The sequence below is a fragment of the Lipophrys pholis genome, assembly GCF_963383615.2.
Source record: "Lipophrys pholis genome assembly, chromosome: 17".
Lineage (NCBI taxonomy): Eukaryota > Metazoa > Chordata > Actinopteri > Blenniiformes > Blenniidae > Lipophrys > Lipophrys pholis.
In genome coordinates this window covers 9,559,927-9,623,370 of record NC_137643.1, presented here as the reverse complement: position 1 = coordinate 9,623,370, position 63,444 = coordinate 9,559,927, and the positions used below count along the sequence as shown (strand labels likewise).

The 63,444-nt window shown below is 41.1% G+C and overlaps 3 protein-coding genes across 5 annotated transcripts; 2 read left to right on the top strand and 1 right to left on the bottom strand.

Moving 5' to 3' along the window:
- The first annotated feature begins 2,855 nt into the window (after positions 1-2,855).
- Positions 2,856-4,971, top strand: cfap20 (cilia and flagella associated protein 20). Of its 2 annotated transcripts, XM_080484947.1 has the most exons (6): positions 2,856-3,003; positions 3,544-3,623; positions 3,876-3,987; positions 4,093-4,281; positions 4,359-4,472; positions 4,563-4,971. In XM_080484947.1, the coding sequence occupies exons 1-6, from the start codon at positions 2,920-2,922 to the stop codon at positions 4,566-4,568; spliced, it is 585 nt and encodes a 194-aa protein (XP_080341073.1). In that variant the 5' UTR covers positions 2,856-2,919; the 3' UTR covers positions 4,569-4,971. The 2 variants fall into 2 exon arrangements, with proteins under 2 accessions (XP_080341073.1, XP_080341072.1); XM_080484946.1 differs by having other exon boundaries at positions 3,876-4,281; positions 4,563-4,679.
- A 135-nt stretch (positions 4,972-5,106) lies between these two features.
- dgat1a (diacylglycerol O-acyltransferase 1a) lies at positions 5,107-18,010 on the bottom strand. Its single transcript, XM_080484944.1, has 17 exons — positions 17,582-18,010; positions 15,725-15,812; positions 12,085-12,125; positions 11,148-11,233; positions 10,560-10,612; positions 10,243-10,348; positions 9,739-9,867; positions 9,383-9,457; positions 9,175-9,278; positions 9,034-9,072; positions 8,882-8,923; positions 8,555-8,599; positions 8,185-8,297; positions 8,001-8,066; positions 7,760-7,847; positions 7,267-7,329; positions 5,107-7,170 (listed from the first exon to the last, which is right to left on the bottom strand). Exons 1-17 carry the CDS (start codon positions 17,863-17,865, stop codon positions 7,024-7,026), a joined length of 1,569 nt encoding a protein of 522 aa, XP_080341070.1. The 5' UTR covers positions 17,866-18,010; the 3' UTR covers positions 5,107-7,023.
- A 2,059-nt stretch (positions 18,011-20,069) lies between these two features.
- LOC308123248 (TBC1 domain family member 20) lies at positions 20,070-31,480 on the top strand. Of its 2 annotated transcripts, none has more exons than XM_080485649.1 (10): positions 20,070-20,306; positions 22,221-22,275; positions 23,437-23,567; positions 23,651-23,731; positions 24,040-24,226; positions 24,348-24,449; positions 26,406-26,547; positions 27,526-27,710; positions 28,913-29,022; positions 30,653-31,480. In XM_080485649.1, the coding sequence occupies exons 1-10, from the start codon at positions 20,237-20,239 to the stop codon at positions 30,832-30,834; spliced, it is 1,245 nt and encodes a 414-aa protein (XP_080341775.1). In that variant the 5' UTR covers positions 20,070-20,236; the 3' UTR covers positions 30,835-31,480. The 2 variants fall into 2 exon arrangements, with proteins under 2 accessions (XP_080341775.1, XP_080341776.1); XM_080485650.1 differs by having other exon boundaries at positions 20,081-20,306; positions 30,538-30,982.
- Positions 31,481-63,444: the final 31,964 nt, after the last annotated feature.

Genomic DNA, 63,444 nt, shown 5'->3' with positions numbered 1-63,444 from the left:
GGGAGCTGGAGAGTAGAGTGGAGACCGAGGAACAGAAAGATGCTCACTGACGCACTGCCAAACAGAGCAGAACAAAACTGCTTCCGTAGTCGCCACACACACACACACACACACACACACACACACGCACCCATCTGTAGACATACGCATGTTAGTATTTATAAAGTGGCCTGAATTGATGTGTTTTATGTGTTTTATATCGGCAGCGTGGACTAACAACAGGACGAAAGAGCAGTAGTGCGTTCTTGTGCAGGATGAACAGATGGATCTCACCGAGGAGCAGAATGAAAGAATAGCACACCTCGTTCAACGCCAAGCTCTGCGTGTGCATGTGCCCTGTGCGTGTTTTGCTCAGGCCATGTTGGGCTTTTTCCCATTCGGTTCCTGTTCAAAACAGCGAGGGGTGAACAGGATGTCCGAAGCTCCTCCGGTGCACACTATTCATAGCTGGGAATGCTGTGACATCCATTCTACGGGGAGAAGATAGGAGTGTCTTTCACCTCACATACGTACCTGTAGAGTGTGTGCCTGTCAAATGTATTTTGACAGTTTCAGTGCAGCAGGGTCATTCCATCCATTTGAACAAAAAATTTATATCCTGTTGAGTCCATTGCGAATCTGGACATGATGTTCAACGCTCTGCTCAGCTGACCAACGATGGCTCAAGACTTATCTTTCAGAAACAGATGATTGGTTCTCTGGCTTGTATTCTCTGATAACAAATCAGAAACCTGCAGTCATTCAGAAAAGACGCACTGACAATCCAAGCACCAAGGAAACATCCATTCATCCATCCATCCATTGTCTATACTGTCTTTTAGAAACAATGGCAGCTGATATAGGGCAGGATACACCCTGTGCAGGTCCGCCCAGTCCGTCACAGGACAATCACTGAGAGACAGATCGTCACACACACCGGTCTTCATTTCTCGGAGGAAGACAGATCATGAAAACAGGGTCTCGCAATCCTTCTGGATTCATGCACAGGGAGAAGATGCAAACGCAGAAACCCTGATGTGAACCAGGGACATTCTCACTGTGAGGTGAGTCTGTTCACCACACCACCACTGTGCAACTCACCATGGGAACAAACTAATCAAATTATCCAGCTCAAGAGATTGAAAATGGCCTGGTCCGCGACATCCTTGACCTGTGTGGTTCTGCTGCTGAGCTTTGGTCCTTGAGCCTCTATTGTGTGTGGTGGCAGCTTTATGACAGAGGCTTTAACTTCCAGCATGTGGAGATGGCCCTCTGAATTTTAGCTCCTCTTACTGTCATTAGAAATTGGACCACATTTTTGCTGATCATATTTTTCCTTATTTATGATTTATTTTTCTAAGCAAACAGTACATCATGCAGTGCCACTGCAGTATTTTAGTGTTTGTTCTGAAATACCAATATAAGAATGCATGGCATGAAACACTGATAAATGAGGAGATAATAAAGATCCAGCATATATATATATATATGGAAAGAGCTTCATGATAAGGGCCAGAGCTGCCATGATTACAAAACTCACATGTTTGTGCAACCGTACAGCTAAAGGTCACAATGAGTATGTAGTAGAATATCAAATATAAGATAGTTTCCTGTTCATGTTCCTTGTTTTGCTGAGTTTTTCCCCTTGCATTATTGGAGCAATAGAATCACAATATAACTATTTCATCAAAAGTATTTTGGTAGATGACAGAACACCCAGAGTGGAACACAGCAGTTAAAAAGATGGTTGGATGGATGATTGACAATGTCAAACACGTTTCCTTCTGTACGGTGAGTTTACCTGCCGACTCTCTGTTGGCAGACCCAGAACAATTTCACCCCTCTGACCAGCTAAATGATAAAATTCTCAAAAGACAACGGGGATCCCATCATTTTGTTCATGAAAACTTTGAGTCAATTTGCCAACTTGATTTCTCCTTCCTAAAGAAAGAATAGGAAACATCATTTCAGCAGGAGTGGCATAAGAATAACCTGTGGATGAAGTATTTATATATCATTCACAGTGAGCCACTTTCTGCCCGTGTCAGCAGGGCTTTTATCTTGGTGTTCTGGACGCTCCATTCAGGAGTATCTTTCCCTTGTCAGGCCGCACTGTGAGTATGACTAACTCTCCCTCACCCCTCCCATGACCATCTCCATAGTTTTCCTCCTCTTCAGATTTTGCCTCTGGTATGCCTATTGTTATTGTGATGTGCATGTCAAAATGTCTATCTTTTTTATTTTCAGCTCTTACTGTGCTGCTGCCGTCTTTCATGGAAGAGTGTCCTTCTATTAACTCCCAGCTCTCAGCCAGTCTGGGCCTGAGCATCTCTCAGCAACCAGCCTGCAGCAAACTGTCAGCTGTGCATTGCATCTGCATGTGGCCATACACACCGAGTCATTTCCTCACACTTGCAGAGCATCTCCATGCTTATTATATTATAAGGTGCATTAATACATTAAACTGTTTGACTTGTGTGGATGTCAGATTCCTGACAGATTCTAACGCTGAGCCCTGAAATCACCGTGTTTTAAAATCTGATTCAAAATGCTTCTTCAGAGGTCTCAGTGTGGACCTGGTCTCAAAAAGAAATCGTTGTGTGCTCAGCACTGCCCCCAACAGTGAAACAAAGGTGCTACATTTTGTGTTACCATGACGACATAGACATGTCAACGTGAAGTTACCGGGGAGAACAACACCCGACTAATATTCGTTCCTAGCAACACGCAAATTTTCATTAATCGACCCCTACAGTACCTTATTTCACATTACTATAAAAATCGTTCGATGCTATCTCAGCACACGAGAAATTTGATTTCTTAAAGCGCCAGAATAAACACATTGCTGCGACCGGAAGTGCCCGGAAGTAGTTTCATGGAAACGGAAACAAACAATCTGCACACGGACGAGACGCTCGCTGGCAGCAAAACTCTGAAAAGATGTTCAAAAACACTTTCCAGAGCGGATTTCTGTCCATCCTATACAGCATTGGGAGCAAACCTTTGCAGATATGGGACAAAAAGGTGAGCACCACATCTATATTGAAGCAATGAAGCTGGAATGCGTCAGACTTCGGTATCTTGCCGTGCAAACTGCCAGAGGGAGGCTGTGTTGAAATAACGTACTTAAATACCAAAATATTAACATGTGATGAATTCAGTTGGAATGAGAGATTACATTTGTAATCTCTTAATCCGATGCAGTCTTTTAGAATCGGATACGACGTGATTTAGTCAGTTATACGAAGTTGTGAGCTCAGTTGTACAACTAACGTGGCCAACACGTTTACACCGTGATTTCAGTGTGCCTTCTAAAAAATAGAATATCACCAAGAAGGTTTGTGTCTGTTTTGTCAGTTTTTAGTTTGTTAGGGTCCTTGCACTTGCCGTGCTTAGACCCGCATTTTTTCCTTTGAGATGTAATGGTTTTATTATTTCATTTTAGTTTCATAGAAGTTTGGAAAATATCTTTCTTTTTGAGGTTTTATGTTTCACAAGTTTGCTTCAATGAGCGTTTACCCCCCCCCCCCCCCCCCCCCCCCCCGTCTTTTTGTGTGTCTATAGGTGAAGAATGGCCACATCAAGAGAGTCAATGACAATGACATACACTCAAATGTTCTGGAGGTTGAAGGCGCAAACGTCAGGTGAGTGTTTACTCAGCAATAGATTCTGTGAATACTTGTATTGTTTGCTTATCCGGATCAGTCTAACACATGTTGTTAACCTGTATTTTTAATGCATTGTATATATCCAGTGCTAGATTAGATGTGTTTGCTACTGTTTTTTTGAAGAATATTTATTTCGGCCCTGCACATGTCTTTCTATGTCTCCTAATACACAACTCTTGTAATTACAAGATTCCCTTAATTTCTCCATTTTAACTCTCCTTGCTACAGCACCACCTACATAACATGTCCGGCAGATCCTAAGAAGACTCTTGGCATCAAACTGCCTTTTTTGGTGATGATCATTAAGAACCTCAAAAAGTATTTCAGCTTTGAGATTCAGGTACAGATGCAGACATCTTCCTATTGTATTGTTGGCAAAAAAGGGAATCCTGGCCTCGTGGTCACTGGTGTGTCATCTGTCCGCACATTTCTTCACAACTTTCAGGTTCTGGATGATAAAAATGTTCGCCGCCGGTTTCGAGCGAGTAATTATCAGAGTACAACTCGAGTGAAGCCGTTCATCTGCACCATGCCCATGAGGTTGGATGATGGTTGGAACCAGATACAGTTTAACCTGTCAGATTTCACCAGAAGGGCCTATGGAACCAATTATACAGAGACACTGCGAGTACAGGTTCGTGCATTAAAACATCTGAATCGGGCTCCTTCACACACTTTTTTTTATGCTGATGTCTCACCCGTTTTTTCCAGATTCATGCAAACTGCCGTATCAGGAGAGTATACTTCTCAGACAGACTGTACTCAGAGGATGAACTCCCAGCGGAGTTCAAACTCTATCTGCCTGTCCAGAGCCAAAAGGCAAAGGTGAGACCTCGTATTCTTTGAATCATGTGTTGGTTCAGATAGCAGTTGCTTGTGACAAATGTTATGGACACTTCTCATTGTTTCTTACAGCAATAGACCCTCACAACCTGCACTGTTCCACCAGAGGGAGTTCAGAAGGAAGATTCATATCCGAGTAGCTTTAATTAAGATGACAAATATAATTTCTTTTTTTTGATGCTGTAACTGTTGTTCATTGTCTTGTTTGCAAAATAAAGTTTTTTAATGAACTAACAACACTTTTTCGATCCATAGTGCTATTGCCAAAAGCTGTGGCGTCATGAATTTCGAGGTACACACAGATCTTAAAGTTTAGAGAGTTTATATTGTACGTTTTCTCCAAAAATGCAAGACAGTTGAAATCAGAAAATGAAAAAGTTGAAAACTTTAAAACAAGCTCAGCACTCTAATTGTATGTCTTCGTATACATTCAGTCGGGGCTAAAAGGTTTCATGTGTTTCTTTCTGCACAATAAATATTTAAAAAAATGTTTTGTGCGTTCATGGTTAAAACTGCTAAATATAAAACAAAGACAACTAATAGTACCCGGTAAATAAAACAAAAACATGAGGTCTTACTTTCTGTAAAGGTCCAAAGGAAAAGACACAAAGCCACTGCCAGATATAAACTCTTTATCAAACAGCACAAACTTTTCCCAGTGAAAGGTTGTGAAAAGTATTTGCACTCCCAAAACATAATCTTGGTTTCACTTTGGATTTTCTTTACATATTATGAAGACGACACCAATACATTCATCTGACTATATTGCATCATAGAAATTAAAAAAAAAAAAAAGATTGACAAGAGCTCCAGCACATTTACTGATGAAAAAGTTGTAGAAATTAAAGAAACTTAAATGAAATGACAAAAAAACAAAACAACGTATGTATCCATAATCAAAATGAAGCACCGCCCCCTTATCACAACATTTAGTCTTAAATTACTGCTGTAAACAAACGTTTACAAAGAAAGTTCAGTTTGGTTCCATTTGAACGTTGGCGTAAGAACTTCTCAAAATAAACCCAAGACACTGCAAATATTTCCATTTGCTACATCGAGTATTATCAGGATCAACTTTTTTTTTTATTCTTTATATTCAAATTGAAGTATTTGGCTTTAAAACTATTGGCATCTTTTTCAAATGTAAGTTTTTTTTTTCCCCACAGCAGGCACTTGTTAGTTTCATTAAGGAATGCCAACACGCAGTCCGTTTGACAACTGCTGTTGTAATCAGACAACATCTGTGTTTTCCCTGAAATATCTTCGGTGAGAGAAGAAAAAAAATTAAAGGTTCAAATTCATCACGTTCATTAAAGAAAAAGAAAAGAAAGAAAAAAACACACTTTAACATGAAATAACAGAACTTGTAATAAAAAAAATAACAGTGTCAGGCTCGGCAACATTAAACCCATAAACAGGCTGCTTGATTCACATAATTCTACTATAGCAGCTCTCCGTGGTACTTTTAAACAAATTATACATAAACCACATAACAATATAGTCAACAAGCAAATCACAGAAATAATAATCCAACAAAACAACAGTTTGATTTAGATTTACATTCATAGAAATCTATTGCTTTAGTCAACGGCATGCATCTCTTTAAAGTGCAAAAACGTTTATTGGCTCAAACATTTCAATCAAACTAATAAATTAATAACTTAACAAAACAACAACAAAAAAAATGCAACGCGTTATTTTCAAGATGGCACGATTCGATTGCATACGGTCGAGAAAATCAAGTGGAACACAAAGCGGACAGGTGATAAAGCCAAGGCAAATAAACACAGCAGCAGTATACACTGTTACACTAACAGCTTGCATTGATTGTGTTTGCAGAAACGGCAGACGAGAGGCTGCCTGTGGGTCCAGACCTCACCTTCATCTGATTCAAGAAAAGAATTCTTGCTTTCCTCAAGAGTCTTTCGGCCTCGAGAAGCTTTCAACAGGTTCGTAATGTAATATCGCGACAAGTCACTTCTACGCCTCCGACATAGAAATAGTATGTTCATGCTTTATGCACTGGTTCACGATCCGGTCCTATCTGGTGCTCACTTGGCAGTGATTCACTTCCGTTGCGACTGTGGCGGTTTGTGCATTTTCAACGCGGCCGGAGTGCCTGGTTGTACGTGATGATCTTACATCTGGATGTTTTTAAGTGCCTTCAAAGCCCCGAAGCAGGCGAGCACAACCAAACCTGAACAGATTTAGATAAAGTCATACAGCGGAGAGAAATTAAATGGCAAATTTTAAAGTCGTTTTACAATTTGGGTTCAGAATTAAATGTTGAAACATCCAAGAAAATATACTGTATCATAAAATGTTTGTCACTTCAGGGGCTGACATATTGTAAGTGGACTTGAGCTTGACATCCTCCACTTCTTAAGACTTTCTTTTCCTGATGTACTGTGGTCGGTTCATTATAGTGCAAAAATAAAACACTACTAAAGCTACTTCTGCCGTCAACCTGACAGCACTGTCACCTCAGCAGGATGACAGATTCTTTGAGTGGCGTCTCCCGCAGGCTGCTTCTTTACGTGCCGCTCCCATGATGGATGACATAGTAGTCGTGGACGTACATCAACACGGCGACAGGCTGTCCGATAATGAGAGAGACCCACACGGCTGCATTGCCGTAGTTCCCATTGAGAAAGCGACTCACGAACCAAGCCAGAGGAACCTGGAAGGGATCAAAACGTCAGTGGTCGTGCAGGGCGGGGCAAACGTCCACCACTGGAGGAGGAAAGTTAAGTGAAAGAGATGCGGCCTGTCTTACCTGAGCCATCATTCCCATGAAGGCCCACAGTCTAAACATTTTAAGAGGAATGCTCACCAGGAACTGAAGAATGAAAACACATGACACATCAGTAAACTGTATATAAAGAGACACAAGACACACGTTTGTATCTTTAGACGGCCACATTTCTCCCTAAATTCACATTACTTCATACACAGTTCAATTCATAACTACTCATGCCTCAGGTGTGTTTGATGAAACAAAAGAAAACAACAAAATAAAATAATAATACTTGTTTTTAAGTTTTATACAATTGAGAAAAAAAGGTAATGTTCATTATTTTAGTTGCAAAAAATGTGTCTTTCCTCCAGATACCACTAGAGGGAGCTCGAACACCACCACAGTATAAAAACCAAAGCCAGACAATATTTTTCAGACTTTCAGCCCTTATGATTGAATCAAGCAGACTTGACAAACAGAAGTAGGAGGAGCCATCACTGCCACATATCAGGTCTGAATGCTGCTTGTTTACCTCGTGGAAGAAGGCAGAACCCAGGAAGACAGCCGTTTGAGCCAGACGCCTGTTGACCCCCCGCCTCAACATGGGCCTATAAAAGTGCCTGTGAAACACAATAAATGTCATGTTACAGGGATTTGTGACTCTTTGTGAGTTTGCAGGATTTCCCGCTTCATTGTTTCATGTATATTAATAAAGAATGCTCAAGGTCACAGATACAGAATAAATAAGTAATTGCAGTAGGTTTGTTACTCACCTCAGGCACCATTTGTGCACTGGGATGTTCCAGTTTGCCCAGAAATACGTTACAGTTTCCGAGTTCCTTAAGGAACAAAAACAAAAGTTTGAGTTTCTTCTCTTCCAGGCAATACGCTGGTCTGAATCCCTTCATTGACATTTAATCCTGTGTGGTCTAATTACCCACATCCAATGCTACTCACCACCAGTCCCTGTAGAACTCTCTGTCTCCAAACTGCATGAGCTCTGCCACAAAGTTCATAGAGGAGTGGAAAAACCAATAGAAGAATATTAACCATATGAGATGGTTGGGGACCTGAGATTGGAGAGGAGAGGGGGAGACGGGGGAGGAGGAAGAGGAAGACAGGGATACGCGTCTGGGTTGGTAGAGGTTGGCGTCACGTAAAAGCGCTTCATCATGACCCTAATGAAGCCCCAATGCACATGTGAAACATCTATCAGCAAGAAACGGCACCAGGGAACGAGACAGGTGAGGACCAGGTTTACGTTTTTACCCATAATGAAGGACGACGACCAATTTTAGACTACTTTCATATCCGTCCTTATACTCACCGCGAGTTTCAGCAGGCGCTCCACCATCCGAGAAAAGTCCATTTCCTGCGAGGGAACAAAGAGCGTTATTTCTGTCTATTTTCTTGACACGACGCTGGCTTATAGTCGTCTGAACTCGATTCAGGCCAGGACCTGTTTGTCAGGCTGAATTAAGGTAGACAACGTATGAGTGAGGCAACATAAAATAAAGTCTCTTTTAGTGGAGAACACCAACACAGGTGGATGTAGAAAATCTAATTCAAACAATGAAACATCCATAGAAATGTTAGAGCCTCATTATCACAATTAAAAAATTTTTTTTAATGCAAATGTGTGAATGCGACGTACCTGGAAAGGTTTCATCGAATTCTGAATAGTTGGAACCATCCACTGAAAAACACATTTTAAAATGTCTTTTGTTACATGAATCACAGAGAACAGAGGTTTCTGGAATATGTGCCACATCCATCTTCAAACACGTGTCCGTTTGTGCGTCGCACCTGTTGTATTAGTCCCACGAGCAGCTGCATGAGGAAAAGCTGCAAGTGGGAAAGCAAAGTATGATTAAAGCCACATCGCAGGTTAAATTCAGAACTCCGACTCCCACGTCGGGACGGCCTTTCCCAAATGTTCCTTCTCACCATCTCAAAGAGTCTTCTTATCAAGAACCTCTTGCGTATTCGAGGAGACCGCGGGAAGTTGAGCTGGTAGCAGAGAGTTGGTGCAAAGATAAAGTAGTAGATGTCTAAACAAAAGAAAATGTGTCAAGTCAGCCTTTCCCTCAGACGCACTGCGCCGATAACGCGGCATCTCGTGAAATGGTTTGATTTGGAAAAGCTGCGTGGTCACCTCTGTGTGTGAGGTTGCCTGGGTATGAGACGTGAGTCTGAACGGCCGACCCATTGGAACGCGCCACAGTTGGACCTGAAAGAAACGCAGACATAAAAAAAAAAACCTTCAATCGTTATTCCAATGCTCCTCATTGACTTCCTGCTGTACATGTTTCTAAAGCGCATGCAGTGTCTCACTTCAAAACACTAGAGAAGTCTCTTTGCTACGCGGCCAGGTGATGGCAGTAGCGGCACAGTTACAATATGAAGCTCATGCCGAACCAAGTGTCTGTGTGCGCGCCACTCATTTCTTTACGTTTAGCCCGCCGAGTCTTGATGACGCGTTATTACCCGGGCGCACGTCGATATACTTACACGAGTAGGATCTTGTCAGCTTCTTGGCCTTGGCCTGTCCAATTTCCCGACACCACCTGTTGGCGTCTTGGTACGAGTACAGCTTGAGAAAGAGCACAGTGTAGATGCCGAGGGAGATCACGGCACCCACTGACACACACACACACACACACACACACACACACACACACACACACACACACACACACACACACACACACACACACACACACACACACACACACACACACACACACACACACACACACACACACACACACACACACACACACACACACACACACACACACACACACACACACACACACACACACACACACACACACACACACACACACGCAACACGCAGAATTAGGCGACGGAAGAAAGAAGCGCACGTGCATGCACGTTTATGAAATTAAACTCGGGCGACTAAAGATTTTTTTACAGCCTTCATGACATCAGCTGCGTCGTCGCTGGCCATGCTGTTCATACGCAATTCAAGAGTGGTGGATTTCTATGTACCTGGTGTCATGGAGGTTACGCGGAGAATTAGAGCTGCGGGAAAGATCAAAATGCTTGTCAGGTTAAAAAAGTGAAGGATCCTTCCTGTCGTTTCGGAGATGGTGCCCTGTGAAAAGATGTTGAGGGGGAGAAAAAAAAGAAAAAAAGAAGAGGTTTTGTATTTAATTGGCACAACATGGGACAGTCTACTGCTTTTTGTTTTGGATGATACACATCACGAGTGATCACAGTCTAAAGCCCCCCCCCCCCCAGTGATAATCCTTCAATCTAACCCACTCCGTAGTTTCCAACGTGAAAACACAGCAGGAAGAGCTTACCACCGCCAGACGTCTCTCGGTGTAAAAGGCTGCGAGGATGAACACGTTTGACACTGAAACACAGAGACAAACTTTTATTAGCTGCAAATAAATTACAAATCACGACTTTCATTATGCAGAAACGGGTAATTAATGATAAATATTAACACGTTTGAGCATGACTCAAGTCATTTGTTGCTCAAATCGGCCAATGCTTCTGGAGAAGAGCAAAGATTTTTCATTTCTCACTTCTGACACTGATAAAACCAGGCGCTGTCAAGGATGAGGCAATTTCACACAGGATGTTTCTCATTTGGGGAAATAAAAGATAAGTTAATAATCCATGTGTTAGAAAGGCATACACACTAACAGTAAATAGGCATTTCTGAGGCGTCTTTCATATGATCTATTAAAAAAAACAACTAAATTACTGCATCAGATCAGCATCTTAGGAGTGGAAAAAGCAATGAAACACACTTTACTGTAGTCAATAAATGAAATAATTTTCCAATCTAATGCAAATATTTGCACAGTGGGAGTTTAATATCATTTGTGGTTGTAGTTTATTGGGCTAAACTAAATTGTAGCAGTACGACTCAGACTTCTTACCGATCGTTAGGCAAGCTGCTGGCCAGCTATAGGGGTCCTTTAAGAAGAGAGACACCACTTGAATGGGGTCAACCAGGATGCCATACCTGGAAAAGCACAGCAAATCTTACATGGCGAAATATTTGCATGGTGAAACTGGCACGTAGTTAGTGGTTGATCAGTTAGTGGTACTTTAGAAGATCATTCTAGTAACGAGGGATCCGCTGGAGGACAAACTGACGTCAGGGTTAAGGGTTAAGGGTCACTGACTAGTCAAACCAGCAGTGTTGTGTTACTCAGCCATGATCAATAAATTGGATCACAATGGAACTCTTGTTTCCAATCACTTTCAACTCAAGTCTTCTGGAATGTACTCAAGCACAAACAGAGTTATAAGCACTAAAAACTAGTAATAGTCATCCATCTTCTACACTGCTTCCCAAGATAACTGGAGGAGAAAGCAGGTATATGCATATACACGTATTTCCATTCACATGGATCCAGAAACGTTTGACTGTGAAGGGAGAGCACCAACCACTGCGCCACCGTGTGGACAAATACTTAACTACTTGCCACCTCTGTTGACTGATCTGCTTGTTCTAAAAGGCCGTGTGATTAATAAAGTAAAATCTAAGAACAAATGTGCAAAGGCATAACTAAATGAATCTAAACTAATCGAACCATATGTTCCTTGGGGGATTCTGCTTTTTAACGGCAAAGACGAGTAGTGTGCATGCAAATGTGCTTTTTGCAGTTTTGCATGAGGTGTGCGGACGTCTGAAAGAGGTTTTCTAACTCGGTTCAGAATGTTCCTTTGGTTTTTAATTGATGTGATCTGTCAAACAATGCAAATAGGAGGTAACGAAGGAACAATTTCTAAAAGCGCTTGTTTACAATCTGCACATCGTGTGTGTGTGTAGGTTTGTGTGTGTAGGTTTGTGTGTAGGTGCAGACTCACTTTATAAGGTTCTCAAGAAAGAGGCGTGCATTACTCAGCACCTGTGGGAGAGGAGTGGGAAAAAAAAATGGGAGAGTGAAAATTCAGTTCATGGCACAAACAGGAAACTCAGAAAAGAAACTGTTCAAAAAGACTTTAAGCCTGTTATGTGTCTGACCGTTCACTCAATCTGGCCTTTGTTTGGAAGCTGAAAAATGCCCGGCGATAAATCGGGCTTATCATTTTCTTTTCCCACAGCTCTGCTTACGATCGGCCTGCAGATTTAACTGCCTTTGTTTTGTACTTGCAGAGTCGGTTTTTATTCAAAACATGTACTAAAATACGGCTATCGACGTTCACTCCTAACAAAGCACACGGCTTTACTCGGCTTTTCTCGTGCAGAGCAATTTTGGGAGATAAAAAGCAAAAAAAAAATGAAAGTCAGATGTGCAGTCGTTTCTGGCCCGTTTTCGCGACTAAATTTAGCAGAATGTCCCCGATTCCATCACGCGTTTGGTTACCGACTGAACCTGCTGCGCCTCGCTCGGTTCAAAAGTGTCAAGTCAAATAGGTTTATGGTTCTATTACACATCCAAGTTTAAAGTCCGGCTTTATCTCGATCGGTTATCGCGGCTTTCTGCGAGAAGAAACAAACAAAACACCCTGCCACTCAGAGAGGAACCACATGTATGAACATTTCGAGATAAAATGCAGTCGTCATGGTAATTGTCTTCCCAAGTTCACGTGATTGTGAAAATACAGCGCAGGTATGACACAGAAGAATTGGTGCAATGTAGTGACTGTGCTTGTTGCTCTGCACTGCTAAAATGTGCTTTTCTTTCCACTGCGCCGTTTGTGGATCAGAGGCTACCTTTGCCTCAGTGACCTTCAGCGCGGACAAGAGAAGATTATCATGCATAATACAACAGACGGGCCAGGAGCCTCCACGCCGCATTTCAACAGAACACTGCAAAGTCTCATTCCGCCGGACTTCCAGAGTGCCAGCTGGGTCCAAATGGGGTCGAGTCCCAACGTAATCGTCTGGTTTTATATAAAGGTTTCTTTTGAATGAGAACAATCGCGTAGCATAGAGCGATGCCACAAGCTGTAGGATTTCTGGACAATATACTTTTTTGAGCAATTTAAAAAAAAATAAAATAATGAAGAAAATGCACCCTAAACATCTTGTAAAATAAATTCAGAAGGTCCTGGTGGCTGCTAATTCTGGACTTCCTGGAAATCCATGACTCCGCGGCGCTGCAGTGATAAACACGTCTAGTTAAACGATAACTTTATTGGACAGTCGTATCAGATTTGGCAGATTGTGGGTTTAAAAATAAAACCAGCAGGCAGAGACCCTGACCCAGAGCGATGACGAGAGGAAACAACCAGTTTGAGTCCGAGTCCGAAAAAAGAATCTGGCAGTCCGCTCCATATTTTCCTTTGGTTTTGTTTTCAACTCCACTGAACTGGTTAGTCTGTGGTCAGTGAAAATGATCCAGGGTTTTCCTTGGTTGCACACCAGTGAGAACAACTGAGGCGACCTCCTACTACTGATTGATTGATTGATCGCCAAGAAGAGACGCAGGAATCGTCACAAGTGGCCATTTATGAGCATTTCATAGGGGCAAGATTATATTATGCATAATTTGAAGGAGACAGAATGACCTTCAAAAAAATGTCCTTGACTCAGTTTTTCATACAAACTACAAGGGCAAGCGCTAATTGTCGAGAAGAAAAATTAAAATACACCTCTCCGATTTCTCATAATACGTGTCTCCACAGCAAACGTTCCAGGAATTTAGCTGATATATAAAGAAAAGACAAATTACAGATGTAAGTGTCTTAACTGCACACACACACACACACACGCACACACACACACACACACACACACACACACACTGGGTGGTTCCACTTCACACTCTTACAGGCTAATCCCTCCGGCTTTCTTTAAAAACTGAGGGGCGCCGTGGCAGCTGTCCATGGTCACCAGAAAGTGGAGGACTTCGGCCATCACGGCTTTGTAAAACTTTTAAAGATGGGATTAATCCCGTCACATCACTGCAGACTTGCTTCAACGTCAGGAAAAAAATACGCAAATAACCCCCCCCCCCCCCCCCCCCCCCCGCACACACGAGCATGAATCTACATAGACACTCAAAAACTGTACAAACTAATCCAACCTTGCAAATATATGAATATGCAACACATGCATGTGTGTAGACACACGCTGAAGGAAACATGCTTGTATACAGTATATTTCTATTTATAGTTCCTGTCCATTTAACTTTCATTAGGATTAAGGCGAACCAGATATTTGCATCCTTCGAGTTCATCAAATTATTACCAGTGATTGAATGTTCTGGGGCACTGCTGGGTGCCTGTGGGGGGGGGACACACACACACACACACACACACACACACACACACACACACACACACACACACACACACACACACACACACACACACACACACACACACACACACACACACACACACACACACACACACACACACACACACACACACACACACACACACACACACACACACACACACACACACACACACACACACACACACACACACACACACACACACACACACACACACACACACACAGCAAAAGTCATGTTGCCCTGGGGTGACCTCAGCTCACAGATGCATTACTAAATGGGACGCATCTGTGATCAGCAGTGTCCAACTGAACAAGTCCGATTCTACATCAAAGAACAATTGAATTATTTCAACAGAGCGCGTCTCACACAGTAGATCATGAAACAAGACGCGTTCCACTGAATCCTCAATATTATCTGGCACAGTTGCTGCACTGCACCCGAGCCTTCCAGCTATTTCAAAAGAGGCCACCAATAATTTATTGTGTGGTTTTCTGCTTTCGGAAGGAGCACATAATGTCAATTTGTAGTGATCCCCGTCAGCTGGTATTTGTGAGCGTGCACCACGGTTTACATGCAAGGAGCTGCTGATGAAAATGCCCGTGTGAGAAAATAACTTGGTCTTGGGTTTGTCAGATATTGAAAAGGAATAAAAATAACTTCAATGGTGAAGTATTTTGGTTTCACTTTAGGCAAATGCTTTTTATAAAAAAAACAAAAAACCGTGCTATGATTTAATAAAATACTACCAAATACTTACTGCTAATAACTAAACTAATCATAAGAAGAATATTTTTACCAAACCAAACTGTAACATATCAGCTCCAGTTGCGGGAGTAACGGTACACATGGTTAATATCCTCATGTTGTGACAGATAACAGAAAAACACAACTTATCTTACTTCTTGCAGGCGACACAGTAAGGGTATGTCACACCATAAAATGACAGGTCTAACACCAAATCCTGGGAGGGTGTGTGTCGTCACTGGTTTTTCTTTGCAGGTTGCTGTGTTCAGTATCTATCAGTTGGAGGCATTTTTCCCCAATCAGTCCTCAATTTATACCGGAAGTGTCAAGTTTTGTCATTATTTACCTCGATTCTTAAAAACCTAGACAAACAGCACCTATTTCAATACGGTGCTTTCAAATCTTCTGAGATGTACATTTACTCCCAATCAGCAAGAAAAAAAAAACAAATGAGGAAGTTACCAAATACTGTCACTTCTTGGATGAACGCTAAATGGTCGGTTGTTACTCACCAGCATGATGACGCACCAGTTGAGGATTCCTCTGTAGTTGCTGTAGCCGCTCGCTGAGCTCAGGAGAGACTCCTGAAGAACATGACAGCTGGAAGCATACAGCCAAAGGTTGCACTTGTGAGTTTCACGCGATACAAAGCTCTTTTTCACTTGCCCATTTATCTTCATGGCAAAGGCAGAAAATTATTGGCCGCATCCTGCGGCACTTCTCAAACCTCAGTTCCGCAACACTGAGTGCTGCGTTAAATCGACAATAAAGAGGCACATTCACACTGCGCCCATGATTGTAGTGGAGTTTAGACTTGATTGTGATCTTGCAGAGCACCGATAACTCCCAATGAGTAATGACCCCCACAGAAATGAAAGAGGTGCTGTGTAGTTCGTCATTTCCTTCTCTTGGACATGACGAACTACACAGCACCTCTTTCATACAGTTTGACTCGATCTTCTGTTGAGAAACACTTGTGTTTGCTCTCCTTAATCGTGGGTGAGAAGAGTTGTGAAAATGTAGGTTAAAGGCACGGACCTCGGGAATATTGTGAAAACAGAATATTTGGCTCTTAAGACATTTTATACAGCAACACACAGTGGCAGACATTGGTTGAAATCAAGAAAGAAATGTATTAATCAAGAATTAGTGACACTTTTAAATGTGGTTATTGATCCAGGACACTCAAGTAAAGACACTTGATAGTCATAAATAGTAAAGAGGGACAAACACAAAAAGATGAATGACAGCCAGACTGAATCAATCTACCTTATATGAAGTGGATAAAACATGTGGAACCCGAGTACAGAAATTAAAAAAGAGAGTGAAGAGGGGAGATGTCGACACGCAAGAAGGACGAAAGTGCAGTCAGAGAGATGCTGAGAAACTCCAGAGTTGCAAAACATGTCTCTCAGAGAGGGTTTGAAATTTGAGCAGGACAATCATGAAGTGGTTTGAAAAATGTGGACGTGACTGAGAAATGGGCGTGGTGCTACCAGAGAGTGAACGCTTGTGTTTTGGGCAGGATTCAGGCTGTTGTGTCTTTGAATAATGCGTCTTATTATGTCTTGTAAAAGAAGATCACCTGTTCTCCCAACATACCTGGTATACACTGTTACAGCGACAACTCTTACTGTGACAGAAGACGTGTCTTATGTACAGAAATACATTTAATTTAGTGTAGTGCTTATTTTAGTGTGAAAAAGACTTTAAAGGATTATCAAACCAGCCAACGTTTTTGTTAATGATGCCAAAGGAGCAAAGTTGATTCTTCAATCTCAGCATTACGTCTCCCACATGGACTAAATCCAAACAAGAGTCATTGCACAAGTTTGATACTAGAAGATAAATCAATATATGCCATATTCTCCCAGGGGTGATGAGGAAATATGTGGCACAACCTGGTTTGGAAATCCTCTGCTGATATTGAGGCCTTCAAAAAAAAAAAAAAAAAATGTCTTGATGGAACTCAGACTAATGAGACAAGATATTTTATCAGTGATGTGTGGAGTGTTGGAGAAGAGATTACAATCAGCACTTTTAATGTTTATTTCTGAGGTTATAGCTTGAAATAAAGTTAACTTGGACTTTCTAAAATTCTGGCCACAATCAAACCTCACCTCCAAATATGTATAAATGTAAAAACCTAAACTGGCTCATGTGAAACCATTGATGTTTTTTTTTTTTTATCATAAGAGACCCTGTATATTCTAATTGTGGACTGTCTCCTATGTGATTCTCTGTTCATACAGACTGTTCAGATCTTTTGAAGAAAATCTTAAAGGAAACGAACACCAAACCTCTGTCATTAACCCTTAAAAACATCATATTTCTTAAAGAGCATCTGTGCGTAACGCCTGGCCGGATACCTGAGCCTGTCGCTCGGCTGCTCCGCTGCGTTCCCCTGCGTCCTCGGACCGTTCGTGTCCTCCTGCCGCCCCGCTGTCCCCGGCTCTCCGTCCACCTTCCTGTCGCCGATCGCCTTCTTGGGCACCACGTCTTTCTTTCTGGCCTTACCAGGCGACCCCGCGCCGTCATCACCCGCATCCTGGTGCCATTTGCTCCCGTTGGCTTGCTTCACGCCGGCCGATCCGTGGATGGTCGTCCTCCTCCGCCGCGTCAAGGGCCCCGACATCCCGCCTCTGTCGCTCATTCCAGCGGCTCCAGTCACGCACTTTCTACCTCCCCGCCAACATGGCTGGGTCAGCCACCGTCAGTCGTGCCTGCGTGTCAGTCTGCGCGGCTGTAGGAGAAGCTGCATGAGCAGTTGCGGTGAAACTTGCGCACGCTCGCGCTGTGGCGGTGAATGAAGGAGCCGCTTCGGCTCAAGGTGCGTTCTCTTCGACGGGGTTGCCAGATCCGTGTTGTCCAGCTGGAATCCCCCTATTGAATGACCAATTTCGTTTGAATATCGATCTTTTTCAACACGTTTCTGAGTAAGATAAGAATAAAAAAAGAAAAACAAACAAAAAACCATGACGTATATTATTTCATTCCAAATTGTATTGGCTTTGAAAATCTTAAAATTTGCTTGAGGAGTAATTTAAATTTGTACGCAGTGTTTCTCTTCTTTGTTTGTTAATTATCGCAGTTCAAACTATATTTGAGTAAATTCAGCAGTCTGAAGAAAACGGATTAAATTATAGCCTTCAAACATTTAGATGAACAAACTTTCCAGTCGGGAGCAAATAAGGACCAATGGATTATGTTGTTATTTAAGAGATTTGCTCAGTCATCCAATTAACTGAGCATTGAAACTTGAAACAAAAGTGAGGTGAAATGGAATTCACTGAGTAATATAGTGAATATAGCCACGAATCAACAGACTACAGGTGCTTTGAAATGTTACTCACCGAATAAAAGGTAAAAATAGGTGGAAGATATTGCACGGATATTGAACAGCATCTGTGCAATATATTTTCTCTCCAAAAGCCCTCTTGCAGTCTGGAAAAATAAATAAATAAATAAATAATATGGACTGACAACCATGGTCATGGGTTTTATTTTCCATCTGCCTCTAAATCTAAACTCAGGGATGGTTAGTCGAGTAAAGCTATGGTTGTCCTGGTCTGAACCAGTGCTCAATAAATTACTTTATATATAAATCATTTAAGGACTTTCAAGCCTGCACTTGCCTGTGACTCTTGGACTGAAGCTGATGCTTGCTTTAATGCCACTAATAAAAGTGCAACACATGGATGCTTTCCCTCTGGGTTGAAACACTGGCTGGGCCTTTCTGTATGGAGTTTGCATGTTCTGATTGTGTATGTGTGTGGTTTTCCTCTGGTTGCCCTGGTTTCGGGTGCATGCACATGAGGTTAATTGGTGACCCGAAATTGCATAGATGTGTTTGTCTTTTCTTTCTGTGTTTGCCCTGTGATAGACTGACGAAACAGTTAGGGTTTTGGGTAAGGCCCCCAGAAGCCAACGATTCTTAGACTGCCAAGAGATGAAATCTGAGAATTTTTGGGGGGTTATTTTACATTAGTTGCGGTAACTCATATGAGGTAAAAGTTTGAATTTTACGTTACACTTTTGGTGCCGTTTAAGAGTTTTGCAGTACTTAGTATGATTACTAAGAATATATATAATGTCGTTTGTAATAGGTATCAATTGCCATTAAATACATAAGTTATTAATTCCCAATATAAATTTTGTGGCTTTGCATGCTTTCTTGCAGCCTAGGTGTGATAGACATGAAGAGTTTAGCGATGCAGAGACTAAAATGTTAGTTTTTGTCACAGAAAACAACATGCTCAGTGCATGACAATGCCAGTCCTGCATCCTTAAAGAACCGTGGAGACTCACAATGTCATTGATCCATTTTCAGGCCTAAACGTTTCCACTCTATACACATATACAATGTTGAAATGTCTAAAATAATTGTTGAAATGTTTTTCAAAGCATAAAAACATGTGTTTGTATATTTACAATAAAACACAAGTTATTCATTTTTACAGTAAGTTAAGTGCATTGTGTTTTGGGTTGCATGCTCAGGTGCATATTAGGTTCATGATTCAATAAATATATCATACTGTCATACTGCATTACAGTATTTCTGTGCTCTCATTGCAACAATAACAATGTAGCCATTGTTGAGATAAATGTGTCAAATATTGCGCTTGTCAGAGCCTTAATCGCATTTAATCAATTATTCAAAAAATTATAACTAGTTTATCCAGACCCTTATACCCTGATACTTGATAAATTGCTCTTATTAAAAAGTACAATTAACATTGTCAGGGTCAAATATCAGGACTACAACTCTTTAATCAAGTTCGGTTGCAGTGCGAGTTGAAGTCAGGCCAATGGCATACCTGCACTGGATCACGTGGTTTACCTGACCAATAGGAGCGCAGTGGATTGCTATCCGGTTAGATTTGTTCTGACAGCTCCAGCTGTTGAAGGAAACGCCGTGGTGGAAATGATAATGTTTTAGGCGGAATTTATATTTATATTTTAGTTACCAATTCGCCTATGTCACAGTACAAACTCAATCGTTCAGTAGGCCGTCTTTAGAAGGGATGAAACGATTGAAAAGGAAGAAAAAGAACGGAGGAGTTGAGGTGACTGGCACTGGATCTGTCACGAGAGGTAAGTGAGGCTCACACCGAATGAGGTTCCTCTCAGGATAAAACCACTCGACTACTCCAATCAAAGCTTCTTTTCACTGTCAGAACAACCTTCTATTTACGTGCTGATTTACTACATATCCGCGTATAGACTGAAATCTGACCTGCCAGGTCTGTGTGTGCCAACATGTCTCGAGCTGTAAGAGTATTACTGCAGCCAGGTGACTTACATTAGACACTCATCCTGAGTTCTCCAGCCACTCGCCTACAAATGTTGGTGTGTTTTTACGTTGTTGTGCGGGTCAACCGTGGCTGTGTGTCCATATGCTGCCAGCGTGGCAGCCAGATGATTACAGCTGACTGCCACGCACAGGAAAGTTGCCTTTGTATTTTCTGATGATCGATCGTTCCATCATTTAGAGACTCTTCACACTTCAAACAGAAAGGCAAAGTTTAAACGTGTAATGAAAAGCAACAGCAGTTCATGGAGTTATGGATGCAATATATTGGATATAGCTATTATAAAGTATATTCTATGGCACATTCTTGATTGGATGCAAAGGACTAAAAATGTGTCCCTTTTAGGAGTGATCATACTGTTATACTTACTAGATGTGGGGATAGAAAGCTTCATTTTCAATGCACATCCACAACGTGCTTAATTTGGAGGGGATTTCGCTCAGCAATACTGTTGGAGGAAGTGTGGGCTTATAGATGTGGACCATTCACATGTTTGTTGGACCTATGCAAAGGTGACCCAATTTTATGAAAATATAAACCTGATGAAAATTATTTCAGAATATGAAATTCAAAACACTTTGCTTGTGACGTTCCTGCGACAAATCAGAGACATAGTCATGAGTGAATGCATATTCATACAGAAACTTTGTTTGAAAAACCTTTTGCACTTCATATCACATCGTATTGTTTTACTTATGAACAAAATCTATGAAAAATACAAGTTAAATAAACTATGCCTCTCATATTGTGCACTAATCCAGCTTGGAACTGGGATTATTATCTTTTGGCAAGTTCCTCTTTCCCACCTGACAGTGTTCACGTATCAAAAACAAACGGTTCTTTCTTGTGAAATGACTCTCGGACAATATAATTTTGTCCTCACTACTTTTATGCACAATTCCCTTTTCTGCTGTTAAAATAAATAGCAATTATTAGTCATCACAATAAATGTTTATACACGACAAGTCATTTTCACTAAAGTGGTGTAGTTATTCAATTTGAATTAAAATGCCGCCATGCTGAATGGGTTCAGACACGATTCTCAGAAATCTCGACTTTTCCAGGGGGAAGCTCCGAGTTTATCTTACAGATTTTATTTTTCTCGCTGAGAACTGGGATGTTTCCCATTTCCCAGGTACTCAAAAATGTATGAATGAAAAGTATCCCCCGTAGCTTATGTAGAATTGGCTGCATTCATTCCGTATAATGGATTTTTTTATTGAAATGAAACTGAAAAATGTGGGCGTTTGGGTTCTGAAACAGTCTGAACATCTATATTTGTTATTCCCCTAAAAATGATATTTAATATTAAAACTATTATCAGCTGATATTCATGTCACATGTTCCAGCACAGAAACTGAGTTTTTGCTATATGTATTAATGCGTGTGTTTAATGCACACATTACACACCTCTATTTATAACCCCATGTCTTTCTTTCATGTCTTCTCTCCTATCTTTCTGTCTCCGATTCTCCCTCGTTACGTCCATTCTTCTTTCTTATGTGTCACAATGTCTTTTCTCTGTTCATCTTCCACTGCTCTGTTTTTGTTTCATTCCTCAAATGTTTGTCCCTTATCTTTCCCATACTCACTCTCTCTCTCTCTCGCTCTCTCTCTCTATCTCTCTCTCTCTCTCTCTCTCTCCCCCCCCCCCCCCTCCCCTCCCCCTCTCTCATTTTCCCTGTCGTCTGTTCAGATCCAGACTGTGGAAGGAAACAGAAGCTGTTTGAGATCCAACAAGCTCTGATCAGGTTGAGATGATTATATTTGTCTGTTAAGCATGTGTGCTGTGTATATAAAGGATTTATTAGCTTGAGTTGCTGAAGATAATTATGTATTTTTAAATATTAAGAATAGCTATTATAAAGGCTCTCAATGTGACATTTTAATTAGAATTGCCTATAAATAAATCTTGGTGGTGAAATGTGAAGGACATTGGATCCTGGGATTTGCCCAACGTGTCTTCTCCTTAATAGCTTTTCTCTGAAAAGTTTCGCTTGCTCGCATTCTTTTAAAATCTTAAAAAAAAAGTATTGGTCTGTTCCATCCGTCCTGCTAATGTCTCCATTAGCACTACAGATGTAGGCCACAGAGTGTCTTTTCTCGAGTGGGAATCTGCGTCTCCCGGCTCACCCAAAACACGGTTCCACAATTAGATGGTATGTGTTTATCGGCAGACGGTGACCTTCGCAACTTCATGCTGAGATAATTTCACACATGGAGATTGTCTGGATGTGCTCTGAGGAGTAGTGTGACGAGGATCATGAGGACTTCAGAGTAAAAGCCCTCTTGGGACTCAGATGGTCGGAGGCACAGTAAAGCTTGTGCAGAAGCAACCAAACAGCGGTTTTCCTTGTCAGCTTGGATATTTAGACGCATATCAAGCTGCTGCAGTGCATGAGAGACGCCGGTTCAAATCTAGCCGGCTCCTTTCTGTGTGGTTGGCATGTTCTTCTGGTTTGCATGTTCTCTCTGTGTGTGCGTCCCAAAAACATGCGCCGTGGGTCCCTGAGCAAGACCCTTCGGCCCCCACCAGCTCCTCCCTGAGCGCTGCTCTGTGTGGCTGCTACCGATGGGTCATTTGGTCAACATTGCCCCAAGTGGATTCATACAGTCGTCTTCAGCACTTAGGCAGACAATAAAGAACATAAACATGATTTCTTTTGTGAACAACTGATGATGTAAATGAGCAATTTTGTCTGATAAAAAAATCTCAGATTTTAAATGTTGGGAAGTAGTTTACATAACAGTGCTGAAAAAGTGCATTTGGATATGAGTTAAGATTACATACCTGCTGAGAGAAACTTTTAGAATTAACATACTTCTTCATATGAGCCTTTTAATTTGTTACTTCGCCCTGTTTTGGCTGCATATTATCTGACTGTGACCTGACTTGACTTTTCAATGGACAGTGATCCAGTGGACATCAAGACCCTGAGGAGAGCCGCGGGCAGCAAGGGAGGACTGCTCACTGATGAAGTGAGGAGAAAAGTCTGGCCCAAACTACTCAACATAAACGTATATGATCTACCATATAAACCTGGTTAGTGTTTTACTCACCTGTATTTCACAAGCGTAAGAACTCTGAGTCTCATTAATAGCGGAAGTATTTCTTTTGTTCTTCAGGTCGAGATGTGAGGGAGAACCACAAGGACTACAACCAAGTAGTCCTGGATGTAAGGAGATCCATGAAGCGGTTTCCTACAGGTGACGTGTGTGTTGTTATCGGTAGCGATAGCAGCACAGCTCGGTGTGCCTCTTATCAAACAAACAGCGACATTGTTATCTGACAAAGTGAAGTAATTATTGATCTGAGCTGGGGCGTTCCAGGACAAGCTTTCCCATGACAAAATCTGTGTTTCTTGCCTAAATCACTGAGTCTGTTTTTCACTTGGACTGAATTAAAACGGTTCAATTGAACTGCAGTTTAGATTTTCTTTTTAAATCTTTCCATTTGATTCCATTATTTTTACTGATTAAATGTGACGGATGTGCTGCTTGTTTGACTTTCCCAGGTATGCCAGCCACAGAGAGATCCGTGCTTCAGGAGCAGCTCATTGACATCATACTTGCGATTTTGAAGCGTAATCCTCAGCTTCACTACTACCAGGGCTACCATGATGTGGCCGTCACTCTGCTGCTGGTCGTTGGGGAGCGGATGGCAATCGCTATATTGGACAAACTGTCCAATTATCACCTCAGGTTGTTTTTCCTACTGAACCTCCGAATGCTTTTTTTACCCCTTTTACTTCACTTGACATTTGTTCTAAGTTTTATAACCCACTAAATCTTTCTTTATTTTCTCTGTCTTTACTGTCCGTAGGGACTTTATGGATCCTACAATGGATAGCACCAAGCACATCTTGAACTATTTGATGCCTATATTGGAGCAGGTCGATCTAGAGCTGCATGAATTCATGGTCAGGTAAGTTGACACAGAGGCTAAAAGTTTAGCAGGTGCCTTCTCCAGGTGTACGGAACAACCACTAGAGGGCACCACAGTGTTGACTTTTATCTCAGGCCTCCACAGAGAGAGAGAGAGAGGCCTGAGTTTTTTCCTGAATTAAAATATCAGTAAAAAATGCATGGGTTGCAGTCTCGTTGGGAAATGTTGGTCAGATGGTCCAACAGCTGTTTTCTAGCGCTGTCTACTCCGCCAAGGTGTGCATCACATTTAGCTTTATTTGTGAAGCCAGGTAGTGAAATCAAGCAAAAATGATTTATGCATCATTTGCAGTTTATTGAATAAACAAACAATGCATGTTACGTACAGTCAGTGACTGCAGGTTTGACTGCAAAGTGTCCATGAACTCTCCTTTTGAAGTACTTAGATATGTGCCCAGGTGTCTCGCCACAGTATTTTCACTGTCTTGTTGACTGGTTCATAATCGATATCGTGCTCGGCAATGTCCAAAAAATGCAAACTACCCGTCGACTCGCATGAAGAGGAAAAAACACCAGAGACAAAGACGTCGCACTTGGAAAACGACGGCACGATGAATAACCCACTTCAAAGTTTGGACTGCTTCCTTCAGCGAACACTTCCTCTTCCAACCGTTTGCCTTCTCATCTCTACTTCTTTTATCCTCCACTCTTTCCTGCTTCCTCCTCTTTTTTGTTCTTATTTGCTTTCGCTCCCACTTCATTTTATGTCTTTGCTTCCCATCGGACTTGCTCTTTGCTCTTTGCTCTTTGCTCCTCCCTCCTCCCTCCTCCCTCCTGTCCGTCACTTTCATTGAATTCTTATAGTTAGTCTCGCTCTGCTTCGGTCGGTACTTGTCATTCTTATCTTGATGTTCATATCCAATATTTATCAACAACCTCTCAAGGCTTTATAATTTATTTGCGCTTTTCTTAAACTGACTTCCTATTTTTATCGCTACGCAAGCCACCTTTGGAGGCTATAGGACGCGAAATGTGTGAAAGTGGAGAAGAAATGACTCTTTAAACGGCGATTATCACCCCGCGATGACGGGTGGCAGCAGCAATTATAATCACAAGCAACTGACATGAAACGTGTACTCCTAACCAACAACAGTTACTACTAAGTGCTGCTCAGGTTTTCACCCATCAAATCACCGACGTGTACAACACTGATTGTTTGCTCACAGGAGGTCACATGAGGAAAGGGATTCTAATCTCATCTCTTTTTTTTTTTTACTTTTCAGTCCCTCTTAGCTAAAGTCTGAACAATTATTAAGGGTCACATTGGTACATTGTTTTTCAACCTGAGTTTTGATTGTTTTAGACTTTGTGTCATTATGACCAAAAAACCTGAAATAAAGCAGTTATTGTAGCTCCGTTTAAAATGTGTGTAAACATGATTAGAAAAATGTTGAAACACTCAGGGGTTTTTTTTCCCCCCCGAGTTAAATAGAGCCTTCAATCCTATATACCACTTTATCAAAAGTTGGAGGGTGCGGGATTTAATCTTATTGACTGTGCAATGAGCAAACTAAGTGCTAAGACGATGGGGTACATCCCGGACAGATCACCGGGCAAACACTAAGAAACAGCCAGTCATACACATTCACAACTACATACAATTTATGGTCACCAATTAATAGCAAAAGCTTTTTTTTGTAGACTTTGGAGGGAACCGAAGTACTTCCATTATAAACCCATGCATGCACAGGGAATACATGCACACTCCGCATGGAAATGTCTGACCCGGTACTTTCTGTATTAGCCATTCCCACTGTGTGGCCCAAGCATTTCATCACTGAGCTTTATGGTCTTGCCTTCTAACGAGTGTAACGAGAAACCGAGGGTACGACAGCCGACACGTATTATTAGTTTCTGAAATATGTGACGTCAACAAAAATGGAAGAATCTGCAGTTTATCCTTCTCTTTGCGTGTTTGTTTGCCTTTTCATTTCAGAGCGGAGGTGGGAACCATATTTGCACTCTCCTGGCTCATCACGTGGTACGGCCACGTTCTGTCACACTTGAAACACACCTTAAGACTCTACGACTTCTTCCTGGCCTCACATCCACTGATGCCCATCTACCTTGCAGCTGCGGTAAGAAGAAGGCCATAGATCCATCGCAGTTGTATGAACGCTTCCTCATAGATGCATTCATAAACAAGCCTCAGCAATAACTCCGCTGTATTTGTTTCCTTAAAGCCATATCTCAACCCTGTACAATATGTAAGAGAATTTGGTTGAGGATTTTAGTTTCCAGAATGTAGGACGGCCCTCTGATATGTAGGGTGCTTCCAGATTTCAGACTCGTAATCAAACAAAGGCACTAGTTCACATTGTGTTGCTCAGTACTAAGAGGTCACCCCACTAGTTAATGAGATACTTCCTAATGAACGGAGAAGAAAGACTAAGAGGGGCAGGGAGAAATAATGGGAGGAAGGAAGGGATTATAGGGAGAAAAAAAAAAAGACTGCATCAAGAGAAACAATGGCTATGAGAGGATTTTGTAAAAAAAAAGAGACACACTTTTTTCTTTTCTTATATCCTGGTCCTTTATGAAGGAGCCTGTTGTATCGACTGGCTGCTCACAACATCTACTATATGTGTATCACCACAAGCATGTTTGTGGAAATGATTTGTTTTTCATGTTTACATGTCTCTTGATTTTTCAAGTGTTTATTTGAGTGTGAAAAGGCCTTTTACTTCACTGTGGCCTTTACTGAGGAATTTGTGCATTTTGATGAGATGGAGAAACTGTGCAAATTGTGCTTGTTTGCTATTGAGGATGTTTGTGTGTGTGTATTGCATGTTTGTGTGTGTGTGTGTGTGTAGCGGCTGGGCAAAGGGAGCACTCTGTTTGAAGTGTGTGAAACAACAAAGCAGAATGTAGTTCATGTTTCCTCCAAGGCTGAGCACAGCACACAGCATGGGGTATTAACTCTTCATCTGCCCATTATACTGCTGTGCACTGCCTGCTGCACTAAAAACCATCTTTTGTACAATTATATGTCCTTTCTGATTCATGTCTGACCATAGTGATGGTCAAACAGTTAACCCTCCGCCTCATCTTCTCAGATTGTGTTGCACAGAGAGAAGGAGGTGAAGCAGACAGAGTGTGACATGGCCATGGTCCACCACCTTCTCTCCCGCATCCCAGAGGATCTCCCTTATGAACTCCTGATTGGCCAGGCTCAGGACTTGTTTGAACAGTACCCTCCTTCATTACTGGCCAAGCGGGCAGCGCTGCAATCTCGCAAGAGGTAAGGAGATGTCATGTGGCATTAAAATGTTTAATTAGGGCCTACTACTTAAGAAATGCAGCAGTGACTGTTGCTCTTTGGACAGTTAACTTCTGGCTGCAGGTTCGTCTACTGAGTTCAACGAGTTTAAAATAAACTATTTGTTCTAAGTAATTTCTACTGACTCAAACAGGCGTCATGTCCGTATTTGTTTTCCCTCTTTTCCTTCACTTTCTAATGTCCTCTATCATCACATTTAAAATGAGCTGATATGTTCCACAACATGTCTGATTTGATATACATGTTGTATTGATAATAAAATTAAGCTTTATGAGATTTCCAAATTATTGGGTTCTCTTTTTATGAACTTTTAACCCGCCGTCCAAACCTTCATCAAGTTGGGGTTGTGATTTGTAACTATAAATATCATTAAAAAAAGATAAAATGAAGAGCTGCAGCTTGTCGCTTTGAAGAAAGTACAGAAGAAGACTCCTGATTGTAATTTTAAAAAAAGAGTTTATTTTGTAAAATATTGATAACAAACATGACATTTATACAGAATTCACATCATCAACCAATATTATTGATGCACTGAAGACACTTTACAATATAGTGGAGTCAATCTCTGCAGCACAGTCTCTGCAAGTCAAAATACAAGGCAGAATGCATCGATGGAAGAGAAAGAGTTGTGTCCATAAATTATTGCAATTCCTTCGGTAACCAAGGGAGGATGCTGTGAAAGCACATGCAAACTCCATTATCCAGAGGTGCTGTATACATGCTTACTGCATAACCATCTGTGTGACCTTTTCCCCTCTTTTTTAATTTTTTTTATTACTGAGGAGTCAGCATGAGAAACCTAACCACACTGTCTGTATCCACGGCCATCTGTCCCCCTCTGCCTGTCGGTGTCCTTCAGGGTGGCTTGCAGTCATTGTTTAGGGCAGGAGGCGACACAAGGCCTTGACTGACACGTTAAAAGATACTGATGTCTCACAATGCATTACTCTTGTAGCTTCTTGTACGCAGGAGCTACTGAGTTAGCACTTCTCTTAAATTGGTATCATCCCTCCTCTTCACCTGTCTTTATCAATCACTTTATCCGTCGGTCTATCTTTCCATTGTCACTCCGTTGTTCAAGCTTCACCTCCGATCGGGCTCTGTTCACTTTTTCTAATAAATTCTCTCTATTCATTGCTCTCTCTGTGGTTTGCTTCCTTCAGCCTGTCCATCAGCACCTTCCAGGCGTTTCAGCGCTCCACCCTCCACCAAAGGCCCGACTCTGTTCTCCAGCGCCTCACCAAGGCCCAGGGCTCCACCACCTCCAGACACGGTAAAAATAGTCACTGTAATCTTATTACCAACTCCGGAGGAAGACTCCACTCAGGCTGTGCAGATGTACTTATCGATGGATGGGTTCTTGTTGCACAGGCTTTGAAGTTGGAAAGAAAATGTCATATGGTTTGTAGAAATTGGAAGGAAAAGCATTTCCACATAGGCAAAAATACTTTGACAGACTCCTCGCTCCTCGCATTTTTCTGTACACTGCATGAGAACACAATTCTTCAAAACAAGGCAACAGTAAATGTGTTATCCCCCACAAACACTGCCCCCCTTTGGGCCAATCAATAACAAGTAAACAAATGTTGTAGCACCCCCATCAGACCAATCAAGGGCAAATTTAAATATGCCAAAACAGAACAAAGAGATGCATTATTCCCGCAGGTTTTTGTGAAAGTCTGATCAGCACCATCCGACATATTGTGTGTGATGTACATGCAATCAAAGATATGTTGTGGCTTTCCCCTCTGGACAGACAGTGTGATATTAAAACTGACGCGCTTAATTCCCTGCAGTTTCATCAAAATTCAATTAGGAGCCAGATGAAGTTCGTAAAAGACAGCCACAGCAGTACGTGCATGTGTTTCACATAAGGGTGACATTCAGTATTCCAGAGCCTGATGATGTTGTCAACTGTTATTAGTCTGACTTAGTACTCAGAGCGTCTTAACGCCACCTTTATGCAATGATACTGACTTGTTGGGTCAATACATTGTGACACTGCTGTGAGGTGTGTTGTACAGATGTGTGCTATTCAGTGTGATTTATTACAGGACATAAAAAGAACAACTGTTGAAGCAAAGATGGTAGATTTTAGCTGGTTTTCACACTCGCCTCTCAACATGTTTGATATCGTCAGTTGTCTATTTACATACATGACACTTCAAACTGAACACGTGGCTTTTGATTTGCACCTAAAATTAGACATGCAGTGTAAGAATTCCATCACATCCAATATGTGCCTTCCGCCATTTTCAGGGTCCAAATGTAATTCAGCAAACTGAAATAATCCGAAATCAGTTTGTCAATGATTGGTTAGCGTCCTCGGTGATGCTCTGCCAGGCCACTGTATGTGCATTAACTAATGCAATCTTAATGCAGCCCTGCAATAAACCCTCATAAAGGCTGGGATGTTTGTTCTTTTTGCTGAAAGCGTTTTTTGTGTTTTGATTCATGGTCACGTTTGAAGCTGTTTGTTTATACTGAGGGATAAATCTAATATTTTCTTACCTTTTCCAGAGCCTCAAAATAGTCAAAAAGTTGAGAAGCATGTCTGAAAAATGTTGTCAACAAAACTTGATGATATTCTATTATACCACCCGAGAAGACGTTATTAGTGCTTACTGCATTGATGTAAATAATGTTAAATAACATAACTATTGTGATATTTGTTTTTGCAAACGTTGTGAATATTATTTAATTCTGAATTATTTGCGGATTTTTGTCTTTTTTCTTTGCTCCTTGTGTTTTTACCATTCCCTATTTACCTTCGATTGTAACATAAAAGCAGCCTAATCCTCCTTTGGTTCAGCTTTGATCAGTACGACTCCTCTTGACCACTCCGTGTGTGCTCCCTGCACTCTGACCCCCCCCCCCCCCCCCCTTTTGTCCTCTGCTCGTAGCCCCTCCACACACAGGCCTGGAAGCAGCTTTACCCGGGTCGGGCGGCCAGCTGTGGGGGAAGGGGAACAGGCTGGTAAAGGTGGCCGTGTGGGGCTTGTCTGCAACGCTCGGGGCAGCCGTGTTCGCCGTTGCTCAGACCGCCATGGAGTGGGGACCCGAGGTGTTGCTTCAGCTGTTCTGACACGGTGACGGGGGGGAGGAAGCGACGGCACACAAACCCGAAGACTTTGAAATCTTGGGACAAACACGGGAGGAGTTATCTCTGTGCCAAACAGGTTGTTGCAACTACAAAACAGCCTCAGATTGTGTGTGTGCACTTGGGATGTTTTAAAAAAAAAAAAAATAAAATAGGAAAGTGTCAAACAACCAAAAAACGACCTCAACAAAATTGAAACCATCCACAGACAACTATTAATCACAAAAAAGAAAAAGCAGCGTGGTGTAAACATTCTACACTGATGTGAAACTATCAATTTTATGCTGCAATTTTCTATTTCTCACAGTCTTGAATGCTTCTTTGCAGGGGGGGAGGGGGGTCTATGTGCATCTTTGCCCAGGGGCTCATTCTCTGCCCATGCATGTGAGACATCGACACATTTTGCTCTTCCAAGGCTCACGTTGTTGTCACATTCTTTCATGTGTCTTTGTTTGTCGCGAACTATTTTTGTCGATATCTTGTTTTCAGATTGCTGCGCTCGTTTTGAGCATTTTACTTGAAAGTGTTTTCGTGCGCTTGTTGGATCAGCAGCCATATCCAAGAGCCAAAAGTGCCTGTATCCAGCACGATGACATCTGAATACAAATTATTAAAGAGCGGTGTTTTCTGCTGAAAGCTTCCAGATATGAACGAACAAGAAGACTGAGTGAGTGAGAGAGAGAGGAGGACTGATGGAGGGAGCCTGGTATTAATTGCTTTACTCCAGGTGTTTGCCAGTTACAGTTACATTACAGTCTGCTGCAGCGAGCAGTGGCTGTCCCCAAACGTCACACACAGCAAGCATGCAGAACTCAGTGCAACCAGTGGGGAGTTTGCCGATGCACTTTGCAGGAGATATTAAGATCCATATTTTGTAGATATGTTTTTTTTTTTTTTTTTTTTTTTTTTTCCCCTCTTCGTATTTTCTGAAGCGTTTTTTTTTTTAGCTGATGGGGCCCACCACTGCTGAATGAATATGGAGGAGGCACCAGTACTTTTGCAGTCTTGAAATATTTAGCAGGTTTGTGCCAACATCCACCCCGAACAGCCGTCAACAGAACTACAGTACACGGACTTCTCAGCATCATGTTTCTCTATTGCACTTTACAATCTGACAAAGATTTTACAGCTTTATTTTAGTGGACAATTTCAGCTGTGATCTTTATGTAAAGAGAGGAATCCCTGTGTTTTGGAGTTTTTATTAATAGAAGAAGCTGCATCACCCATACTATAGATGTTGTTGGACCAAATATAATCAGAGTTTCACAACCCGAAAAGTGAATATTAATAATACAGGCGGTTTCCACCTGAGGTATCCACATATGTAGGGTGGACGGTGTTCTCCAAACAGCACCGCATGCTCTGCGCATTGACTTGCGCGCTGAAATATTTATCAGCTTTTACTAACATGTAGTTAAGCCTCTGCTTCTGTTAACACTACTTCACCGGAGTCACAACACACCCGCCCACTGCTCTCATCAGATATAAATGTGTCACATGTTTGCACCGCTCGTTCCGCAGCCGGCCCTGTTGATTTCTGTTGCTCCGCAGCTTGTGGCGTCCACCATGCTTTTACGACACATTTCTGGCCTCGGGGCAACGGGCATTTGTCAAGAAATGGCGATTTTTGATTAGCGATAATTAGTCGTGTTAAGAGACGGTCAGTCGATCAATTAATGGCCTGTAACCCGTCGGCAGGTCTTCGGGGTCAGTTGGGATTTATGTGTGTTGGCTGTAAGTAACCTGTGCTGATGAATAGCCTCGACACACACAGTATGTACCTGCTGTACATGTGTTTATCTGACGTGATTACTTGTGATTGTGGGATAATGTAAAATGTTGGCTCTCCTGAAAGGTCACTTTCTGTTTAGTCGGGGAGGGGGAGTATTCTGTGTTTTGATTTGTTATTTAAGATTATAGTGTGCCTCATTGAAAATCTGTAAGAAGTCAAAATCTTCTTTTAAGAGTAAGAATCTGACAGTTTTAGATTATAGTTTAGTTATTGGGATTTCTTAATATTCACAGCTGATTAACAGTAAAAAGTAATATAAGGATTTTCAAATGGTGATTTGCAGGTTTGTATGATAAAAGATTACATTGTTTATGCATTATTAAAAAAAAGAATTGTAATAAGAGTTGAATGTTCTGGCCGCTAGGCCACCACTCTCCTCCAACACATAGTATTTGGCCAGTTAATATTATCAAACTAGGGTGGTGAAGAAACTAAAAGGAGAAAATTGAAAAGATACAACTCTTATGTTTAGTCACTAAATCCAAGCTGTAAGAAGGAATCACTTAGCTTAGTTGGAAAAAGGGCACTTTGAAAGTGTTGTCACGGCTCTGTGAGGCTAAAATCGAACATTTCTATGTATTACTAATATAATTGATAAAAACCACATTTTATCTGACTGAGCAAGACTCCACCCTTCAGCTTATCAGTTCTCCGAATTACAAATGCGAACAGTTTATTTTCTGTTGGCCGACTTCATCACTCAGTCTGTTACCTTTGGCTTTAAAGTAGTTGTGTACATTTGGGCATCTGCGATGCTTCAATAAATGGTAGACATTGAGAAAAAAATGAATCTTTGGACAGCTTCACGATTGTTTTCCTGACAATATGAGGATTTAAAAGCCCTTTGACCAATCACTTGTTGCTACTGTGTAGTTAGATTTATGTCATACACCCAAAGATGTAACGATGAGTTCTTGTTGATTATTTATTGGCATTTAATACCATGAAATTGAAAGTACAAATATTTAAAATGAATAATGCACCGTAGCTTTCTTCTGCAGATGTTTTGAGTTTCTGTCCATTACAGAACAAAAAAAAACACTTCAAACATAAATATAATGTTTTAGTTACTTAACCATATGATTTTATTTTATAAAAAATTTTTTTAACGCAGATGTACTACAAGTGGTGTAATTTTGAATCTTCATCATTTCAGGGCAAGAATTAAAGAAGGAAAATAATGTATAACTATATTGAAGTTTTAATGGGACACTTTGAATTGCTGCGCTGTCCTTCCCCTCAGGTCTGTGCTTTAAACGCCTTTAGCTTTATATTCAAGCTCATGATGTTACAACATATCTGGTACAAACTGTATCTTTCAACTTATTTGTTTTGTGGCACCTTGTACTTCTTGTACCAATTGTACTGAATCATGTTTCACACATGATTGATTGAAGCTGTGTGAGTTTGTAAAGTAGAACAATGAATAAATGACCCCAGAAAAAAACCAACAACAGCTTTTTCTTGACTTTGTAAACAAACTCGTCTTCTCTCTCGTCTGTTACTCTCACACTATGTTCCACCTTCACAAGTGTCTGTGTGTGTCAAAGAAGTGAACCCAGATCTTTATCTTTCTGACTGTCCTACATAGTTTAGTGTAATACACGTGTCTTCATAAACAGATCTGTGCATCAGGTCCACAAAGTAACAGAAGCACCCAGTTGTCCAGGTGCACCAATGAAAAGTGCAATAGATTCAGGACAGTAGCCAGTAAAACCATATCTGAATGTTTCCCGTTCGTAAAGAGTAACGGCCTTTACAATTTCTTACACATACCACTGTAATTATAGGTTTGTATATATATATATATATATTTGTGCAGTTATATCTTTTAATTTTATAATGTGTTTCAGACAAACTTCAGTACAAAAATGCAGTTTAAGGTTTTCAAACTGCAGTTTAAGAAAAAGTGAAAACACTTCTTTCCGACACCTACAGATATTCCTGAAATGTAAATATTTGTGTAAGCAGTTAAGATTTGGACATTGACAGATACTCATGCATACCAAAATACTGGTCATACACATTTGGAGGAATGATAAAATGAATATCTCATATGACCTCATCTCTTATTTACAAAGGAAATAAAAAAATCCTGCTGTCCCCCACAATTACTCTTTCTCTTAGTCGCTCTGTTCTATATTTCTATCATTGTCGTCTCTTTTTCAGGCCAAAAATATGTGCAGAACATTTTATTTCCATCTCTGTGCATTATTGAAAGAAAACTGGGATTTACTGCACCATACATCTTGTTTCCCCTTTCCCCACTTGTACTGTACAGATGTTGTCTTTTCATAGCTACTGTTAAATGGTGCCACCTTAGTGGAATGAGGTCAGGAGTGTGTGTGTGTGTGTGTGTGTGTGTGTGTGTGTGTGTGTGTGTGTGTGTGTGTGTGTGTGTGTGTGTGTGTGTGTGTGTGTGTGTGTGTGTGTGTGTGTGTGTGTGTGTGTGTGTGTGTGTGTGTGTGTGTGTGTGTGTGTGTGTGTGTGTGGAGAGGACAACATTGCACATCTGTCCGTCTGACCCCCAGGGACACCAACAGAGACTGAGAGCCGGGGCAAAATCTGAGAGATGAGGTGAGGCAAGAGGGCGAGGGCTAAAGAGAAGCCAAGAATGAGATGAGGGATAAGGAGCAGGAGATATTTATACAGTAGAAGAAGACATCTGGTGGATGTTTGGGGCAACGGAGAGGCAGGCCAGGTCCTGGAAACCATGCATTTAAGCGCAGCCCCTGGAGGATTTCTAATGAGCTGTAGTGGAGCTGAGTGCCAGTCTGAACAGGGTTGAGAGCAGATGTGCAGAGGGGTGATTTGAATTTATGCACAAAACAGTCAGAAGGTGTTATGACCCTAATTTTACCACTAAATGGTGACCAGGATTCCTTTACACACACTCAAGGAGATATACTCCAAAGCCTCATGTTTGCTTGTTGGTGGTCTCCTAAAACCTCACAGATGGCAGATAAATCCACCTTTTGTTTCTGGATGAAAGCTTCGATTGATAAAAAAAAACTAGTCCGACGTATGTTGAGGTATATATGTTTCTTTTCTGCATCAGAATGTGTTTGAGTGGCGTCAGGCACAAAAAGGTTGCATGTGTGTGTGTCTGTGTGCGTTTAACATCGAGACCACTGGAGACCACAGCTGCTCCGGGGGTCTGTCTGATGTTTATTCATTTCCCCTGTTGGCACACACAAACACACCATCGGTGCCACTGCGTGTCCACTTCTTTCTCTAAAACTAAAGCAACACAAGTTAATTCATTAGATTTAGTTTTGCTGACAAAATAAGCCCAGCGCCGCTCCTTTCACCAGTATTTGTGTTTCCCTCAGTTGACTGAGATGACCTTGTGTCTGCTTGTTTGTAAGGATGGAAGAGTGCCAGATCTTTAATTAACGGCGTACATGGTACGTTTTTGAAAAATGCGGGGAAATCAATGGTAATTCTCCCGAGAAAGGAAACACTTGTGATGATCACAGTAGGCACAGCCTGACTGATTAAATGAATTGCATCACTGACGCAGACATAAAGAGACAAGTAAGGGGAACTTGAGCAGCAAGATTAATTCTTAACATTGGCTAATAAAATATTCCACTACGCGGTGCAAGTTCCTATAATTAACAGTTTACAGCAAGCAATCACATTTGGCAGTGTTATGGCCTAGTTATAACTGAGCATACTTGAATCCAAATTTAATCAGATGTCATTTGGAACTAACGCTCTCTTGGTTTCTTAAAACTCTCACATGTCTAACACTGCACTCATACGGCAAGCCGGAGTTTTTGAACGATTATCCGAAATGCATCCTTCTTCTCCACGTGCTTTATTAGGCATGGCTTAAGGAGCTAGTTCTATAATGATAACGACCCAGAGTCTTAGGTCCTCGCCTTTCTGGGTCTTTACCCATCCACCTATAAAGAAACGCCTGCTTGTTGAAAAGATAGAAAAAACTATTTCTTAAAAAAGACAGAGACTGAGAGAGTTCTATAGTGTAGTGCAGTGTAGCACAGACAGAACATGTAATCTCATCATAGGGAAGGCCCCAAGTCCAGATCTAACCTGCCTTGTCAATATGAAGTACACATTAAGCATTTCAACCGTTGCCCCGTTAATACATTTGTGTATACCTAATGAAGGTTTAAGTGTTTTGACAAATCCGAGATGTTGTCATACCTGCTTTTTCATTTTGAACGAATGCCTCATTTGGACCATGCGAAGATTTCCTGCCTTAATTTTTCCAAATGAATAATCAGAAGGCGAAGCTGCACTGATACACTTTAACCATATCAAATGTAATTTACATTGAGGGTTGCGTCCATCACAAAGGTCCTCATGGGGCTCGATTTTTATTTTCTCCAGGTTTTCTTAGAGACAGACTCACACACACACACAGAAGCCTTCTCATTGTCTGCAGCTCTTTTTCCTGTTCTCGCCTTCTGCTCTCCCACTCAGCCCTTCACTCTGTCATGGATCAGGGAACATGTCCCAAAGTGCTTTACAGGCAACACACGTGCAGCATGTCCCCGCATGCTGATGTGACTTTACAGCTCCAACCTTGTACAGTAGATGTAGGTGTGTGTAAGCGTGTGTGTGTGCGTGTGTGGACATCCAACAGTGACTACACAGACGGTGTGAAGGTCCATGGCTGTGTGATGTGTGGCCCGACATGCTTTGAAATTGTGTGTGAATATTTCAAATGGGACCGACTGAGGTTACCTTGAAACAAACATGACATTGAGAGAATGAGTGTCACGGACTTTTTTTTATTTAGACGATCGAAAAACAAATTTGTATTGACAGGAAAACATAGAAGCTGTAAATCCTTTTCTCTTTTTTTTTATTGAAAATATTGCTGGAATCTGCAAATTGCAGCCATCAAGATACTTTCTCATGCGTCCAAGCTGTTTGCTTCTTTTTCCCCCGTCTATGATATAATGATATCGTAGCAGGAATACTTCCAACCACAGAAAAAAAACTTTCATTGATGACATTACAGTCTAATGTGAAGCAGGACAGCGGGTCTGTCATAAGTTCTGCTTTTAAGAAAAGGTAATGCTGAGTTTTGCTCAGGATTGGTGAAGATATTCATCAGTTTTATAAAACTAAATGAAAAAGTGAACTAAACTAAAACACCTGAATTTATCATAACACTAAAAACTTCGAATTGTAAAGGCAGCAATTAATCCAAGATTTTAAATATTTTAGTCTGGACTACTCTACTGGAAGCAAATGATGTCCTAGTAATAGACCTTACTGTGTGGAGTTTGCATGTTCTCCCTGTGTGCGCGTTTCTGCCCTTACTTTGGTGTTTTACCTTGATCAAACTCCATTGCATGTTCGGTTAATTAGATATTTAAGATTGTCCACTGCTGTCTGCCTCACTGTGTTAGCCTATAGTGATAGATTGACTAGCTGTCCAGGGTTTGATCAATATCAACTTGGACTGACTCCAGCCTCATACCTTTTATAAGCCTCTACAGAAGATGGATGGATAAACCTATGTAAAGAAAATGAATTTGCTTTGCAGTTAAATTATAACAAATAACAGTATGCTAGAGCTCACAGCATTTGGAGAATAAATATTATGGTCTACAAAGGAGAAAGGTATTTAATAAGTTCTAAAACAAGAATGAAAAACAGGATTGTTTCAGGTGTGTTCGTGCAAACTTTTCAACTTGGAGGTGTCATATTGGTTTCACCCTCTCGCGCAGCGAAAGGTGTGATATTACTGTGCATCTCTGATAACCCTCGGGCCTCATTAAACCAAACCAGTCTCAGTCCATACAGCTCTATTAATACAGAATACCATTACTCTGAATGTGCGTTTGGTTTGCGTCTGTTCCTTCACCTGTGCATACACTTTATAAGAATCTCCTGTGTGTCTCACACACACATGACCTCTCATCCTCTCGGTCACCGCCTCCCATTGGTCCCGCCCTCCACTGACCTCACTTCTGTTTCAGTGGTCACCAGAGGAATCAGGAAGTAGCCCAAGGAGTCATGTGGTTCTTGTATAGTTCGACTCTGGGTTTATAGGCCGTTACGGCTTGTTGAACGAAGAATCAATCTTCTTTTCATAGTTTTTTGTAAAAAAAAAAAAATCAGCATCCCTTCTATATTCAAAGCTGAGTAGTGCTGAGCAGATTTGCCGCACAACAAGAACAACCCTGTATGATCCCACGATCAGAGACTTTTTCTGTGTCGCATTCATGTTCTTCCTGAACATGTGTGAGTTTTCTCCACGTTATCCAGCTTCTCTCTCTTCAAGTCAATTACATGCACAGCTTCAGCTCCATAGCACTGTAGGTTGGATAAAGCAGACATGGAGGATGGATGGAATGGTTTAGTCACCAAAACGGCGTTCATTCGGACTAATTTCAGACTTGTTATCTCGTCATGTTCATTGACTGTGGGAAGATGCTGTCTACCTGTTAAAGAAACCTTCATGTTTTTGGACTGTGGCAGGAAACCTGCTGATGGATTGGACACATTAACAGTGTGGATGATTTCACCTTGCTCTGAGAAAATGCATCTCCCCTTTTCATCATCTATTAATCTAAACTGCTAAAGTAGCTTTACTTTACGTGTAACTTTCCATTGCAGGGCACTGGAACAGGAAAATTTATACTTCTTGAAAGCTGGCGAGTGCACACATCCAACCCCTCGCTTTATCCAACTCAGGGTCTCGAGGCACTGGAGACGATTCCAGATGACTAATAGTGAAGGCAGCGCACTCCGTGGATAGGTCACCAGTTCATCACAGGGCAAACACAGAGAGACCGATAACCGCACACATACACACTCCCGTTCTCATAATCCAGTCACCAATTAGCCTCAAACAGAAATGGCCTCAGCTTGAGCATATCATCAGTTGCACATAAAAGCATTATTAATAACAGCAGAAGGCGGATTAACTCTGAATATAACGGAGACGAAGTTTTCAAAGTAATAAAATAACAGGTCAACCACTGCCACAGTCTAGCTCACGCAACTGTGGGCCTCAGGAAAGTTATATTAAGTTTTAAAATGCAAAAGGAAAATACTTAAATTAAAAAATAAAATTGAATGGGATTTGCTGATGATTGTAATTACCGGTCCTTTAATAATCTTAACTCGATCCTCGTGTCGCGGCAGCGCTGTGATGGGGTCTGTTTAGAGACTTCTGGCCTTCTTGAAGGTTCAAAATAATTACTGTGCAAATGTAGTTTTCCAGCTGGTTTGATGGTGTTTCAGAGCAGACGATCTTCACTGGCTGATTTCACAGTTTGAGATTTGGTCCAAAGTCTCTTCCCTTTTTATCCACTGACTAATTTAGGATGTGTCATAACTAAATCGTGATGTCTTGTTAATCTTTCAAACTAGCTCTCAGTGGTCGGGGCCTGACCAGTCCTCATCTATTATATTTACCACACATAATATCCTTTTCACACTCACTCACACACGCACACACACACACACAGAGTGCGGAGAAGAGGCAAACAACAGACAGCGGGTAAATTTTACGCTCGAATTGGATCTGTCTGTGTCAACTGTGTGTGTATGCCGCAGAGAAGCACATCCTCAGAGGCAGTGAAACAAGTTTTATGGTGGAAACGGATCAATCTGTCTTAAGTTACAGGGATCTATCTCATGTCCTTCGTTTGAAAATGCCTGGCAGAAAAATGTGTAGCGCTGGCAAATGTCAACAAGCGTTCAGTGTGTGTCGGCGCGGGTGTTTGTGGGTGTACTTCTACCACAGTGAGGACCGCAACGGTGACTGAAAGTGCATCTTTGCGTGTGTGTGTGTGTGTGTGTGCGTGCGCGCGCGCATGAGTGTGTGTGGATTCAAGTGTGGGTGTGTGTGAGAAATATGAATTTGTTGGTAAATGTCAAGAAGTTGGCAGCCTAATGGCCGGGCTGACAGATGATCCATAAAGCTATAAAGTGATTGGTTTTGAGATTCTCATTCATTCTAATGCAACTGTCACATTGAAGGGGTGCATGTGGCTCAGTGTGTGTGTGTGTGTGTGTGTGTGTGTGTTAATTATGCGGGGTCTTAAATGTGTTTATACACATAACATTATGGAGATTTGTCTTTTCTTTTAGGACAAAAGGAAAGTCTTGATAGAGAAAACCATTGTTTTGCATCAAAAGCTACCCTTGAACAGGTTTTTATGCTCTGCCTTGTTACAGTAAACGGTTTCATAATTTCAGTTATGTGAGGCTCATAAAATGTTTTCTGACACTTCTATTGTTCATAGCGTTGGTCCACTGCTGGGACAAAGTGGTGATATTATGTTTGAAAGGCCACATTCATGACAATATTATTGCATAAGACACAGTAATAGTTCGTATTTACAGCGTTAGACAAAGGGCATCAAGTTTTTTCTTATCTTTTTTTTTTCATATAAAACAAAAACTATAAGGAATTAATACTTATTACAACACTTGCCTCATAGTTAAAAGACCTCAGGGACACGGGAAGAACCAATATGCAATCCTAACTCATCTGGTACCGTGTTATTTTTTGTCCAATTCTGGTGAGAACTGTGATCTGTAGCTTCAGTTTCTTCTTCTCTTCTTCTTCTGACAGCAGTGGGACCTGGTGGGATCTTCTGCTGCTGTAGCAGATGCTCTTCTGCATAACCTTGTCTCCTCACCACAAGGCATTTTCACCAAGAGAACTGGAGGGTCTTTTTCTTTTTTTTCTTTTCCTCTTTTCACACTGTTCTTTATAAGTCCTCCATATGTTTATGCATGATAATCCCAGTAGACCAGCAGTTTGTGAAATAGTCCAGCCTGTCTGGCACCAACAACCATGCCGCATTCAAATATATGAGCATGTGTACCTGTAGACGTGACATCAATTGACTATACAAGTAGAAATTAAACAGCAGCGTTGATAAATCCCTAAATATTGTTGTATATAACCTTTAAATGTAACTGATGTAAAATGTAAATGACTTTCCTCCACTGATCGCAAACTACTTGTTAGATTGAATAATTAATCACTGCCAAATTATTTGTTCAAAAGGCATAACATTTTATGTCTCATGATTTCACAGGCTGAAAAATAATTATGAACATACTCAAACCAAAAGGTTTTTTTTTTTGTTGTTTTTTTTTTTTTTTTCATTTGGAAGATCGCAGCTCACAGTTTAAATTCACAGCCGTATTTTATTGTGCTTTTTTTTACCCAAACCACACAAACATTTTATCGCTCACCGCCTGTGGTATCAATTCATCCAGATAAATCTCTTTTTATTTATCCATCTTTTGAGCCACCTGTCTCTGAGATTTCTGCCTCTTGGATAAAAAAAAATATATAAAAAAAACTATCAAAAGACACATCAGCAGAAGATGAGATTATTCACTGCTGCCGGTCACCAAGCAAATGGTTGTAACCTGCTACATGTGGCCCCAGAAAAAAAAAAAACCTTTGGATGCTTCAGTGCTTCCAGTTTGAACACTTTAACTCCTTTATAAACTACATTCAGCTCAACCACAAAACAAATAATGTGTTTTGTGAGACAGAAGAGTTGCTTGGCTCCAAATCTAATCTTTTGGTTCAATAGCTATGCTACCCTGGCCTTGTAGTTGCATGACACAGGATGCTGTGAGCCTCCTCGTGTTTTTTTTTTTTTTTTTGTCTTGTCTTGTCTTGTCTTGTCTGCAACAGGGCAAACAGAAGAAACACTGCTGCAAGGGCAGATTTGAAGCAATGGCTTTTTGGTGTGAGCCCTGTCAAGAGAACAGACAGGAGCTGGTGAGTGATAAAAGGACATTAAACCACCTCAAGACAGGAAGAGGTGAGGATAAGATCTGTCAAAGACTAGTCTCTCTTCACTGGCTGCAGTCTGGTGTCCAAGAGGAAAAATGCAAATTATGCCATCTTCCAGTGCAAAGAAGCCACTGTTATCATTGTGCTAACAGGATTGTGTGTACGCGTGTGATCCACAGCCTTAAGCCCATATCCATGACCGCAGATTATGTTATAAATAAGTGTCTGTGCACATGAGCACGTCGATGTTTGATTACACTGTCACAACTTTGGGCGTGACATTACTTGAAATCCCATTTCAATCTCATCCCACTGCAGATCCTCTCAGAGTTGGAATTGACTGCCAGCTTAAGTTTCCCTCCACCGTGTATTAAAAATCTTCTTTTACAGCAGTGTCAGAATAAAAACTGACAAAATAGCCTGGTCTCACACGCGCACGCACGCACACATTTTTAATTCCCCCTCACCTTCTCTATATGGCAGAGGAGAATGGATGGAGCTATAGTATCACACTAGTTATTTATTTTAGAATTCTTTTTTCCTTACATACATGAAATCTGAAGACAAAATGTTCACTTGCTGCCTAATATAGCCCACCCTCAAACAGGTGTCACGGTCAGGAGGCAATCAGCGTTATTTACTTAGGATGGTAGTGTTCTAAATGTCATTCATCAGAAGTCATAGTTTTTTATTGTAAAAAAACTAAAAGAAACTTTGGGGGAAAATGATCAAAATCAACCTAAAAGAAGACGGTGAGCAAGTAACCAAAGGGCAGCCCAACTTTATATATGGGGAGAACGTAGAAAGGGACTCCAAGCCCAAACAGGAGATTGAATTAAACTGCATTCACAGGAGTGCAGATAGGATGTTGCGTTTGACTGTGTTTTGTCACAAATTAAATAATTAAAGACAGACATTTGCCGTTGAGTTTTCGATATGAAGAGTTTCCGAGTCATTCGTCTGAAGACAAACACACACAGCTCACAGTGAGGAGCACTCACGTAGGACACATTAAACACGTGAAAGGAAAAAGTATGTGCACACACAAATCTTGACTTTTGAAAATATTCTGATCATTTTGAAATGCCACGGTAGGATTCTTGTGATGTATCTTTTTTTTTTCAATTATACATATTCACTCTCCCACTCACTCACACCTCCTCTCCATCTCGTTTCCTTTCATCTGTATCTCAGCTCCCTCTCTCCGACCCACCTCTCATCACGACCACATAGCACTGAGTAAATCTGCAGTCATTTCCTCCTGCCTGCTGCTTGATTCCAACATGTTTGTTCACCAGGTAAACAATGGGGATCTCAGAGACGTCGCGTCGTCTTATAAGGTAGCTGATCTGATTTCATGCGACTTCCACTCCTCTCTGACTTCCCCCTGCTGGCCGGTCCACGCTCAACTTTCCTCCGCCTGATACTATCAGTCTGCACAGGGAGCCCGGGATTCATGTGGTGTTAGTTTAGTCCGAGGAATCAGCAAACAGCGCCGAGAGATCAATTCACTCTGAGTGTAATGACTATTGATTCTGTAGGTGCTGAGAGACAGAGAGAGGGCTGAATGTATTTAGATAAAATAATGCTTTGCTCTCTCGTGCTACACTGGGCTTCACTGCTGATGTTTGGCGAACTGACAGAGGGCTGGATGTGCATCTCAACGACAGACGAGCTTTACATGGACATGCGTGCCTTTGCCCAAGGAATATACAACCTCGTTTGCAAGGGAAGCCACACAGAAACATACCGCCATGCAACTGGTGGCACTGTTACATTAACAGGTGATCGTCTAAAAACAAAACAGAATATCAATAAAAAATCTATTTTTTGTTCACTGTGAACTAATTTGAATATTATGAAGCATATATATATATATATATTCAACTTTCACTATGTGAAATAAATTATGTGAAGAATAACTTTTCCATTGTATTCAAATTTTTGAGATGTACCTCCAAATTCTCAGGCACCTTTTGTGTAACTTTTCTAAAGTGCATTTGCTTGTTTACGCACAGTATTAATGCGTTCACAAAACGTGAAACACCTGAAACGTTGCCACACATACGACAATCCCTGAAAGCCTTGCTGACTGGGAATCTGTAAAGTTGCTTGTGAAACGGCTTCACTGATATTTGGCTTTACGATTGAAGCTGCAAGTAGCTCGCTGTTGTTGTCCCACTGGGCCCACTGTTTTCTTAAAATCTCTCAAATGGAAAAGGAGAGTACAAGGTTAGTGCAATCTTTACCATCACAATGGCCACTTTAATAAGACGGAGAGCTGGTTGATTTAAGTGTTGCATTTAAAGTTCTTCAGTGGGCTGTATCTCGATCAACTTGTGTGCCTTTGCTCCTTTTCTGTACCTTCAGTCTGAATGCATATCAACAATTAAACTGAAAGATGCTCAAATCAAGAGATGTTTTTATGTCCCAGAGAAATCTGGATGCAGCCTGTAGCATAAGAGATATGATTATTTGAAAGTGTGCACTGCTCTTTTCCGAGAGTTTTTTTGTTTTTTTTTAAAAGCCCTTCGGTACACATTGTCTCCTGACCCCGCCTGATACTGTTGATCATCGTTCTCTGCGGAATGGCGGGCAAATTAACATGGGATTCCCACTATATGATCAGTTAAAGGTACATCACAGAGTTGTGATTTGAAGGTTGCCCTGTCTTTTTCTGCTTCTGTGCTTCCTCCGCATCTCCTCTCCTCTGTTTATTTCCTCTGATGTGTCATCACAGCCAAGAAATCCCTCATGTATTAAATGGCTCAAAGACCTTTCTGCTTCATGAACCACCTCCTTTTCCTCTGTCTCTTCCCTCTTATCTCCCTCTTACTTTTTCTTTTGCCCTGCCTTGTGTCACCCTTTCTCTTCTCCTTCTTTTTGCTCATGAGTGTCTTACATTTTCTCCTCCTTACATTTTCTTTAAGCCCATTTGTCTCCCCTCAAGAGCAAAATCTGCAGACTCACCTGCTCTCAAAATTGAGTGTGTGTTATGCGAGTGTGTGCGTTTGTGAGTGTGTGTGTGGCCCTGACAGGCTTTGTTGGGTCATGAATCTTTTACCCTTACCAGTCAGCACAAATCCCCCGTCTGACAGAAACACACACACACACACACACACACACACACACACACACACACACACACACACACACACACACACACACACACACACACACACACACACACACACACACACACACACACACACACACACACACACACACACACACACACACACACACACACACACACACACACACACACACAGCTGGCAAGAAAAACAGCTCCTAGAGGTGTTTTTCTCTTTGGTGATTCCCGATATGTTAACTTGTAAAAGACAAATAGTGAATGGGGGAGTGAGAAAGATAAAATATCCGAAAAGAGAGGGGAAAGATGGGAGGAGAGAGTGAAAAATGAAACACAAAATGCTGAGGAGAGCCGAGGCAGTGCAAGAAAAGAAGCCTTGTTGGAGGAGGCGGTATGAACAAGGGAGGAGAGAGGGGAGCAGGAGAGCTGGACAGGAGGGAAAGGTGTGAGCTTATCTCACTGTCCAGGCTTTCGGGAGGTCACTCTGCAGACTGACTGAGGATGGAAGGTGTTCAGGAGGTGGTCCCGTCACGGGGAGGAGAGAGTTTAAAAAAAAAAAGAATAGAAAGTCAAACAGCTGAATGTCTGCACCTACAGGAGATGAATAATACAACATAGCATGAACAACCACTGAACTTCAACCTTTGCCAAGTACAGGTTATAATTCGCCGGTTAGATGCCGACCAGCAGCCTGCGTGGATTTTTATTTTTTTATTTTTGAGTTGACAAAGTACCACAAATAATAACTCATCAGCATTTTTAGATGTTAAAATTCATCTGAAAATTGATATTCAATAGCAGAAAAATGGCGAGGTTAATGCTCTGGCCGGGCCTTTCACTGTGGAGTCTGCAAGTTCTTCCATCGGTCGAAAATGAAAAGATGCTGGAACAGAAACGTGACGCTCGAACTGAACAGTTCACTTATGATTTATTTCGTTTTAATCAATAACATCCATTCTTGCATTACAATATCTACTTGTCATAACGACTGTTTTACTTGGGTTTAGGGGACTCGGTCTGGAATCGGTGTCGCTGCCATCGTTTCCCAATCCTCTACCGCAGCGCTTCTACTGCTTCAATCCTAATGATGTGCTGGATTATCGTCTTGTCTTTTTCATACACTAATCATCTGTTTTCTGCATTCAAAAAGAAAGTGCTTCAACTACTAAACAAAGTCCAGGCTGCAGTTATTTATTCCTAATGAATAACAATCGATATGCTCATAGAAACACAATCTCATGACTGACTTGAAGAACAATGTGAGGATTAATTGTGATCCAGTTGTTTAAACCACCTCTGTGTGTATGTTTGGAACAGCTGCAGTAAACCTTGTTGAATGTGTTACAACACATAAACATCTTCAGCGGTAGCATCACATGCCAAAAACGCAGACTTATAGGTGTTGAGGGTATACCCCCGATCAATCTTCAAGGTGAAGGATTCCTGAAATTTCTCCTGCTGTGCTGAACGTACTGTTAATGCTACCAATATACCATCAACAGAACATAGACACTATAATACACAAATCACTGTGTGTACAGGATGTGTTGAGAGAAAGCTGAAGCTCAGGAGACTGGTAGTTTGGAAGTGCTCAGACATTCACAGCATTGTCTCATGATGTGAGCAGGTGAAGTTCGATATTAATCATTTCATAATGTGACACCAGAGACACTGATTGTGTAAACTGTGTCACGTCGTTCTATTGTCACAAAACGACCCTGCAATAAAAACACATGTTTGAAAAGTAGGTAAAGAGATAAACTTTTTTCTTTAAACCTAAATCCTTTGCATGTATTCTTACAGACATGTAGTTAACATACATCTACCACAGTTTTGCAAAGCAAATATTTATTTTACAGTCCTAATTTTCTAATAATCCAATGATCCACTTGATGATACTGAATATATATATATATATTATTTCAAAAGTTTACATTTTAACATTCTCTGAGCTCATTTGCTCTCCTGCTCCACAGATTTAAAGAAACACCCTTTGATAACTTTTTCATTTCTAGAAACATATTTTGTATGTTACTCTGAACTGAATGATATCTTTCTCTGAACATTATTAATGTTTTGAATTCAACCAGATCCATAGACATTAGAAAACTTCATGTGTTCCTTATACCCCAAATGATGTATTATCCATGTTTTTTTCTTTTGAAGTATGCATCCAAACCATCATATAATGACTGTTTGTACCCCGAAGCTGGGAAAGCTGAAGAAAACTCAATGTATTTGACCAGAAATGGCCACTAGTGAAGATGGTGAGGAGAGGAATGATGTGTTAGTTATGCCAGTCATTAGATGATGGCGTTACAATATCAGCTATAATTCAACTTAATGAGTCCCTCTGGAAGAGGAACAGACTTCAGAGATGGTGGCCTCAATGTTTGTGGTCAAACAAAAAGCATGAATTTACAACAAAAATCACAGAGACACTCTTTCCCTCACATGCTGTTTTGTCTCTGAAAGCTTTTACTGGAACTCATGGAAATGTGAGCGGAGCCCACTGTCTGTGAAGTGAAGGAGTTATTTTCTAATGTGTCCACTTTCTCTGTCAAGCTGCCTCGTCCATTTCCTCCTCAGTCAGTGAGTTTCAGTTTTTCTCCACGGAGTTTGAATAAAAGCCACTGCGCTGTGTGTTTGTGTCTCAGTCAGAGTGATGAGATCATGCTGCTGTTTGCCTTCCTGGGTCGCCCAAATTGCTGTACAGAAATGCCGTCACACACTTTTCTTTTCTCACACACTCCAGAGGCGACAAATCTACAAAGACGCACACTGTTGCTTGCGCGGTATTCCTGTCTAGTTAGGCAAAATGTTTGCGAACAAAGTGCTGTTCCTGCTGCTTCTGGAACAGACTTCTCCTGGTAATTGGTGAACGTTGGTGAAAATCCCGGATCCAGACAGGAGTCTTTGTTCTTTTATTTAGAAAGACTGACACAACCCTGACGTTTCACTGATGATTCAGTGGAAAAGGAAAACAGGTTTTCACCTTTTAAATTAAGACAGTTGTGAGAGGAGATGTCTCTGTGTTGTGTTATGTCACATCATCAGTTTCAGGCTGATTTTCACAGAAAGCAGGACACACATCTGGGAAACAAGCTGGACCCCCCCCCCCCCCCCAAAAAATACAAAAACTAACTTGTTCCCTTCCTAGAATCTGGATGTTGTTTTGTGTAAAATACTTCTAGATTTTAAAGTGTCCGGTCCTGCGTCACTCGACCGTCTCGGTGTCATAGTGAGCACACGAGTCCAGTTTAGAGCCTTTCTGTTTGGAGTTTGCATGTTCTTCCAGATTGCTTGTGTGGGTTTTTCACTGGGTACTCCGGTTTCTTTGCACAGTCCAAAGATATGTTTGCAGGTGACTGCTGACTCTACATAACCTATAAAATGGAGGGGTGTTTTTTTTTGTTTTTTTTTTCATGGCTCTGCTTGTCATTCACAAATATCTTGTTGGATCTTGAAGCTTACAGGGAATTATCACCAGAGTCCTTATTCCAAGCTTCTAAGCACACAGTTTTACCCTTTTTAATGTATTCCAATTGCATTTAAGAGTGTTGTTTTTATCACAAGTGATACATTTCTGTTTACTTCAGTGTCCTATAAGCTTTAGTTAGTTAGTGATTGTTGTGCCTGAGAGAGATGTGGCGCTCCAGCCCGGTTTTTAAGTGACTGTACAGTTTTCAAGTGCAAACAGCAAACTTTTGTTGTGTTTGGAACGTCTGTTTACATGACAGCAGTGTGAGGAGTCTCTGAAAGTGGCACTTTCTGAAAAATGTTTCCAGAGGGGAGCATTTTCAAAACACACCGGTCTCCGTCTGTGCAAACACTTCTGAAAATGCATCACGGTCGCAGTTAAGTTTTTCCACACATGTGCGACATCAATAACAATGGAGGTTTCTGGAGTGTTTGTGCTGCTCACGCTCCTGAATTTCTCCAATGAAGGGTTCATTAAATGTACTAATATCTGTACCACATGCTGAGATACCGCATACATGAGATAGCGAATGGAAAAACAGCTTACAGGAGCGTGAACACTGACGTATTACTGTTCTCTGCGTGTAGGCGTGTGTGTGTGTGTGTGGGTGGTTGTATTACGAAAACACAGCACCAACTGGCGGCCTAACAAGCAAACTACAGTGTTACGTGTGAAGGTTAGATTTTCCTATAACAAAATAAAAACAAGGATGCAATTTACATTCAATCGTCACCAGTTGTATTTGGAAATACTTCATAATGCTGCTGTGATCAAAGGGATCCAAGGACTGAGATCCAATGAGCAGATTAAAATCTCAGACAAAAATCTGACTAAAATCCCAAATCTTCAAGAAATCTGAATTCAGACTTTTCTCAATGAAACCATCTGAGCAGTTGCAGCGTATGGACAAATGCAACTGTCAGCAGTAATGAAACACAAAAGAAAGATGTCACAAATTTCTCCAGGCATCTGATAACAAAAGAAAAAAAATTAAAGGGTTTGGTACATACTATAAACTTTTACGGAATTAAACATCAGCCTCATGATGGAGATGGAATCGACATGCCGGATCTGATATGACTTTCAAAGAAGCAAATACATTTTGTTCATCCAGTTTATAATTTCTATGAAGCTGTTCACATTCATTTACATCTGTGTTCCATCCTGAATGATGTCTCAGTGTTGAAATCAGGCACAAAAAGTTTTAAATGAAAAAGCTCTATTGCCTGCTGGGAGATAGTCCTCAGACAACTTAAGTAGGGAGGTAGAATAAACTGAAGATCAAGCAAATCTTCAGTGTGGCTTCTTTTGTATTTCCCTGCTTCATGTCTTCACTGTCTAGCCTTCCCCTCTCAAGCACCTGCACTTGTATGAGTTGTCGTGGTTTCTAGAGTTGCAGTTCTGGAGTCCTCGGCCATTTTGTGAGTTGGGGGCTTTCTAGTAAAGTCCCTCAACCACCGCTCCTCTTACAATGTCACAACAGCAGCAGCTCCACTCCTACAACGACTCCAAAAGAAAAACCCCAACATAAGTCCTCCAAATGATCCTCGAGGCTAACAGCTTAGCTTTAGAAAGAAACAAGACAAAAAAAAAAACAACCACCCAAGCCCCTCTGACAGCTTCACACGGGGGAGTCCTGAGTAAACAAACGCTGATCCAGAAAGCGCTGATCCAGCCTTTCCTGCGCTCCCTGGATGCAATCGTTCTCCTCCTCTCTTCATCTGTTCATTAAGGTCAACCTGATTTTTTTTTGGGACTAAATTAGGGGGAGACAGTGAAGAAGAGGAGGAAGATGAGCAGAGTGAGAGATGTAAGAGGATTTGGAGCTAATGAGCAGAGTAGGAGGTGAGAGAAGAAACAGATGATGGAGGGAGACAGAAAGGAAGATAGAGAGAGAGGTAAATGAAGGGGGGGAAATAGAGGGAGGTAAATACCGAAGAAAGAAAAAAAAAGACAAGTGGGCAGGTGAATTTGCTCAGTTAGCTCCCTGGTGTTTAATATCATTCTCCCACTCTTTCAAGTCCCCACATTCTCCCCTCTCTCTCTCTCTATCGCTTTTTAATGCCCCTTCTTTCCCTCCTGCCTTCTCCCTCTTTTCCTCGTGATTTTCTGTTTCACACCTCTGCTAACAGAGGGGACCGGCCAGATGGATGCAGGTGTGTGTGTGTGTGTGTGTGTGTGTGTGTGTGTGTGTGTGTGTGTGTGTGTGTGTGTGTGTCCTGAGGATTAGTCATGCTTCTCTGCTTCTGCAGCACTGCCTACTTCCTGCTACACACACACACACACACACACACACACACACACACACACACACACACACACACACACACACACACACACACACACTGAAGTTGGCACTTGCGTGAACACCATTTTCCCTGCGTTGTGCTGACCTGCCAGTGTACTCAGCTCCTGCCCGGGTAATTTTTCATTCAAATTGACCAGGTGCATAAAGATGGCAGCCTCTTGAAAAGGCAGTTTCAGCCCATCCCTACGATGCAATTCCAGCATTTTTGCCTAAATGTGCAAGGCAGATGTGAGTGCTGGCAAGTTGCAATAAACTCGAGTTTAAAGTCACACTGAAATCCTAACGATCAGTTTGCAGTTTATGGAAAATGATAGTAATAATAATAGAATAATGCTAATAGTAATAATAAAAAAACAACCAGCCATTTTCTTCTTCTTCTTTTTTTTTTGCTGACTCATTTTTTCCAATCCAGTTATTTGATGCAATCCAAGCCTCAAAGGAAATATGTCAGGAATCAGGAACAAATTCAACATCCTAGCTTTTGAATCCTCAGTAAATGACTTAAAAATTGCTGTACAGACACGAGCTACAGAAACTTATGGCTTCACATTGTCATTACAGTTACTCCAACGTCCAGTCTCGCACAGCATCACAACTTGATGCTTGTAAAACCTCCTGTTCCTCTAATGGATGTGGATGGCATGTGCAAACAGTCCTTATCTCAATACATTAGGCTCTGGAAGTCATTTCATTTGACAACGATTTGACAATTACCAATTCGTAAAGAATGACGGATGATCTGTTTGCACAGAGGCTGGGTTGGTATTTTTCCTCCACTGGTGGTTAACTCCTCCTCTCATGTTTCCCAGAATATGTTGTGCTGCTGTGTCATTACCAGTCCCAGGATCTTTTACTCGAATCCTGCTCCCACTATGGATTTTTTTGACTTATGAAAGCCATTTAGGGAAAAAAAAGTTGTGAATTTGCTTAATATGCCCGGGTGGAAAGCAAGTTTCCTCTGGCCAGAGCAGATGCGCCACCTTGAATAGGAGTTACTCTATTTGAGCCAGTTGTATTCTAATCTTTTAACAGACGGAGATCAGCTCTCCGCCTAGAACTGAAAATTGTTGCTTCATGTCAGATTTTCCTTCATTTGTTTTGGCGGTATCAAAATCCAGCTTTAATCTTTTTGTCAATGTTTTTTTGTTGACTCTGTCCCATGAGGAGTCCTGTCCCAATGCAGTCCGTCCTATATTCCAGTTTTTAGGTTTGGATTGTGAGCCAGAACATTTGGTCAGTCCCGTTGTTGTTCATGCAACCTCACAGTGCAGTTTCTCTCGGTTCAAGTGAAAAAAATAAATTACAAAATCTAGGTTAGCTGATTAGAATTAGGAAGAATAATACCTAAACCTTCTCTTATTTGGTTCATATTTTCATTCTCACTCAAATGTGGACGGTTTGGTTGGATTAACATGATCATTTATGGCATTCATACAGCTATTTTACTGTGTTTATGTTCTGGATATCATCCCTGATTTACTTAGCTTGTCTGGGATTACCTCAATAATTCCTGCTTGAATTTGTGCTTTCTTGCTTATGAGTAATTTATCAACATTCTTTATGATTTTAAGCAACAATTAGTGTTGCAAGTTTTGTTTGTTGTACTTATACACTCCACTCCCAGGGTTTCATGATATAATGTATTCTTTGCCAAAAAAAAAAGTACCATGACGAGGATTAACCTTTGGAATATGTTTAAAAATGGAAGCGTTGTCACTCTCACTTGTTTATGTTCACAGCGTAACTCAAATTTGCTTCTTTTTTTTTTTTCATGTGTCTTTCCTATATATTCAAAGCATATATTAGTTGGTTTACAAAAGCATTGGGCCAAACTGCAGCACAGTTTTTGTTATCATGAGAAGTATATTGCAAAACTGATATGCATTGTCATCAGATTCCAAAAAATCCTCGATCAGCAGCGCCTATCATATTCATTCAGTTACTTTAGGAGAACCAAAGAGCAAATGTGGAATATGCTATTTCTGTTGTACAATAAATAATTATTAGGTCATTTTTCCAAGTTGTGTGTGATTGTACAATGGCTGCTACCTTCACGAGGTAAACAAATTGTGATCTCAACATCCCTTGGAAAGATTAAAGAAAGGATACAGATCTGTGGTTAAAGAATGTAACAAATTGCAGCCAAGTAGTATAACTTTACTTTCCAAATAAAAACATTATTGTAGGTCTCAGATGAAATGCAGCCACGTTTCTGAATCTTCAGTTTTTTTTACTATAACCCTGACTTTACACACTGGAGTCCTGACTTTCTCCACCTCCATTAGTTTATAAAATGTCTTCCAAAAGGTTGCTGCTGTCCTGCAATGGCAATTATATTTGCAACATAATTTGGGTTTGACAGTACATTCACTCCCAACTCGCTAAGAAGAGGGAAACACTCCCAGCAACTGACTTTGGCATTTGAACAAGTGGTTGTCGATATACCAGTGTCATTTAAATAACACTGCATGTGCCGTGCATGTTTTATTGATACAAAAGTGGTTTTCCAAGCGGGGCGACGAGTAAACAACTGATCAACATCATCCGATTGCTTACAGTAATTTAGTTCATTTCTGCCACTTAGTTAGCTCGGCATGGCGTGGCTCAGTTCAGTTTGGTTCAGTTCAGTGTAGTTCTGCTCATCCGGGTGAATCAGTGTTGTTGATGTTGCTAACCTCATCTAGTTGTGAAGTGTAGCAGAATCAATTACACGGCTAGATGCTCCCAATTAGACTAGGCTGATCAATGTCAGCCAAGATCACTGCATAATCTCTCTCTTTCACACTAATAAACACACACGCACACACACACACACACACACACACACACACACACACACACACACACACACACACACACACACACACACACACACACACACACACACACTGCATAGATGATTTGATAATTAAATCAATCTGAACAACTAGAGCTTCACTAATGAAGCAATGATCTCAGATGAAATTCATCTGCGATCGTTGAGGGAAAGACTGTGCACTTGTGTGTTTCAGACATATGTGTGTATGTGTGTGTGTGTGTGTGTGTGTGTGTGTGTGTGTGTGTGTGTGTGTGTGTGTGTGTGTGAGAGAGAGACATAGATTGTTGTTTTGATTTTAATCAGCAATTTATATACGAAGGCACTTTTTATCTTCCATTGCCACTTTTAGAGGAGCTTTGTGGAAGACAAACTAAAACAGAGGATGACAAAGCAGGAAGATGCTTACAGAGGAGAAAGGAAAAAAAAGAGGCAGATGAAAGGTGCGTTAGACAGCCTGCTGGTCTCTGTTTTTATTTATCCCTCTAACTCCTCCGTTCTCTTTGTCTCAATCTGTCCGGCCTAATTTCTTTGTTGGAATCCATCAGGGTGACAAATCAGCTTCTTCACTTGTTCACTTTATAGAAGGCCACAAATGAAAATATCAGACACATCTTATAACAAAGGGGACATCCCAGATGAGGCCTGGGGCAATTACAGGAAATATGTTGACACCCCCCCCTTCGCAGCAGGAGGCCGACGACGCTTCATAATGACTCTGCTGACATGAGTGCTTGCTCTAAACACCTGGGTCAAATAAAGCCATCTCATTGTCTTGTGGCGGCTTGTCCTAAATTAAACGAGTCCCGCGGCGATGTCCTGTAAGTATTTTTTAATGTTTAAAGTGGCTGCAATCAATATTTTATGTGAACAATGCTAAAGCAACGCTCTATTTTTACCACTTGATCTACAGTACATGGCTGTGGACGACGGCAATCACAAGCTTCTGATGGCAACTAAATTAACCAGATTAGAGAATCAGGCAGAATATATGAATTCTTGATGAAGGTCTTTATTTTCATTGTAGAAATTAGGAAGCTCACGTATTCATGAGGGAGTCAGAGTGGAACCAGGCTCGACTGCAAGAACTAAGGTGACCAGAAAGACATTTTCTGGTGATATTTTACGTGGAATCTTGACCAGAGTCGACGTCTCATTTAACCTATGAACAGCTTTAGATCCCAGAGGAGCTGGTGGGTGTGGCCTGAGTCTATTGATGACAGTGGAAACAACAGATAATAACAAGAAAATACATTTTTGGAATGTTTTGGCGATGGATGATAAATGATTTAAAAGGTCCTTGCTTTGAAAACGTTCAAGAACCAAACTTTTTTTTTTTTTGCAAAAGACACATTAACTTTGAGGAAGTTTATGTAAAACAAACCATTTTAGTTTGAAAATTAGGTTTGGTGATTTGTTATTTTTGAAGCCCCAGACTTTATTCCTCATAAGATACACCTGAGCGCTCGCGGTCTTTCACAAGAGCAAATCTACAAATGTAGGACTTTTATGCTTTGTTCACTTATCTCAGTAGTCAAATGTCTCTTTTGATTAAATATCCTGACTCATGCGTTACAAAACAGTGAAGAAAAAAAAAAGAAAAAGCAACAGAGTCCCACCTTGTAATCAGAAAAATAATATTTATTTAAATGATTTCTTCCTCGGGTTGGTGTATGTTTGTCTTGTATTGACTGCTAAGCATGTGTTTATGGTCTGATGTTACCATTGACAGTTTGATTAAACCGACAGTGAAGTAGTCACTGCCTGGCTTTGCTCCAGCTCTTCAGGGTGCCTCAGGAGTGTGTGTGTGTGTGTGTGTGTGTTAATTGCTAATCACCAATGTGTGGGTTTGCTTTCTTTAACATGCTGCTTTATCCCAGAAAAAAAAAAAAGAAAAAGAAATCCTGATTAATGACACGATCCGTCACCCCGGCGATATGATGATTAACGACATGATTCATCACCATGACGATTTGATGGAAATAAAGTCATTAATTTTACTGATCAGATGACAGGGGGGTGGTGACGGGGTGAAAGAAACAGACAAAGACTAGCACGAGGAAATGTAAGGAGTGAGTGGGCTGGATAGAATGAAACAAACGGATGGAAAAAGAAAAGCGAATAAGAGAAAGAAGCCTGCGTTAGTGTGCTGCACCCCAAGTCAGACTAAAGTGGGTACAAGAGATATGTATACGTAAAAATGGGGCTGAAGAATGAAACTGAAACTGAGACCGAGGAAAGGAGAGGAAGCAATAAAATGATATGAAGGATGACAAAGAAAAAGGGGACAAGAGGTTTCTAATTGGGTCGCTTCGTACACTCAGGGCAGGACGTCACATTGCCATCTTTTCTGCTGACATGAGTGGGGAAGAGAAAGGAAGGAAGAAGCCGGAGTGGTGGAAATGTCATTTTTAACAGCGGACTGATCAAGTTACCCTTCTCTCGCAGACAAGTGATCCTCTCAGGCTCATAAAAGCCAATTTAAGTGTCTGCTAAGACTTCTACTGGACACTGGCTTAAAAGGACGAGTATAAACTGAGGTAATTGTCACCGCACCACCATGGTGAGAGTTATTACACCAGCGGTACTGGCCTCAGAGTGAATCTCTAAACTACATGTTGAGGAACATAAGTTGTAAACAGTGTCTATGACTGAGTGCAGGTTTGTGCATTTTATTGCTTTTCAGCCCTGCTGATGTTTTCTTATTTGAGGAAAGCTTTTCTGGAAACGCTCAACATGGAGGCAACAGATATGAGAATCTCAACAGACCAAAGGGCAATTAGTGAGTGGTCTTTAAATAATTCCAATTAAGTTCTAGTAACTGGTTGATGGCTGTGGTGTGCATCCACGCAACTGTGAGTATTCAAGGCTTTTTCTCTTTTTTTCTTCTTCTTTTAGTTTAGTTTAAGTAATAAGCAAGCACCATCGTACCAGAGTTCATTTGGTCATTCAGCCTTGGTTCATACATGATAACATGCAGACTGATAATTATGAATCCTCCATTATTAATCAAAACGTGGGAAATGCCTCACTTTTAAGTTGCAAAAATACCTCTGAACACTGTCAAATTTGACAAATCTTATCAGAGACCAAAAGAGAAAATGGTATGATGCCACTCAACACCACATCATTTGTGCTTATGATCAATAGTCTAATATATTTATATTTATCTGCTCTTATCAGCAAACCTTAGCTAAATGGCTGACTTTCAATGGCCAACAAAATGCAGCAATATTTCTCTGTAAATAGAAGTGACAATTATGGATAGTATCAACTTTATAAACATGAATTCAAATAGAATATAGTGGGAAAATATTCAGGATGAAAGTCAGTCCATCGTTCATTTATAGATGTAGCACCTATCAATATCTATTGAATGATCATCTAAGTTAATCTGAAAACTTGTACCGAATATATATATATATATAATACTCACAGCTTTAGCATTCTGAGGAATCTGAGAATTTTCTCTGCTACTTGTGCAACTTTCACAGTAAAATCTCAAGGTCTATAACATCTAGCTTGACCATTTTTAACCACACTCAGGACAATAAGAGACGAGAACTTTCACTGCTTTATCTGTTGTAATCAGTTTGCTGGGTATTCTTATGCTTTGCTGACTGTGCACTTTAAATATTTGTGTATTTGGTGTAATTGGAAGGAGCAAAGTATTAAGGTGACACACAAACAGACCGCATAAAAAAAACTTTTCTTTTTGTGTGTATTTGATGGAATTTCTTCAGCATGACCCAGAAGCCCTCTCTACATTATTCAAGTGTACATGCATAACCTGCATTTTAAGAATTCTGACACTCAATTCATAATAAATAAATGCATCGTGCCGTCGTGTGAAGGCGCCTTTCTGCGTGTCGCTGTTGGCTTTCCGACCAGCCGGAGGATTTTTTCATTAGTATTGAATCCACTGGATGGATGTTTTATAAGACCGGCTAAATACACGCATTATAGAAACATCAGAGAGTTTCAAAGAGTTTCATCAGAGCGCTTTTCAATGGAAACTTTCCCTCCGTCTAAACAGGGAAACGCAGCTTTTCATTACCAAAGGTTTCAGCGGGGTTGTACTATTCACACTCAAATGATTGTGCTGCCATGAAACGGCGTTGGGTGAAACACCCGTGCTGTCTGTCTGTGGGTCTAGATCCCCCGCTAGGTGTGGAAACACTCCTGTGCATCCACTTTGTGATTGATATGAAACCAGATTGTTTTGGTGTTTGCTGACAGGTGGCTCTGGAAGGACAAGGGACTCTTGGCTTTCAAATTCTGCCTGTGTGTGTGTGTGTGTTCGTGTGTGTGTGTGTGTGTGTGTTTGCGTCTGTGCAAGCGTGCCAGCGCGAGTGTTTTAAAGTGACTTGTCAGGGTGAAGTGTGCTCATGTCTGGCAGCTTTTTTGTCTCCTGTTTTTATTTACACATGCCTGCGCGTGTGTATGACACCATGTGTTTGTGAGTGTGTGTGTGTGGTGTCATCACACCTGCCTCTACAGTGGAGGTTGGTTTGTTGTTTCCCACTAGAATTAGAGACTTCCACTGACTTTTTCCGGCACAACAAACTCTTTGATCACCAAACAACTATATTAGTGTGTGTGTGTGTGTGTGTGTGTGTGTGTGTGTGTGTGTGTGTGTGTGTGTGTGTGTGTGTGTGTGTGTGTTGTGTTGTGTTGTGTTGTGTTGTGTTGTGTTCTGAGATGATGCAAGACTAGTTTTTATAGTCCAATAAACACTTTCAGGGTGCTGAAGCTGTAGCAGGCGTCTTTGTGATCTAATTAAATACTGGACACACTCAGTCTGAGAGAGCCATCAGGCCTCTTGGTTACACAATATTAAGTTAATCAAGAGGCTCATCAGGCAAAAAAAAAAAAAGAAAAAAAAGAATTCCTTTCCTTTGAACTCAGTTTCTTTTGTTTTTACCGTCTCATAAAATCCCTTATTTTGCTCTTTGATTTTCACATATCTTTTTGTTTATTTTACAAACTATTCTCTTCTAGTTGTTTCCTTTTAATTTGAAATATTTGGTAGGTTTTTGTAGTCTGCAAGTGACTATTCTGGTTTTGCACTAATTAAACTAATTAACTAACTAACTAACATTTTTTTAATAATTCCAATTTTTCTCCATTACACCTGTGGAGACTTTGTATGCACATAAATATAACAAATGAAATAGATGTGTTTCAATCATTTAGAAATTTTAAAAAACTTTTTTTTAATCATGATTCATCCTAAAAATAAATATTACCCCACATCTTTCCTGCAGCCACACTCTCATGAAGCCCTTCACTTTCCTCTCCTCTCCTCTGTCCTTTTCCTTTCATTTCCTTTATTTACTCATTGCCTGCCCTTTTGTGCCTTCTTACTAATTTGCTGCATCTCCTCGCCTACTGTTGCTAGTGTTTCTTTACAGCGCTGTGTTGAGTCTGCTCCTCATATAGCCCTCATCACCACAGGCTCTAAGTGCTGGAACAGCTGGAGCACAGCAAATATTGCCAGACACCAGAGAAATACTCTCATTGGGGCGTTGCTCGGTGAGCACACGCGTGTGCTCAGGAGTGAGTGAAACGAGTGGCAGACTTATTAAGGGAGAACATATGAATGCAAGTGTGCAAATTTCCCCTGATCCCTCTGTGTCTTCTGTTCGCTCGTGTTATTGTGCACCTGTGTGTGTGTGTGTGTGTGTGTGTGTGTGTGTGTGTGTGTGTGTGTGTGTGTGTGTGTGTGTGTGTGTGTGTGTGTGTGTGTGTGTGTGTGTGTACTGACCCACTTTGTCTGCCATGCAGCAGTGGCAGCAGCTTGTGCAACAGAGCAGGAAGTGCATCTTTTAACAGCAACAGTCTTCTGTGCTCTGCGTCGTGTGTGTGTGTGTGAGTATGTGTGTGTGTGTGTGTTTGTGTGTGCGCACAGCCAGGAAGAACGAGCCGTCCAACACAACAGCTCTGCCTCATGATGACCTAAAATGTTAAAAGTAACAAAAATGAACCTGTATATTTACAATAAAAAGTCCCTTTCAAGTGTAAAATTCCTCGACACGAGGTGCTCAATTAGTCATTCAACAGTGGTTGACAGTCAGTAATCCACCATTATCAGCGCCACCGCAACCAAGCTTGTGAAAGAGACACTGATACAAACTACTCTGCACAGCCTCAGGACCATCAGCAACCTCAAAAGTGATGCAATTTCAAATAATGTATGTCAGAGCAGACACTGTATATGGTAAGAATCAGAACCAATATATTCACTTTTGCATACATTTTTAAGCTGTTGTTGAGTTCCCAGATGTTAAAAAAATAATAGACTAAAGAAAAATAATCCCACATTGCAGTAGATCCTGCACCTTGACACGGCTGTAATAGAAGTTATTTATGCGATCACCCAGAACAACATGTTAAACCATCAAATTGTTGTGGATGTGCGTCACATGTGTGCCTCACAAAACAATTCCGTCTCCACTCACATTAATTTGCTGATATGCACTGACTCTTGGACACAAGTATGAAATATTAATGTAACCTTCACCCATTATTTCCCCACTTTTTTCCTCCTCCCGGCTCAGTTGGTAAGACATGTCTTCACAGACAGTCGTTCAGATCACATTAATCTCCTGATTATGTCATGAATTTTGAGGGGATTATCCGTATTGATTCATCAGGCTCCCGGTGTCACTGTAAGCTTTCTTACTCAGGGCAGGGGGAATCAATAAAATCAGGGAATCCATGCATAAAAATGTTGCTAATTTCTTCCTGCTGGGCCCACAGGGGGACTGTCTGTCTCTGCTGTCAGTCAGACTTTCAGCTGCTCTGAGCTGCTAACAGACAGACAGACAGACGGGCAGCTGCTTCCGAGCCTGTTGTCCATTCAACTTACAACAAGCGTGCAGTGTGGGGAAGAATGTGTCACAAAGTATTTCTGTAGCTCCACTACTTTACGCAGCCAGTAACATGCAAGTAGCTGATTACTTTCATAAAATTATACCTCAGTCATACAATTACTGAAATTTCTTGTGTCATTACATTTGTCATTTGTGATAAAAGCTTTGGAGGTGCCGTCTCTCTGTCTTTTCTAACCGATGGCTGGTTTTTGTCTACTCAGAGTGACGATATTTTCATTTCCCGACGAGGGCACTTGCCCACCCATCTATGTGTTGTGCAATGACACGTGAAATACATTTAGAGAGACACCTGAAAATAGCTAAGTAAGTAGTTCAAGCAATTGTATAGCAATTTCAATTTTTCGTCTTATTAGGAGATAGTGAAAAGAAAAGAGGATTCACCGTGTGACATGACAGGTGTTAACCTCACTGCGCGTGTTGGTAAAATGTGTTGGTGAGAGTTTGGCACGGAGCCATGGCTCGCAGCCAAACTGACTTTCAAAGGTCCTCTGCTTTGATTTGTACCATTTAGGCTTAACCACAATTATTGTTAAATTCAACTCAGAAATGGACGAAAATCGGTTTCATTCTTAATAAATAGTTTTTTTGTTTCAACAATGCAGTGCGACCATGATGGATCCATGCAGTGTTTTTCCCTTTGTTGGCTTTGTATCCCTGCACATTGTGACACAGGTGAGTTGAGTGATTTCTCCCCTAACGGCAGTCGGAACATTATGTTTCTGAAAATATATTGCTCTGGGGATAGTTTTAGTATCACTGTCTGTTTGCTACAGGAGAAAATAAGATAAAATGCAGACTGAACCTCATCAATCTTTGACAGCAGACTGGATTCAGAGTTAATATGAGTGTTGGTGTCACTGAACTAATTCTTTCCTCAGAGAAGTGATGGAAAGATGCAGCACGTTAAACTGAAAGCTCATTAAGTCTGTATGAACCACCCACCATCAGAATAGTGCACAGTTTCCACTATAGTCCTGTAATATTATCATTGAGTAACAGATCAACACGTTGTAGTGTCAGTGAGGCTGCTTTATGTGGCGGGCAGATGTGCCAAGTATTCGGTTTTAATTGAGAAACTGAATGCCTTTAATTTTTAAAATCGCTGCGGAAATGTGAAAGTAAACACATTAACATTAATGGTGACATCCTGGAGACACGTGATCACATCTCCAAGCTCCCTTTACTCTGTTGCTTTCACTCTCTTCATCCCCTCATTTGGTTGCTCGCTTTCCTCAATTAAAAAAAGAGACTTCGACACATGAAGCACACGACAGAGAGTCAAATCCTAGCACGCTCATTATTTGATAAAAATGTGACAAATCATTCATCCAGTTTGACTTTTGATGGCCATCAAATTTCAGCCCCCATGAACTAATGTTGATTTCGACCTACAATTCAGCTTATTGGTCAGCTTAGCCTTGGTCTTTGTTTGCATTGTAAAATATATGTGTATGTTAAATAACTGCAGTTTAGTAAGGGACATCAAAGGTTTTTGGTTGAGACTAAAACAAGTATACGATTTTAGCCAATAGGAAAATGAGGAGGGGTGTCCTTTGTATTTCTGGGAGGAAATCACATCAAAAGTATAAATCAAGGTTGAAACAATTTTTTTTAAAACACCTTTTAGATTTCAATGTAATGTAAATTCATATTAAGACAGATATATAAAATAAGCTTTAATGCAATGGTGCCAATAAATCTTTCTTTCATGTTGTTCATCTTCCTTTTTATGCTCTATGGATCACTCTGTGCAGCAAGTCCAATGATCAAGCGTTAAAACAACGCGCTAAACCTGGGGTGAAACGTGCAGCATGCGAGATAAGATAAGATAAGACAAGATAAGATAAGATCAGATAAGACACGATGAGATGAGATGCGATGAGATCAGGGTTTAGTTATCCCTTATGGGGAAGTTCAGTCATCGCAGCAGCTCAACAGTGCTCAAATACTTAAAGACAGTAGGGATAGTTGACCACAAGAGAATAGACGAAGAAAATATAAACATAATTAGATACATATATATGTTTATGTATATATACACATGGAAATACAGGGGTGAGGATATCTAGGAACAATACTCATTGTAGTATTAATTATTTACAATATTTACAGTATTCATAGTGCAACAGTGCCAGGATAGTGGTATTTACACAGTTTATTACTCAGTTTAAACAGACTCACAGCAGAAGGTATGATGACCAATGGTAGCGCTCCTTCCTGGATGGTGGCTGCAGCAGTCTGCCACTGAAGGAGCTGGTTAATGCTCCCGCAGTGTGGTGGCGGGGATGAGAGGCATTGTCCATGATGGATTCCAGCTTTGCCGGGATCCTCCTCTCACCCACCTCCTTGATGGGCTGCTGCAGAGCCTCCAGGACAGAACCAGAAGCGTCTTTCTGCGGAGGTCTATCGCCACCTCTTTTGTCTTTCTGGCGTTGATTAGGAGATGGTTCTG

What these genes read in the sequence shown, in the direction of transcription:
- cfap20 (XM_080484946.1), top strand. Translation starts at nt 2,920, where the DNA reads ATGTTCAAAAACACTTTCCAGAGCGGATTTCTGTCCATCCTATACAGC. An exon ending in GTTGAAGGCGCAAACGTCAG is followed by an intron (nt 3,624 to 3,875) that starts GTGAGTGTTTAC and finishes TCCTTGCTACAG; the next exon opens with CACCACCTACATAACATGTC. An exon ending in CAGAGACACTGCGAGTACAG is followed by an intron (nt 4,282 to 4,358) that starts GTTCGTGCATTA and finishes CGTTTTTTCCAG; the next exon opens with ATTCATGCAAACTGCCGTAT.
- dgat1a (XM_080484944.1), bottom strand. Translation starts at nt 17,865, where the DNA reads ATGAGCGACAGAGGCGGGATGTCGGGGCCCTTGACGCGGCGGAGGAGG. An exon ending in AGGCAACCTCACACACAGAG is followed by an intron (nt 9,279 to 9,382) that starts GTGACCACGCAG and finishes TCTTTTGTTTAG; the next exon opens with ACATCTACTACTTTATCTTT. An exon ending in TAAGAAGACTCTTTGAGATG is followed by an intron (nt 9,073 to 9,174) that starts GTGAGAAGGAAC and finishes TCCCACTTGCAG; the next exon opens with CTTTTCCTCATGCAGCTGCT.
- LOC308123248 (XM_080485649.1), top strand. Translation starts at nt 20,237, where the DNA reads ATGAAACGATTGAAAAGGAAGAAAAAGAACGGAGGAGTTGAGGTGACT. An exon ending in CATGAAGCGGTTTCCTACAG is followed by an intron (nt 23,732 to 24,039) that starts GTGACGTGTGTG and finishes TGACTTTCCCAG; the next exon opens with GTATGCCAGCCACAGAGAGA. An exon ending in GCGCTGCAATCTCGCAAGAG is followed by an intron (nt 27,711 to 28,912) that starts GTAAGGAGATGT and finishes TGCTTCCTTCAG; the next exon opens with CCTGTCCATCAGCACCTTCC.